The sequence below is a fragment of the Pisolithus orientalis genome, assembly GCF_024613125.1.
Source record: "Pisolithus orientalis strain OTSU chromosome Unknown F5J12scaffold_1, whole genome shotgun sequence".
Taxonomy (NCBI): domain Eukaryota; kingdom Fungi; phylum Basidiomycota; class Agaricomycetes; order Boletales; family Pisolithaceae; genus Pisolithus; species Pisolithus orientalis.
The window spans coordinates 1-56,275 of NW_026260782.1; the positions used below are offsets into that span (position 1 = coordinate 1).

The following is a 56,275-nucleotide window of genomic DNA, read 5'->3' on the forward strand; positions in this document are numbered from 1 at the left end:
GTGTTTGGTGAGGTGGACATGGATGTAGCTGATGAATGGAGGTGAAGACCATAGCCCTCATGTGAAGAAGGACAGCCAGCAATGTCAGCAGTCATCCCTCACACAAGAACAGGTTGTCAATGCCAAGAAAAAGGAGGAGGCAGGTTAAGTGCCAATAAAATTCTTAAGCACCCATGTACAGCATTCCGGTTTTTGACGTATCTCCACCAGTTCTGCAGACACCGAAACCATTCCACACTCGCTTGTAGTGCTCAGCCACACGATCCTACCTTCCAAGATTGGAAAGGATTTGCACACTCCACACGTTTCTACAGCACTCCCTCCAAAAGATGCTCATTTCGCTAATTCTTCTGATATGGCTGCCTCCACATCAGTCATTTCACTTGTCCCCTTTGCTAGGGACCATGGCTACATATATCTACCAGGAGTTCCTACCAGCTTCCATCCTGAAGCATCCTGGTACATCCCACCCTCATCTGCCCCCTCTCGGCCCATCCAGCTTGGACAGCATGTTCTTTTTGTCAGTATGACCTCCAGGAGGACGTTCTTTGGTCGCCTCAGGTCTGTCATTTGCTTGGAAAGGTCTTATGTGGTCATTTCAGTCTCTCCAGTCCAAGAAGCATATGGATCCTTCCTCCCTGCCCCCTGCAACATCTTCATACCAGTCTCGTTCGTCATTCTTCCAAGATTGCGACAGCTACAGTATAATCTACTGTTCTCCACTCTCCCTGATTGCATCCATGACAAGTATGATGCACATCTTGCCTCCTTGTTGCAAGATACAGCAGAAGACACTCCCCCTTCATCCTCTCTTCCAACAGAGCCTCATTCATGAAGTTTTTATTTGCTTCACTGAGAGGATGGTTTGGGGGGGAAAGTTGCAATCCCCTATGCTCCTGTCACCCCACAGACCCCCAAAGCTTGACCCCTGTTGACATCTGACTCACCCTGTCCGCTTTTGGATGTACTATATTGGCATCAGATCAGTGCTGCCTCTCTGTCATCCCACCTTGGCCTAGAAGTGATCTCCTTCAAGATGTGACATGCACAGCCTCCCCCTAATGCGATTCCAGTGCGCTTTCTTGGTTCCTGACATTGCTTGACTCATACTGTGACATTCTGACTGTCTTTGACTCACCTATTGCCAATACTTACCAATCTTTTGACTTTGCTTACTGATTCTTCACTTTTGGCTTACTTATCCTTACCAATGCTTACCAATGCTTTCCAAGATGATTACCCATCGCTTACATTCCTTACTCATCAGTTACCAATCGCTTACCAAGTGTTTGCACCTTGTTTTCCATAGGCAACGCCCCTGTACTGTATATAAGTCACTGTACTTAGGTAGCAAAAAAAAGAAGACATCAGAGAGCCCCTCTTGCTTCGCAATTTATCATCTCTCAGTAAATCATTCATCAGCTTCGATAGTTGAGACTTTATTAAGGGTCTAGCTATCATCTACTTTGCTTATCATCATCTATCATCCATATACTTCGCTCCAAGCCCTCCCTGAGCTCAGTACAGCTTAGGACATCGAATTAAGTCACCATCCATCCTTCTGTAGGCTGACAGCAGTCTACCCTATCACTTTCTATCACATTCTTGCTCCCTCTTCGTCAGGAGCACCCCCAACCCTCAGCACTCATCTTTGAGTGTTGTAGCTCACAAAAACCCTCCCAAAGAACAGGTTCTACCATCTAGGTACCACATAGGCACACCACCACTTCGCTTTCATTGTCTTTTGTGTTGGTTTTGGTTGGTTTTCACCACTGAACCTCACTTTGACTCACATCTGGAGCCCACCACTGAGGGGTGGTCATTCCTGGATCAAGAAAAACCTTGTTTGTGTTCACATCCTTCATATTCCTGCCTCCTAGGTCATCATAATCACCAGAATCTATCGCTTTTCCCATCCCAACTCCTATCCTCCTTATCTCATCGAATCTTGCCTGTAAATCCACCATATATCTCGCTTCTATGTCATCTGCTACCTCTGCTATTTATCCACCCATGCCTCCAGCAGCTCCTCCAGCTGTTGCTGTTCCTCCTGCTCGCTCTGTCCTTACTTTGCCCTTGCTTGGCATGAAATCTGCTCCAGGAACTCTTCCAAGGAGATCATACCCATGTTCACACTTTCCTGGATCACTATGAGCGACTCTGTGCTTTCCATAATGTCAGTTCTGACCAGGAAATGGTCGAGTCGATCCTCCAGTACTGTAATGCTTCAGGGTTAGGGAGATTATTGAAGGAATGGCACACTACTATGCTCCTAACTGGGCTAACTTGAAGGCTGATCTCCTCAAGTACTTCGATGCTGATCTGTCAGATGAAAGATTCTTTGAAAGGCATCTCAAGAGCTTTGCTTTGGAGTCTAGGTTACAGCCCATCATGTCACTTCAAGACTTTAGGGCTTACAATCATGGTTTCATTCGCATTGGTGGTTGGTTGAAGAACAAGGGAAGGATCTCAGGTTGATGAGCACAATTGCTACTTTTGGGCTGGTTTGTCCCCTGTTTTTCATAGCCTGGTCGAGAGCCGTCTCAGGTTGAAGGATCCGAACCTTGATACCAGCAGGCCCTTCGCTTATGCAGATGTATGCCAGTCTGCTGAAGAAGTCCTTCGTCGTGATCGCTTTGATGCAGATGATCTTGATTTCCTTGGCCCCAGAGCTGCACCTAATGCTCCTCAGCCCCAGAATAGCACTTCTCATCGCTCTGATGGCAGAGATGATAGTGTTCGACCCTTACTCCCTGCCCATGAAGCCAGAAGAAACCTTGAAACTTTGGAGAGAGAAGCTCCTACTGCTCGCAAACAGGATGAGGTCGAAACTTTGATCAAATCCCTGTCTCGTATGTCGCTTAGTGACCCAGACTACTCCCTCCTGTATTATCGAGCCATTAAAATGGATCCTGATGCTGCAAAGGTCCTTCATGCTCCATCTCTTCATCCTGCTCCTGCTCCTGCTCCTACTGCTGCATCTGCTGCTCCTGTTGCTACTCCACCAGCTCAGACCCATCCTGCTAGAAGGACCATCACTTGTTATGGATGTGGTGTTGAAGGTCATGGTCTTGATAATTGTGAGGCAGTTAATGATCTTGTTCAGAAAGGTTCTTTGGCACGTGATGAGAATCGTCGAGTTATCTACCCTAATGGGCAGCGTATTTATCGCAATGGAGAAGAGACTATCCTCCAGGCCTATGAGCGCACTCTGGCTGCAGCCCAGCCTGCCAATGTGGTTCGCTTTGTTGTCCATGAAGACGTCAAAGAAGAATCCAGTGCTGAGATCTATGAGTTGAAAGATGAACCTCTCATTGCTGCTGTGGATCTGTTCCACCAAGATTACCAAGGAGAAAAGAAAGGCTGCCTTTGACAGTGTCCTTATCCCACCTCATTCGCATGGCAAGGAGAAGGAGAACCAGATGCCAAAGCCTTCATCCTCTGCATCCATCCCTGCTCCACAGAGAGCACCACTTGCTCCTGTCTTCGTTCCAGTTGATGTTCATGCCCCTGCCTTCAATGGGACCAGAGATGATGCCATCATGGAAGATGATTCTGTCCCAAAGCCATCAGAACAAGCCCCTGACTCTGCAGAAAAGCCCAAGAAGTCAAAGCCTGCTGCTACCACATCCCTATCTTCATCCCTCTCGCAATCTGCCAGTTCCAAGGCCATTGTAGATCGGATTCTTTCGACTCCCTTGACAGTATCAGTTGGGGAGGTTATTGGCACTTCCAGGGATGTTTCTCAGCACCTCCAGGAACTGATGCGATTCAAAAGACAGCCACTGATGCAACAGCCCATCAAATCTGTGACAGCTGTCGATGGAACTCCCCCTGTGGCTTCTTATCTTGCATTGACATCTAGCCCCTTGATCACCATCAATCTCTCCTGTAATGGTCGAATGGGTGACAGGTGTCATTGACTCTGGATCAACCCTGAATGTCATCAGATCAGGTATAGCTCAGTCTGTCATTTGCATGCCCATTGATATGTCACAAACTGTCAATATGCGAGATGCAAAGGGGGGTATTTCGACACTGAAAGGCCTGGTACAAGATGTCCCCCTCTTCTGTGGTGCTGCCAGGACTTGGACCAATCTTTTTGTTGCCCCAGACACCAATGCTGGCTTTGATCTCCTCCTAGGTCGTCCTTGGGCCCTTGGAAACTCTGTTAGCATCATAGGAGAGAGAGTCTGGGACCTTTGTTGTCTTTGGAGCCGATTCAGAGCGACCCCTGGAGATGTGTGTTACTGAAGGTCAGCTTGGAACTGTTGCAGATACACTTATGGCGACTCTAGAGCCTGCCCAAGCTCAGGAAAATGTTGATGAAGGCATGATGGATGTATCAGCTGGTACTCCTCATCGAGTTTCCCCTGTAATCTTCGCTCCACCCCCATCAACTTCACAGTCACCCCCTCAGTCACTTCATTCCACCCTGCTGTACCCTGAGTCAGTTGCAGATGGGTTTGATGTCACTTCAGCATTGCCTGCCTTCCAGCCCATCCCAGTTCATACCTTTCCACCTCCTTCGAGCCCCTTTCCTTCAGAGTTTGTGCATCGACTTCTGCAAGAGTTGGAGTCCACTGAGACGAGTGGATTGGAGCATAACCATGTCATTGCCAGGATTCACCAGAGGATCAGGTTTGAAGAGCGCCAGTCACTTGTTGCCCTGCTCACCAGTCTCTCCCATCGCACTCCCAATTTATCACCCCTTTATCTTGACTCAAACCATGCTCTTGCTGGAGAAAGGGGTACTGATGAATCAGGCAGCTACTTCCAGGACTTCCTGATGCTCCAAACTCGCTTAATCTGACAGGTTCCTGCCCCTGTTGACCATTATCATGAGGTTGAAGGGTCTGCTTATGTCCAGGTTCTATCCCCATTTTGTTCCAGAGCCATCTCCAACTCAGCACAGCGAAACACCACCTCAGGAACTGCCATCTGACTTAGATCCACCTGCTTCACCTGTATTAATGAATGGCATCACTGCTCCACCTCAAACTCCCTCTCCTTCGTCGCCAGAACCCGTCATTATCTCGCAGGAAGAGCCCAATGAAGCTTCCCATCACACTTCCCTCCTGTTTTCTGAAGATACTGCAACTCCAGACTCTGAGGCTTTGCTGTCCATCTTTGATACTTCATACTGCAAGTCAGTTGTGTCTAATGTTCAAGAAAACAGTCAGGAAGTCCAGCCATCCCCGGATATACCCACCACACTTTCTCCTCTTGCCTCAGACATGTTTAATACTGGTGCCAACTCTCACTTCTGTCTGCCCAGCCCATTCCTGCCCACTCCATCGCCTCCTGCAGTTCTTTCCACTGTACCTGATGCTGTCATCAATGAGGTGCCAATTGCGATGCCTGTGCCTTACAACAATGTTGTCATGCATCATACTTTTACTGGATGGGTTGCTCACTTACAGGATGCTGTAGAGGGTCAGTCAGGCAATGACAACAAGACCAGATTGGACCATTCTTCCTCTCAGTTTGACTTTGTCAGATGAGTCATACACTCCAGGAGTTTCAGTTGTAGCAGGTGATGAAGATGAGGTAGATGTGAATGCATTGCAGGAGTCTGGCCTCCATATGCTTGCTAAAGCCATTGGTTTTGTCGCAGCTTCTGGACACCCTCCTCCCTTCGAAGCAATCTCATATCCAGATCACTTTCCTGCCTCCAGCTCTCCAGGTTCAACTTCAGGCCAGGAGTATATCACCATCCAGGATGTTTGTGGCTCAGAAGAACCAGAGATACCATGTGATCCCAACAAATGTATTCATCCACTTACTCCTACCACCCATGATTTATTTCTTCAGATTTTTTGCGATTGATTTGTGCGTTTCTTCTTGTACTTATAGTATTACTGACTCTTTGGACTGCTCACTTTGACCGAGAAGTCGTTAAACTCCTAAATTCACAAAGATCTCCTTGCTTTTATACTCCTGTAACACCACTTACTATGCTTCCCTCAGTTTCAAAGTTTCAAAGCTCCTTTTATCTTGATTCTTCCTCTTCTTCGTTATCTAATCTTTCAAAAACACCAGATCTGCCTTCTGTTCAGAAAACCGAAAAACAGCTTCACTTTTTCTATTCCTTATCTGATTTTCTTGATTTACTACACTTTAGACGAAAACTTGTAACAGATACAGATGTCTTAGACTGCGAAACAGGCCAGTCAGTTTATGGAGCATACAAGCGCATCGACCGTAAAGTCAAACCAGTGCCAGGAGTCTATCCAGAAGATGCTCGAGTCCATCGTCAGTTTCCAGAAGACCCCCTCGCATCACTCACACCACTTACTCGTCACCCTCCGACCTTTGTTCCCACGAGGAAGCTTACTCAAGAGCGCCTGGCTTCCATGAAGGTTAATGCCAATGGCTTTCTCTGGCCAGAAGAGGAAAAACTTTTTTCACACGTGATGAAGCTAAATGAACAGTGCCTTGGCATTTGATGAGTCTGAGAGAGGAAACTTCCGCTCTGACTACTTTTCACCTTACATCATCCCTGTCCTACCACACGAACCATGGGAGTTCCATAACATTCCGATTCCCCCTGGCATAAGAGAACGTGTCATACAGCTTCTTCAGGAGAAGATCGCTGCCTGGACTCTACCAACCAGCCCAGTCATCCTATTGCTCCAAGTGGTTTTGTGTTATGAAGAAGAATGGAAAGATCCAGCATCGTCCACGATCTACAGCCTCTGAATAAGGTTACCATTCGGGATGCTGGTGTTCCGCCAATATTAGATGACTTTGTGGAGCCATTTGCCAGCCGACAATGCTACACCATCTTTGATCTATTTTCGGGTTTTGACGCACGCCAACTCCACCCCGATAGCCGAGATCTGACATCCTTCATGACACCTCTTGGCTTACTGTGCCATACTGCCATGCCTCAAGGCTACACCAACTCACCATCAGAATTTCAGAATTGTACAGCATTCATCTTACAAGACGAGATCCCTCACGTTGCAAACGTTTTCATCGATGACCTGCCCATCAAGGGTCCTGCAACCTGTTATGAAGATGCCAATGGCAATGCTGAAACATTACCCAAGAATCCCGGCATCCTGTCACTTCATTTGGGAACATGCTGTAGACGTGCATAGGGTAATGCATCGGTTCGCTCATGCTGGTGGAACATTCTCTGGCACAAAATCTCAGATCTGCCAGCCTCGTGTTGTCATTCTTGGCCAAGCATGCCATCCTCATGGTCGCTCTCCTGATGACAATAAGGTGCAGAAGGTCATCAACTGGCCAACACTCACCACTCCCAAGGATGTCCGCTCTTTCCTAGGCCTCTGTGGTACTGTTCGCATCTGGATTGCGAACTATTCGCAGTTGGCTCGCCCACTTCGTTGATCTCTATCGCAGAATGCTCCTGTTCGTCTGGGGTCAGGCCCAGCAGGATGCATTCGATGCCTTGAAGCTTGCCATCTCGTCTGCTCCTGCCCTTTGCCCCATTGACTACTCATCTGACCTGCCAGTCATTCTTTCCATTGATACTAGTAATGTCGCCATTGGATTCGTTCTGTCTCAGTATGATGATGAAGGTCGCAAATGTCCTGCTCGCTATGGATCGCTCCCCATCAATGAACTGTGAATCTCGCTACAGCCAGCCTAAGCTCGAACTCTATGGTCTTTTCAGAGCACTTCGTCACTATCATCTATATCTCTATGGTGTTTGTCATCTATGGGTAGAGGTTGATGCGAAGTACATCAAAGGTATGCTCAATGATCCAGATCTTCAGCCCAATGCGACCATCAATCGCTGGATTGAGGGTATCCTACTCTTTGACTTTAAGCTTGTTCATGTCCCTGCTATTCGACATCGAGCCCCAGATGCACTTTCTAGATGACAGCCCACTGAGGAAGACTATGAGGAAGGTGAGGCTGATGCAGAGGAAGCTGATGAGTGGTTGGAGAGTATTCTTTTCACAGAAGCCCATCCCCTTCCATACAATGTCATGACCCTCCCATCCTTCCTTTCCAATGATATGTCCCAGGATGTCCTTTTATGTAGAATCCTCCACTTCCTTCGAACAACAGAACTGCCACCATTCCCTTCCAACACTGCCCGCAAGCGTTTCATTCGCAGGTCCCTCCAGTTCTTCCTTCGTGGAGACCAGCTCTTTAAACGTCGAGGCCCCCATCCTCCAGCTAAGGTCATCTTCGACCCAGGTCTCCGTGCTCAGATCCTCAGGTCATGCTCATGAAGAACTTGGTCATCGTGGAGTCTTTGGAGTCTTTCAGACCATCAGACAGCGCTTTTATTGGCCTCAGCTCTATCAGGATGTTGCCCACCATGTCCTGTTCCTGCCATGAATGCCAGATCCGAAGCACTCGTAAGGCAGAGGTCCCCATCACCATCTCCACTTCCCCTAGAATCTTCATGAAGGTTTATGTCGATGTCATGCTCATGCCCAAAGCTCGTGGATATCGCTATCTTGTTGCAGCTTGAGATGATCTTTCCCTCGCTGCAGAAGGTCAGTGCTCTTCGACATGCTAATGCAGACAGTCTCGCTAAGTTCTTCTGGGAAGAGGTTTTCTGTCGTTATGGTGTTGTTGTGCAGGTTGTCACTGATAATGGCAGTGAGGTCAAGGGTGCCTTTGAGAAACTCATGAGGCACTATTCCATTCTGCAGATTCGCATCTCCCCATATAATTCAAAAGTGAATGGAGTTGTAGAGCATGGACACTTTGTTATCAGAGAAGCTATCATCAAGGCTTGCGAAGGAGACCTTTCGCTCTGGCCTTCCAAGGTTCATCATGCTTTCTTCGCAGACAGGGTTACTACTTGTCGCTCCACTGGATTCAGCCCTTACTTCCTGCTCCACAGTCTTGATCCCAGTCTTGCCCTTTGATCTCTTTGAGTCTACATGTCTCATTGAAGGGTTCCAGTCTGGAATGACTTCTCAGGAGCTCCTCGCACTTTGCATTTCGTCAGTTGGAGAAGAGAGAGGAAGACATCAATGCTGCTTTCACCACTCTGCAGAGATCTCGTTTGCGCTCCAAGGGTCAGTTTGAGAGGAGGTATGCATTACGATTGGTGAAGTCTGCTTATGAGCCAGGAGACTTGGTATTGGTTCGCAACACTCAGGTGGAAAAGGAACTGGATCGTAAATCAAAGCCATGCTACCTTGGTCCCTATGAAGTTGTTCGTCACACCAAGGGAGGTTCCTATGTTGTTAAAGAACTTGATGGCACCATTTCAGCTCAGGGAGTCGCAGCATTTCGACTCATTCCCTATTATTCCTGACACACTCCCTTACCAGAAGTTATGGAAAAAGATAGCCAGGAAGAAGGGGGAGGTAACAGCAATGATGATGATGAAAATGATGATGAAGACAAAGATGAGGAAAACCAAGAACACAATAATGAAAATGACTACAACTCAGATGACTATTCATGATTTCTCCTTTCTCTTTTGATTTCTTACCTTTATCCTCTCTCATTCTTTTCTTCATTTTCCTTCGGGTTTTTCTGTCTTCCCTGGGTTCCCTGCATTGGTCACAATCGGGGACGATTGCATTTCTTCTTGCTGGTGGATGTCACACACCAAAGGTGTTTGGTGAGGTGGACATGGATGTAGCTGATGAATGGAGGTGAAGACCATAGCCCTCATGTGAAGAAGGACAGCCAGCAATGTCAGCAGTCATCCCTCACACAAGAACAGGTTGTCAGTGCCAAAGAAAAAGGAGGAGGCAGGTTAAGTGCCAATAAAATTCTTAAGCACCCATGTACAGCATTCCAGGTTTTCGACGTATCTCCACCAATTCTGCAGACACCGAAACCATTCCCACACTCGCTTGTAGTGCTCAGCCATGCGATCCTACCTTCCAAGATTGGAAAGGATTTGTGCACACTCCACACATTTCTACAGCACTCCCTCCAAAAGACGCTCATTTCGCTAATTCTTCTGATATGGCTGCCTCCACATCAGTCATTTCGCTTGTCCCCTTTGCTAGGGACCATGGCTACATATATCTACCAGGAGTTCCTACCAGCTTCCATCCTGAAGCATCCTGGTACATCCCACCCTCATCTGCCCCCTCTCAGCCCATCCAGCTTGGACAGCATGTTCTTTTTGTCAGTATGACCTCCAGGAGGACGTTCTTTGGTTGCCTCAGGTCTGTCATTCGCTTGGAAAGGTCTTATGTGGTCGTTTCAGTCTCTCCAGTCCAAGAAGCATATGGATCCTTCCTCCCTGCCCCCTGCAACAGTCTTCATACCAGTCTCGTCCATCATTCTTCCAAAATTGCGACAGCTACAGTATAATCTACTGTTCTCCACTCTCCCTGATTGCATCCATGACGAGTATGATGCACATCTTGCCTCCTTGTTGCAAGATACAGCAGAAGACAGCTCCCCCTTCATCCTCTCTTCCAACAGAGCCTCATTCATGAAGTTTTTATTTGCTTCACTGAGAGGATGGTTTGGGGGGGAAAGTTGCAATCCCCTATGCTCCTGTCACCCCACAGACCCCCAAAGCTTGACCCCTGTTGACATCTGACTCACCCTGTCCGCTTTTGGATGTACTATATTGGCATCAGATCAGTGCTGCCTCTCTGTCATCCCACTTTGGCCTAGAAGTGATCTCTTCAAGATGTGACATGCACAGCCTCCCCCTAATGCGATTCCAGTGCGCTTTCCTTGGTTCCTGACATTGCTTGACTCATACTGTGACATTCTGACTGTCTTTGACTCACCTATTGCCAATACTTACCAATCTTTTGACTTTGCTTACTGATTCTTCGCCTTTTGGCTTACTTATCCTTACCAATGCTTACCAATGCTTTCCAAGACGATTACCCATCGCTTACATTCCTTACTCATCAGTTACCAATCGCTTACCAAGTGTTTGCACCTTGTTTTCCATAGGCAACGCCCCTGTACTGTATATAAGTCACTGTACTTAGGTAGCAAAAAAAAAGAAGACATCAGAGAGCCCCTCTTGCTTGCAATTTATCATCTCTCAGTAAATCATTCATCAGCTTTGATAGTTGAGACTTTATTAAGGGTCTAGCTATCATCTACTTTGCTTATCATCATCTATCATCCATATACTTCGCTCCAAGCCCTCCCTGAGCTCAGTACAGCTTAGGACATTGAATTAAGTCACCATCCATCCTTCTGTAGGCTGACAGCAGTCTACCCTATCGCTTTCTATCACATTCTTGCTCCCTCTTCATCAGGAGCACCCCCAACCCTCAGCACTCATCTTTGAGTGTTGTAGCTCACAAAAAACCCTCCCAAAGAACAGGTTCTACCATCTAGGTACCACATAGGCACACCACCACTCGCTTTCATTGTCTTTTGTGTTGGTTTTGGTTGGTTTTCACCACTGAACCTCACTTTGACTCACAGCAGTTAACCTTGTATTCAAATGTTTGATGTACGGTACTGTACATACATATATAAACCCGCATGTATCGTACCAGTCCCTCATTCGAAGTCTACTTTGCAACCACCCTTAGCTCTGTGCACTGTACCAACAAGGACTCGCCAGTATGACTTCGGTTGGCCAAGACTAGTGTTCCATCACTAGTGAAGTTAAATTATGCATCACTTCTCATGCAGTCACGTGCTTGTGCTTCATTGCACTCAATTTGTGACACAATACGAGTCATCGGCATAACAGTACATGGATGATGGGAGAGGAAGAGTGTGTTGAGAAAGATGCATTGAATACAGTTGAACATGTCCTTATGGTAAATGGATGTGTTGATCTAGATCTTGGACACATATTAGGATGGCTGATTGCCACATCTGGGTTTGGGTACTGGTAAGTTAAATCACTCATAAGTCTCAAAATCGCAATGATATATCACAAATTGACTATCTAGAATGATGGAGACAACATATATTTGGGTTGGTCCATCTGCTATCATAAAGGCTAAAATGCAGAGCTATGTCATAGAAACTCATTTGGAATGAAAATGCTCATCAGTAGGCTGGATGGTGGTAGTGAGTAGTATCTGAGCTCTGTATCACTAGTTACCAAAATCATGGTACAGTATCATTACAGCTGGTCAGAGACCATGAAGAACCACAAGGTACCAAACATTACCAATCTTAGTCATCAGGGTCAGTGTCATTTGTGACTAGTGACTCTTGTATCATTCTGTACTGCAATCAATGTGACCATCTTTGAACTTATCTTATCACACAGTCAGGAAAATCGAAATGCATGCAATCATATTGGTATGTAGTACAAATCATGATTTATCTACAACTAGCTGCAAAGTACTGGGATCCTACCGCTGGTCCTCTGACCACATGTATTCTGCTGCTCTGTCTTGGTATGTAGATGCTTTGGAAGAAGGTCCAGGTCTAGGGACAAATGAAGGAGCAGACTGGGAGATGAGTGAAGGTCCAGGCTGGGGGACAAATGATGAAGGTCCAGGCTGGGAGACAAATGACAAAGGTCCAGGCTGGGGGATGAATGATGGTCCAGCCTCATAGGCAGTGATGTCTTCAGCAGGGGGGATGAATATTTTAGTGCACTGCATACAAGGGGAAGCAAGCATATGGATTGCTGTCTTTGACACTTCCCTGCAGTATGATTTCAGTAGGTTAGTTTGTGCATGCTAGATTCTGCAACTTACAAACTGCAGAGGTGAAGCCAATCAAGGTGGCTATGAAAAGTGGGTCCAATCGCAGCATTGTTCAGCATGTCAACCATGCCCTCATAGTAGTCTTCACAGAGGGGGGCATACTCCTTACTGGTGAATGTGGGTTGCTGGAGGTGGAGCCCTTCCATGTGATTCACCTCACAATGGAGAGCACAAAGTAGCTATTCACATCATGAGATTACAAGCCTAATATGAGGATGCAACTTACTGCGACTGCTGAAATTGAATACATCCATAGCAGTGTGGTTTGGAAGTGGTCTTCAAGATGTTTGATGGGCAATAAGGCATGCATGTACCAGAATGTTGTGTGGAACCTCTCGAGAACAGCATTTCTGAACCAGAAAATAACAGCCCCCTGCAAAAGGTAAGCACAGGCATCTCGAGTGTTCAAACAACATACCTGGTCATTGTACTCATGTAGGAAGAAAGCCCTACCTGCAATGTTAGTTACATAGTTACATGTGTAACTTCTCCCTCTTTCCATTGGCAGTACTTCTCAGGGTTAGCAAGTAGGGAAGGATCATTTAGCTTCAATAATTCTTCAGTGTATTTCTGAGCTGCCTCAGCAGCATCAGAGTGAATGTTGGTAAGAGTCCTTAAAAGCTAATAGCTAGCATTAGTTAAGTTAACATCATGATAAACCATACTCAGGTCTTGATACCCTTCATTGGTTTCACATCTATGCAACTATTTGGTAACTGATTGGTAGGAGTCAGGGGATGATGTACCTGTGCCAAATTTAATATTGGCTTGGGCTATGACTTCTTGCATCACTAGCTTCCACACTGCCCAAGCACTGCCCAAATTCAATATTACTGGCCAACCTTTGTGGTGTACCATTTTGTACACCACCATCACTCATGCTTCCTTCAAGACTTCCTGCATGTCCTCTTTGTACCAACCTAGGCATGAATCATCAAGTGATTTTTTGTGCATTCTGCATGGTGCACATGTCCTTGTCAGCTCATCAGTGTATGCAGAGTAGGTGGAACTTTGTCTTGACATGGTCTGAGATGATGTCCAAGACAAATACACTCTGGAATAGAGTGAATCACCAAATGAACATAAACAGTCCTGAGAAGGAGGCTTTGGGGCACCATGGTGCTGTTGGTGTTGAGTGAGTACATCAGGTTGTTTGACCCAGCATCTGTCATGAGTGTCAGCATTGCAAGCAGTACCACTAGTCTTGCCACCCACCTGGATCATCTGGGCTGCAGCCCTCAGCCTATCATCCACTGGTGACACCTGTGGAAGCAGGGGGAGAGCAGGCTTGGTATATAGGACTGGCACAGATGTTCCAGATGCTTGTAGAAGTGGGGGGAAGGGCTGATTGTACATGGTTTCAGTGTTTGAGAGATTACTGTATGTCAGAGGGAGGCTTGCAAGGAGGCTTCAGATGATTGTCAGAGTACATTGATTTGTGATAGCCCTTCATATGGGAGAGGTTGGAATGGGTTGAGAGGGCCTGGAAGGAGGGAAGATCCACCAGAAACAGAGGCTCATCATCATAGTGTGCCCTCAACCATGGATTTGAGCACCACTTCCCCTCACACAGTTATGGGAAGAAGAATCTTGAATAGTTAGTATTATACAACCACAGGTAGATAGAACTTACTTGAGGCCATCCAAGTGTGTTGAGAGAGGAGGACTTGGAATGAAAAGGGTAGACATGAAACATCCTCAAGAGTGAACAGGTGGTGTCTTGGTGATCAAATACAGACCCTTCTGATGTGTCACCATATATTCTGCCTTAAGGTCATGCCTATCCAGTGGGGTCTGCTATCAGCAGTGAGCTCTCCTGATGGCAAGCATCTTCAATTGAAACTCATAAGTTAATGGTGACCTCAAGTAAAATGAAATGTACACCTACTTCATTTTGATCTTGAAATGGCATGCACCTAGGCCTCAAGTTGATTGTTATGTGTGAAGAACTGAAGCCTGTGGACTTGCAGCATGGTTGCTGATTGGATTGAAGGGTTTGATCTTCATCATCCAGTCATTGAAATCAGACATATTGTATTTTCATAGTCATGAAGTACAGCAAACAGTAGCAAACAACAGCATACACTGGATCAGTAGACATGGTGTAAAATTGAAATGAATGAAAAAAAAGCAGTTGATGTATCTACACATCCAAGGATGGTGGGTAAGAAGCCAAGGGAAAGTCACATCCACCAAAGCTTGAATGATCCCCATCATCATCCAAATCATCACCAATTGATGGAAGTACAACTTTTGCCTCAGAAAGCATCATGCCATCACCAGTAAGAACATGTTGCACCTCACCAATCTGACAGTCTGCATTCCTGAGGTTGGCTGTTGCTTCCTCATACTCATCAACTGCAATCATGCACATGATATCAATTTCATGAATCTGTAAGCAGTGGTACTTGGCTTGTGCAGCAAGAGCTGCATGACTTGCTCAAGCAAGCTCCAATATGCAAAGGGATTGGAGATGTTCAACCTCTTTACTTTTCCTAAGTGAGACCCATCCAAGATTGACATTAGTTTCATGTGTTCATATTAGGTGCCTGTGCACCTCAGATTGCATTTTTCCTCTGTTTTATTTCTATCTAACCCTACAGACATGTAGTGGACACTTAGCTTTGCTCTAAGTGTCCTTGGTTTGCTTTTGTTTATTGTTTACATTTGTTTATCATTTTTGCACACTTACTGCTGTGTTCCCAGTGAAATTTTCTTCAGTCTCTTACACTGGGCACAAGTGGCCTCAGATTGTGGTTATCTTAACATCATGAGGATGCATGCAATTAATAGGGATGACTTACCATGGTAACCAAGCCTTTAAGCTTTCTATTTGGACAGTCTGAATCATCTGAAGGCAAGGACATCCCAAAGTGTGCTCACTTGTTTGGGGAGTGACCTGTGTCACTCATCAATGGTAGGACAACATGACTGGTTGACCCCTTAACTGGAGTAGTTGGCTTGTTCATGTGGTCAGGAGATGATGGCATAGTAAGTTTGGAGGATGGGGGTGTAGATGGTAAAACACTTGAAGTATTTAAACATGGTGAGGAGAGCCATTCTGTTGTGCCTGATGACATCCTGTGATGTGGTTGCCTGTTGAGTGGTTAACCCTAACCTTACCAAAAAAAAACTGTTCTGGTTCAACTGTTTTCAAGCTTCACAGCTGATTATCTAGCAATCCCTCAGGCCCAAGCCCCATATTTGCAAAACCCAGCTTGAGTTCCATGTTGGGTAGGCTTAAAAGGCAGATAGGTACCCTTTCTGTGAGTCAAGCCCCCACTACCCAAGCTCTCTGACTTAGAATGACAGAATTTACTAACTTTACATTGTCTTTCCAGACCCAGAAATACCCAGACATCTTTTGCCCAAACTGTCACCTCACATTTCCCAGTGCTGATGCTGTGGCCCTGCATTTGTCAGATACTGGGCAATGTGGGCAATGGGCCATAGAATTTCTACCTGACCTAGGTGACTTCCAACCTCCAAATGACTACAGTGATGATATGGATGCTGTGCAGGATAGTATGTCCAATTCTTGTTATCACTGACTCAGACATTGTCACTTGTCTTACCATTTCCATAGTTATATCTGATAGGGATAGTGTCCCTTTCAACAATGAAGGACTCATCAATCAGACTACAATTTTTAGTGATGCTCATGATAACAATGTTGTGGACTCTCATCCTGTTCAATCAGCACCCCAGTCCTCCACAGACTCTCCCCTCAACCACCAGTGAGTGTATCATCCCAATCAGGCTGCCAAGCATGATGGTGGTATGAACTTGCTCCAGCACATGGACACTGATCAACATGCTGATACCCAGAACTCTGAAAACATCTATTTCCCATTCATGTCTCAGAGTGAATGGCAGCTTGCAAACTGGCTTGCAAGTGGTGTATTGTCTCAGAAGGAAATCAATGGTTACTTATGGCTGCAACATGTAAGTATCTGATCCAGAATGGAAATGGCACTGATTGCTCAGTAGAACAAGGATCATCCCATCTCATTTAACACAGCCAAAGATCTCCATGCACATATTGAATTGCTGCCCAATGTGCCATGCTGGCATTATCAAGAAATCAAGGTGGCACCTTACCAAACAACAACCCCTATCATTTTGCACTGGCAAGATGGACTCAAGGTGATCAAGCATTTATTCAGTAACCCTGTATTCACACACTGCATAGATCTCTCCCTGTATTGGGAGTTTGAAGCTACAGATCAGGGACAACAACATGTATATGGTGAGTTCATGAGTGCCAACCATGCATGGAGCACACAGGTGAGTCATTAAGTATGTTGATAGCCAGGCCAGGTTGATTGATGCATGTGACAGGACTCTTTACTACCAGGTCATTCTTTTCTCAGCATGATTTGGGCATCAGATAAAACCCCATTAATGATCAGAACCAGCAACAAGGAAATGCACCTGCTATTACTCTCCATTGCAAACATACATGCCAGCATACATATGAAGGCAACTTCTCATTCATTCACATTAGCTGCCTACCTTCTGATCCCAAAATTTCGCAATGTGCCTCAGGCTGTTTAGGCTGTATTGTCCGCACATGTTTATCATTTTGCTATATCCATCATCATGAAGAACCTGGTTATTGCCAATCAAGATGGCAAAGTCATGTCCAACCCAATTGGAAATCTTCAGGTCATTCACACTCCTCTCATGTCTTGGATTGCCAACTATCCTGAACAGCTTCTGATTGCCTGTGTCTTGTCAAAGAACTTACCAATCTCACTTGCAACTGCTGAACAGTTTGGTGACACAATATGTCAGCCACTTTGTGTTTGTCAACACACACTTCAAGGTATACAAGATGCAGTTGCAATATATGACCCATGTGATATCACTGCATTCCATAAATTTTGCCTTACAAAGCATCTGAATGGCATCATGGAGCCATTCTGGAAGGTGTGGGGCAACATGTGCCCATCATGCTTCCTTACCCCTGAAGCCCTGCACCAGTGGCATAAATTTTACTTTGACCACTGTTTGCAGTGGGTGATCAATATTGTCAGGGGTGAGGAGGTCAATTGTCACCTTGCAGCCCTCCAACCAAGGATAGGAACAAGACACTGGGCAAATGGCATCTCCAAACTCAAACAATGCACTGGATGCAAACACCATGACCTGGAGAAAGTGCTACCAGCTGTAGCAGCAGGAGCATTGCCAGATGATGTGCTTTGTGCTTTACATGCAATCACAGAGTTTATTTTTCTTGCCCAAAGCCTCTTTCATTTTGACAAGACAATCCATGCCCTGAATGAGGCCCTCTGCAAATTCCACCATTACAAATCCAGTATCCTCACTGCTCATGGCTGTGTCAGAACAAATGGCCCCCTCAATCACTTCCAAATACCAAAGCTTGAGCTGGCTCAACATGTTGCATGGAGCATATGCAAAATGGGCATGCCTTATCAGTGGAGCAGTGATATAACTGAATGCTGTCACATTATGCATGTCAAGGTGCCATACCATTTGTCAAATCATTGAGACTACCACAGCCAGTGTTGCCAATTTCTTGATTGACAAGAAAAGCAGCACCTTTTCCAGCTCTATACTACTCTCAAATCTATAGACTTGCCACTTCTCAATGAAATGGCTGATGAGGCCAACCTCATGGCACTTCACTACCCAGAAGCTACATGGATCTCAAGTGTCCTGTCCATCAAACAGTATGCAGGCACCAGTCACTCAGAGAGGTCCATTTTTGACAATCCTCAGCTTCATGCTTTGCCCACAAACTCCAGAATTCTTCTTACTCTTTGCCCTCACTTTCCAGTCATTCCACTTTGCAATGCAATGGTCCTTCTTGGGCTTGATGATTTCCTCCCCACACTGGGGGATTTTTTCTCCAGTCATACCAATACCATTCATAATGGTCATTGCACCTCTCCACCCAACTGTCCCCTCCCCTTCTGTGATGTAAACATCTGGGAGAAGTTGTGGATTCAGCAATGTTCCATGCAAGGTGCACAACTTGTTGTGCCCATCCAAACTGTCCAGGCAGCCCCTCACAGCCCCATGTTGCCCTCTGGTCATGCAAACACTGTACTGATTACCCATGAAAGTGGTGATATCCTTTCAGCTGATCCACATGCAGAATGTGTGTAGCAAATCATATCAACGGCTTCTCTACTTATTTTTTCCCCACAGGATACCTTGTTGCTCAAGTCCAAGTGATCTTGCAGCCTATCACTAACCCTGCATCTCCACCTCTCCTTTACATTGAATTCTTCAATTTCTCCAATATGCACTATGCCATCATAGACAACATCTGTGTTGTTTCTCCTGCCCCAAAGATCAAGATGTTTTTAGTCCAACATTGCCTCCAATCCAATGCCAAGCCACTTGGAGACATCATCCCTCTTGATAATGTACAACAAGTTGTTCAGCTCGTCCCAAAGTTCAGTGACAAGTCTCCCAGAAACATGACATGCGATAACTGCTTGGACATGGGTCACAAGTTCTACATAAATAGTTTTGCAGACAAGGAAACATTCCATGCTGTCCTTAGCTACCAGTAATATTCTCCTCCCTCCATTCTGCCCGGTTTGTATTTGGATGATTTGCGTCTATCGTAGTACTATGTGTACTCATTATCAGACTGTTGATATGAGATTATCATAGGCCTGCCATGCTTGATACACCGTTGTCAGAGATAGTGATTAAAGTTAAAACGCTGAGCCGCTGGCCACATCTTAATGGGGTTAGACTTGGTCTTCGCTAGTAAAAGTCGGTAAAAACTGGTAGTTCGGTGACGACATGGTAATTTTTGATAGCTTCGGCTGTTGTTTCACTGATGCTGATGCCCGCAACAAAACGTAAATAGTCCCTATACAGTAACGTCCTCATCGTGGTACTCTCATTTGAACTGGGAGGACGGCCGAACTGAGACCGAGAATGGGGTCGTAAGCGAAGCGCGAAAGCGGATTGATCAAGTACTATCGCGCGCGCTAAAGTTCGTTTCTCACCTTTACCGGCAGGGTTGGAATCACGCCACAATAGGACGCAGGTTGTACTACAAGGACGACCCCAGGAAATTGCAACAAGATAGCGAGCCCGACCCGAGCCGCTTCACTTGGCAGGCTGTTCAGTTCTCCTCGTGCAGTCATCATGCAACCTCACCCAACTGTCGCCCAACTTTTACAACGTGACTGGAACTACGAGGTACCGGCGAGTTTCCAATAACTGTAACTTCAAGTGATCATCTTCATAAGCTTTTTGTTGTTGTTAATCCCGTGGTTAGGACTTGAGCCTTTCGTACGCATGCCAGCCTCTCAGGCTGATATAATTATATGAGCCAAAAAAAAAAGTCGTATGTGATCCGCCAATTATATTTCAAGAAATCATGTCACAGGCGCACGACCAGCAACAGTCTTCAGACAGTAGGCTAGATCGCATAGTGGTAAGGTTACTTGCAGTGTCTAGTCATTCTCTTGACTACTAGCGAGTCTCACCATGCCCGCTAAGCTGGGCCTGTGCATCGGCTACTCGCCGGCTTAATAAGATGTGGGGGGAGAGGGAGGGGGCATGGCAGGGACACTAACACCGGCAACTCGACCTACACAGATTCCAAGAGTCAAACGAAGATAGTCGTTCCTCCTATCCCACAAGCGTTAGCAGGTCCCAAACCTAACCTGATGACAATCACCGCCTTCCCGGTGCGAAATAGTTGGTGCCTCCGAAGTGTCCTTCTCGAGTGTTCTGTCAACTAGTCCCGGAGTTTGGGGTAACCCAGCTGGATCCGATGAGTCGGGAAAAGTCGAGCAGGCGTGGAGTAGGCTACTCACTCTTCTAACGTACTCAGCCTCGGCTGCCTCCGTGTCTTGCACTGCTAAACGTCCTTTAGTTTTCGATCATCGAGGTAGAACTTTGATTTAGGGATTGTTGCCTCTCCAAGTCGGGCACCGCAGCGGCCGACTTGGGGAGGCCAACAAGCTACAAATCTGAGATTTGCCTCACTCATAACGGCCGCATTACTTCTGCCCCATCAAGTGGCGAGTCTCGCAGTCGTTTCCGAAACAAGATACCCCGCGGATATCACTCAAGCTGAAGTCAAATTAGTCATACGCCTCCAGGGTGCTTCGGCTTGCATTTGAGCTGGCTACCAACTTCTTCGGTCGAGCCAGTTGGATCGAGTCTTTTAGTAGAACATCGTGTGATGCTGAAGGACAAGAGATGCCCAGACTTGTCATTACATATCATTGTTATGTATTATGGAAATGTGGTGTCTCGAACAACATTCTTAAGGGCTGCCACTCCAGACCACAAATGAACAGCAATTTTATTGACAATGACTATACAATGTATGTCATGCTGTTGGTCAAGTGCTGGGTTATGAACGGAAGCAAACGGGGGTCACAGACTAATAGATACAAGAACACTTATGTAAGATGATGATGTACACGACCTCGAATCCACGGTATGCATTGCGTTCTAAACGTGTGCGTGCTAGCGGTATCAGTCCATCAAATCAAAAAAGCAAAATGGCCTAGTGTACGAGGTATGAGCAAGTGTAGCAGAAACAGAGGTATACCGAGACAAGCGGTATCTTAAACGCAGGGGGAGGTGATAAGCGCATCCCGGTCGTTAGGTTCATAAGCTTTTGTAGTCTGACGCCCTGTGGTAGCCTCTTGAAGCCCGCATAGGCGTCCTGTGCGTCTTGGAAGAGAGTTCTCAACAGCCGTCTATCTCCATCAGTGAAGCTATCATCGTTCCAGTCGGCCTGGTCAAAGTGGAAGTCTTTAGCGCTTTTGATTCGACTGGTGATGGCGTCCTTCCACTTCCTCCATGCCTTGGTGTCATTAGGCAGGAGAGAATTCACAATCTTGTCCGCCTCTTCTGCCTGCAAAACAAGAAGAACAAACACCACCATACTGGTGCGGGTGCCAAGTTCGTATTTAGTGAGCTGCGGATTGCGAAGAACGTTCTTCATGAGGATATCTCTCTGGATCTGCTCCTTGTCAAACGCGGACAGCCATAGGTTGTACGCCCATGAGACTGCGAGGGACGCAACGAACATCATTTGGCCGAAGAGAGTACCCTGAGGAATGAGAAGCAATTGCGCGATGAATTGAATCATCAGCAAAACGGAGCACCACCCAATGTTCTGGTAATGAGGCTCGCTGTCGAATCGCAAAGAGAACCTGCCACGAGTGATCGAGTTTACTGCAGCCTCTTCTCCCCTCAAAACGATAATTTCCTTGTCAGAACAGAGGATACCATCTCCGCGGGGGGATCCTTCTGCAGGTTCAGGGTGTGTGAAGAGAAACGTCCCGGAGCCGATCACAAGGCAAGATATGCCGCTGACGATGATGCCAAGCAGGATCATGGAGAAGGAGAACCAATCGCTAACTAGAAGGCACATAACACATGTGATGAAGCTGACTAGAATGGGCACACTGGCGTAGATGGGTGCAAGAGTGCGGAATTGAGCGGGATATTCTTCGAGGCTAGGGATATGACGAAGTTCAGCAATAGTGACGCCAACAGGTCGTGTCTTCCTGCCCTGCACTTCCAGGCCAGGCATGTCTGAGCATTCCTTCATCAACAATGCCGCCAAATGACTCGTCTCGTCGATAACAGTTCCGGAGTGCGCAGCTCTGAATTTGGGACCTACCCAGCCATCCAACTCGAAGAGTGTGGCGGGGTCCGCGTGAACACCTGGGAAGAGACCGTCGAAGAATTTTGACCTGGCAAGTCTGCCATAACGCTGGGCAATCTCATACGAGCCAGGAGAATTGTACCACCCCAACCACTTCCTGTGTTCGTAGACATGTACGGTGGCCATAGCAGAGACTGCCTCCTCGCCACCGAATACACCAGCGACGCCGGATGTGTCTAAGCTGAAACGGGATTTACCCAGCGGTGCGTGGAACAGAAGTGATCGGGTGGCGAGAGCAGCGGTAACCTGGGGGATGGAGGGCATGTTACCGAGCTGAAGCTGAAGCCCAGAGCTGTGTTTTGAGGACAAAGGGTATATGGGTGAGAGCGCCGCGAGGATACTGGACCCGAAAAAAGTACAAGGGAATAATAGCAATTGCGATACCTGGGAAACGCCATCCCTCTGGGGGCCTAGGTGCATTACAACGTGTGCCGGCAATAGTTAATGAAAGGTACATAATGATAGATGACAGCTCAGCGCTTAGCGCTTATCGGCTACTGCTGCATGTTGGAGATCTGAGAATGCCTGGAGAGTGGAGAGCTGGGTGCTGGAGAATGAGTGAGTCGCGGAATGAATGTGGCCTCAAATGTCATAGTTTGCGACGTCAGAAAATGCACTGGCCGTAGCGTAGTAAAAGTGCAATATTAATCTAGCATGAAACATTCATGGAAGGTATTGTTGTGGTTAGTTGGCACCCTCCCCCTGAAGTCGCAACGTCCCGTTGTTAGTATTCGTTCCGTGCTCACCGCGATCTCTGCTTCATTTCCGGTAGAATACCGTCCCTTCGTTCTTTTACAGAAAACTACCCACCAGGCATGAGATTGAGATGCGAAGCTGCATCTGCAGTACAAAGTATGGTTATTATATGCCTCGTACAGAATATGGATATGGGTATACAATTGCTAAGGCAAGCGACAGCAGCACGGAACTCGCGGTACGCCAGCATGGATGATGCAGCCAACCTGTTTTGTGAGCGTAAGAAGCCCTAAGATGCATGGACATATCGATGGTAAAGAAGACAGCCATAGTAATGCGTGGAATCCAAGGCGGTAAGAACGGAATCCAGATGATGCAGGGAAATGGGTGGCAGCGATAACGATCCCGGATAGGGAAGGTCACTGTGCCCTGCAGTACTCGAGATATGCCTTGTAAGCTGAATTGAGCGTCGTTGTAGAGGGTTCGCCACAACTTCTCGTCTGACACGGTAGACGGTCGATCCTGATCAGGAGGATCGAAATGAAGCTTCTCCTTCTCCATGGTACACAGGCGCTGGGAAATGGTCTCCTTAAACGAGTTCCAGAGCGGTGTGTCGTTGGAGATTAGGTGGTCAAGAATCAACCTTGGTTCTTCAGGCTTGAGAAGGAGAGTCACGAAGACAGCCATCGAGGTCCGCGTACCGAGCAGGTACCTTTTCATCTTGGGACGGCGTAGCACACGTGTCATCAACATCGCTCTCTGGATTTTCTCCTTATCCAAGGCAGACAACCACAGGTTGTATGCCCAAGATACAGCAAGGGAAGCAAGGAACAACGACTGGCCGAAGAGCGATCCCTGTGGAATAAGGAGCAGCTGGCCGACGAACTGGATCATTAAGAGCACTGAACACCACCCGATATTGTCATAATGGGGTTCACTGCTGAAAAGCAAAGAAAATTTGCCACGAGTTATGCAGTTAACAGCACCTTCCGGGCCTCTCAACACGGCGATCTCCTTATCGGTACCAAGGACGCCATCTCCAGGAGGGCAGCCATCAGCTGCCTTGGGATGCGTGAAGGTGAGTTTACCAGACCCGATGACCAAGCAAGAAACGCCGCTAGCGATAGTGCCAAGAAGGATCATGGAGAACGAAAACCAGTCGTGGAAATAGGCGCACGTAACAGAAGTACCGATGCTGACTGTGATCGGGATGAGAGCAACGATAGGAGAGGCCATATCGAGAGGCTGGGGATACATGTGCTCTTCTGGCACATGATGGAGCTCGGCGACGGTCACACCTATCTGCTTTGTCTGCCTCCCGGGCACGGCGTCTGCAGGCAAGTCTGAGCATTCTTTTAAGAACAATGAAGCTAGGTGACCAGTCTCATCGAGGATGCTTCCTGAGTGGGCAGCTCTAAACTTGGGACCCCTCCATCCATCTAGCTCGAAGAGAGTAGCAGGGTCTGTGTGAATCCCCGGAAAGATACCGGAAAAAAATCTTGAGTTGGCAAGTAGGCCATACCGTTTGGCGACTGTGTACGAGCCGGGGGAGTTGTACCAGCCCAGCCACTTCCTGTGTTCGTAAACGTGTACGGTGGCCATGGTAGCGACTGCCTCCTCGCCACCGAATACTCCTGCTACACCCGATGTGTTGAGAGAGAAGTTGGTCATAGCGGATGGATAGGCAGCTGAGGGCTCTGAGTCCTTCCCTGTGAGATGATGGGGTGCTGGTAAACATATCGCCCAATGGATAGTTATGAATACCTACAAGTGCGCAGCTAGTTTGGAAGAGAAGATGGGACTTCACCGTGACAGGTGGTACGAAAGGGCACCGCGAAGCACGCCGCATCGGTACAGTGTGCTGTCCATGAAGCGCTCACATCGATCTGTACATAAACACAGCTGTCACAGGCTGTGGGCGCGTTGTAGTACGTGCGAACTCGGCAAGTACTCATGCCTCAGGGCCCGGACACCCTAAACCACATATGTATCTTGGATCGGAACGGCGTTGCGACCTGCCGCAGTGTGTTCCCACTTGACTCGGAATATGCCCATCGAATGATTCAGGGATCAGGTCGACGTATTGGGGCCAACATTTCAAACTTCCTCGACTTCTTTTGACGTTCAAAATTCTCAGCTCGTTTCGTACAACAGACGAAATCGTGGTACTTTCGAAGCACATTGGGGATGCCGATTTGTCATGTTTTCAGGTGTGAAGTCGCATTTCACGACGCACATTTGATAGATAGTCCAGACGAGCTACCACATTCATCACCTCGAGGACGTGGTGCCCCTCATCTCCACCGGTGTGTAACAATGATATCTGTTTGTGCGTGGCTGGCCCAACACTTGCTGCCATTATTTAGTTGGCCACTTCCGCTCGCACAACTCTCACATCATCGTTGTACACTAACTGAACAAGATGGGCAGTCATCATTCACACGAATCTGAACCTGACTGGGCTGCGATCGAGCAGGCCAAAAGGGAACGCCAGGCAGCAGAGGAGCGACAGAGGCAAGCTGAAGAGGCTGCACGTCATGCGAGGGAAGCAGCTGAACGTGCCGCCCGCGAGGCAGAGGAACGGCGACAAAGGGAACGTGAAGCCCAACTTGCCGCTGAGCGAGCTGCTCAGGCTGCCCGAGAGGAAGCTGAGCGGATGCGTCGATGGAGAGAAGAAGCCGAGCGAGCCGAGCGCAAAGCTCGCGAGGAGGCGGAGGCTCGTGCTCGCGAAGAGCGAGCGCGTGCTGAGAGGATTGCGCGAGAAATGGAGGAAGAACGTCAAAGATTGCAGGCTGCTGCAGAGGCTAAGAGGCTTGCTGCTATCGCAGCTCGGGAGGAAGAGGCTAGACGTCAGAGGGCCATAGAGGAAGAAGCCCAACGTGCCAGGAAGGCTCAAGAAGAAGCTGAACAACAAGCCCGGGAGGCTGCTGAAGCCGCGAGAAAGGCTCAGGCGGAGCGAGAAGAAGTGGAAAGACAGTTGAAAAAAGGCATTCAGCCTGTGGTTATGCCTAGCGTGGAGGAGATACGGCTCGCCAAGGCCAAGGTGCAGTACGAGGAGTGCATTTTTCACTTCGCAGTTGCTGGCATCGCTGGTAGCGGGAAGTCCTCTCTGATCAACGCCCTCTGTGGCATGAGTAACCGCGATTCCAATGCAGCCCCCACCGGCGTCAACGAGACCACTTTGGATATTGCAAGATACATCGACAGTGCACACAGCAAGCAATTTGCTTGGTACGACGTTCCCGGTTCTGGCACGTTAACGATCCCCGATTGGCAGTATTTCAACTTTCAAGGCCTCTATGTCTTTGATTGCATCCTCGTGCTCTTCAACAACCGCTTCACGATGACCGACCAGGCGATACTCGCCAACTGTCGCCGTTTTAATATCCCCACCTTCATTATCCGTTCTAAGTCTGACCAACATATCCTCAACCTCATGAAGGACATGGGCTATGACCCTGACGAGGAGGACACAGATAGTCGAGCGCAATTTTATAAGGTTGCCCGTGAAAAGTATATATCCGAGACACGCCAAAGCGTCAAGAACAACTTGGCTGAGGCAAACCTCCCCGACCAACGAGTATACATTGTGTCTAACAAGACTCTTTCTGGGGTTGTCAAGGATAAGGGGCCGAAGAGAATCATCGACGAAGTCGAGCTGCTCACCGACTTATACAACGAGGCTTACCGCAGTGGCAAGTTCACCTGAACCTGCCACGAGTTTTTTTATCGTCTGCTATGTAAAGTATCTGACACCATAGTCTCGTGCTTTTGCTGTTCCAAGTCCATTATACGTTCGGATTGGGACTCCGTCTGACGTTTCTATTGTATCTGTTTTCCAACTTTGTAATCCCTGACACCTGTAGATTGCGGCACATAGACCAAATGCTCATTTGTAAATTCTCCACTATTATGTACCGTGTGTGAGTTCACAGGCGTTTCTGTTGTCAGGTCGCCTTGGGTTCAAACGCATCACAACGGTGAAAGTAAGGCGAAGAAGCCTGCCCGCGAGGATCGATCTGCGGGGAACTTCGGACGACTTATTCAGGCGAAGCTCAAACGTGCACAGAATCTCCATCGGCGGTTCTTTCCAGATTCCAATGAGGGTCGTCTTCAGCAGGCTTTCGTCACATTGCTGATGTACTACACCGGGTCATTCTTCGGATGCACCTGGCTCGACTCTGCACATCCACGCGGTACTACTCTTCACTATCGGACACGTTCCTGCGGTCCAGATTTAGTCCGCAAGCCTCGCCATATTCGTGGAGCGAGCCTTCCATGCCTTCCCCCCCTGCGCTCCACATCAGGGCCCTAGCAATTCAGATGAGCCTCCAACAGCTCCGATTGGCATCCCAAGCGGTGTTGACTTCAGTGATCGCCGCCACCTGATTTAAGTACACATACATCACCTCGAGGACGTGGTGCCCCTGACATTCACCAGGTGTGTAACGATGATATTTTTTTGTGCGTGGCTAACCCAACGCTTACTGTCATTATTTAGTTTACCACCTCTGTTCGCACAACCCTCACATCGGATGTACACTAACTAAACAACATGGGCAATCATCATTCGCACGATCCTGAAACCCGAGTGGACGATGGTCTTGCGGGCTCGAACAGATTTCTTGGAGGCAGAGGAGCGACAGAGGCTAGCTGAAGAGGCTGAACGTCTTGCAAGGGAAGCAGCCTGAACGTGCCGCCCGCGAGGCAGAAGAACAGCGACAAAGGGAACGTGAAGCCCAACTTGCCGCTGAGCGAGCTGCCCAGGCTGCCCGTGAGGAAGCGGAACGGATGCGTCGGATGGAGAGAAGAAGCCGAGCGGGCCGGGCGCAAAGCTCGCGAGGAGGCGGAGGCTCGTGCTCGCGAAGAGCGAGAGCGTGCTGAGAGGATTGCGCGAGAAATGGAGGAAGAACGTCAAAGGTTTCAGGCTGCTGCGGTGGCTGAGAGGCTTGCTGCCATCGCAGCTCGGGAGGAAAAGGCTAGGTGTCAGAGGGCCATAGAGGAAGAAGCTAAGCTGGCCAGGCTAGCCCAAGAAGAGGCTGAATGGCAAGCTCGGGAGGCTTCTGAGGCCGCAAGAAAGGCTCAGGTTGAGAAAGAGGAAATGGAAAGACGGATGGAAAAAGGTATTCAGCCTGTGGTGATACCTACCGTTGAGGAGGTGCAGCTTGCCAAGGCGAAAGTGCAGTACAAGGATGACGTTTTTCACTTCGCCGTTGCTGGCATCGCAGGTAGCGGGAAGTCCTCTCTTATCAACGCCTTCTGCGGCATGAATAACAGGGATCCTGGTGCAGCCCCCACTGGCGTCAGTGAGACCACCTTGGAAATTTCAAGATACATTAATTTAGCACACAGCGAGCAATTCGCTTGGTACGACGTCCCCGGCTCTGGCACGCTGACGATCCCCGATTGGCAGTATTTCAACTCTCAAGGTCTCTACGTCTTCGATTGCATCCTTGTGCTCTTTGACAACCGCTTTACGATGACCGATCAGGCCATACTCGCAAACTGCGACCGCTTCAAGATCCCCACCTTCATCGTCCGCTCCAAATCCGATCAACATATCCTTAACGTCATGAAGGACATGGGTTACGATGCTGATGAGGACACAGATTGTCGAGAGCAGTTCTATCATATTGCTCGTGAACATTATATATCGGAGACACGTCAGAGCGTCAAGAACAACTTAGCTGAGGCGAACCTCCGTGACCAGCGAGTATATATCATCTCCAACAAGACCCTTGCTGGGGTGGCCAAGGATAATTGGCCGAAAAAGATCATTGACGAAGTTGAGTTGCTCACAGACTTGTACAGTACGGCTTACCTGAGTAGTAAGTTCGCCTGAAACCTGCCGCGAGTTTTTTTTTTGTCTGCTATGTAAAGTATCTGACGCTCTAGTTACATGTCTTTACTGTTCCAGGTCCATTGTGTGGTATAGACGTTCGGGTTGGGACTCTGTCTGACACTTCCATCGTATCTGTTTTCCAACTCTGTAATCTGTGACGCCTGCAGATTGTAGTACATAGACCAATTACTCATTTGTAAGTTCTCCACTATTGCGCGCCGTGTGCAGGTTCGCAGGCGTTTTTGTTGTCAGGTTGCCTAGGGTTCAAACATATCACAACGATCAAAGTAAGACGAAGAAGCTTGACCCCATGGATCGATTGGCAGGGAACTTCAGACGGCTTATCCAGGCGAATCTCAAACACGCACAAATCCCCATCGGCGGATCTTCCAGATCCTAATGAGGGTCGTCTTCAGCCTTTCGTCACATTGCTGATGTACTACGTACCACCACTGGGTCATTCTTCGGATGCACCTGGCTCTACCCTTCACATCCATGCGGTAGCACTCTTCACTATCAGACATATTGTGCAATTCAGATTTGGTCTGCAGACCTTGGCATGTTCGCGGAGCGAGCCCTCCATGCTGTGCTCCAGCCTTCCCCTCTGCGCACTGTATCAACCTAGCAATCCAAATGAGCCTCCCACAGCTCCGATTGGCATCCCAGTGTGTGTTGACTTCGTGATCGCCGCCACCTGATTTAAGTAAGTCACTTTCATAATCCATTTATCTATTGAAGGGCATGCGATCCAGTGAGCGGTATTTAAGTGTCGAAACTGCGTGGCGTAACCCTGACTCGTAATTCCCCCCAACCGTTCCAATTGTTGGGTTCGCAATTTCTCTGTTTACCAAGCAATGGGACTTTTTCCTGTATCGGTGCTCCCCCTTGTTGCTGCTGGCGAGGAATTTGTTGTAGGTGGGGCCGCCGCAGCTGTTGCCCTTGCTGCCGGCGAGAAGGCAGCCGAAGCGGCAGCCGTTGCAGCTGGTACTTTGGGTGAGAGTGTCACCTTAGGTGCTGCGTTGGGGTGTGCGGCAGCCGGCATTGTATTTGTTGGTGCGATGGCCGTGGCTGTTCATGCCTGTAATGGTCGATCACGGGCAGAGGAAGAAATGAGGAAGTCCATGTCTGCGAAGGAGAATATAGAGAAACAGTGGAAAAAGGGTATACGACCCGTCGTCGTGCCGAATTTAGTCGAGCGGGAGATCGCGAAAAGGCGGGTGCAGTACACAGAGGGCCTCTTCCACTTTGCTGTCGCTGGTGTCGCAGGGAGCGGGAAGTCTTCCCTGATCAATGCATTCCGCGGTTTACGCAACAGAGAGGCTGGCGCTGCTGCGACCGGTATCACTGAAATGACCTCTGTTTTCGACAGATATCCGGACCCTGACCCTCAGCAGCCTGTTGTTTGGTACGACATCCCAGGTGCAAACACGCTCAATATTCCTGATTGGCAGTATTTCAATGCCCAAAGCCTCTACGTCTTCGACTGCATCATTGTTCTCTTCGACAACCGCTTTACGATGACGGATATTGCTATTCTTGGTAACTGCGCACGGTTCCGTATTCCCTGCTACATCGTGCGGTCTAAGGCAGACCAGCACATCAGGAATATGATGAAGGAGATGGGGTACAATAGTGACAATGAAGATAGCGATCCCGGGTTGCGCAACAGGCTTTATAGGGAGGCACGTCAGCATTTTATTAACGAAACCCGGAGGAACGTCAGGTCGAACCTCGAAAATGCAAACTTACCTGATAGGCGGGTTTATATTGTTTCCAATGACACGCTCCTGTCTGTTATCAGAGGAGAGACGCCTAGGAGGGCCATCGATGAGATAGAGTTGCGAAGAGACATCGTTGATCACGCGCTAGCTAGGCGGGGAATTGTGAGCAATGCGTTACCCTGACTACTTACGGTCAAATTACATCTCACCTACATCATGTATTTCAATGCCATGCCATACGTTGGAGTCCTACTTCTTACAATCTACCATGTCCCTGTTCTGTTCTTATTACCGCAACATCAGAGATATGTCAGGGCGTCAAGAACTTAAAGAAATGGTCGATGAAGCTGAACGTTGAACTTGTACATTACCTGTGTCATGAGACAGTGATGAGACACTTGGCGTGAGACAAGTTCGCCTGAGACTCCCTCCACACACCTTTTATTTTTATTTTTATCTGCCGTATTGCCTGACACTCCCGTCGTTCCAGCTCCATGACTTTTGCTGACGTTCTGATATACTGATACGACCTCGATCACTCCTACAGTTTTCGGTAGACCACAACTCAGTTCGTGATTTCTATACCATCGTGTGTCCTGACTGGATTTCGCACCAGGATACGAGCGTTTCTGTTGTCAGGTAGCCATCGGATCCAGGTTCAAACGTGTCACGACGGTCAAATGCCTGGGCCATGGGAAGGGATCGTCGGTCGACTTATCGAGATAGATCTCAAACACGTTTTCTTCATCGCCTCTCTAATGATGGGGTGGGATATCGTCTTGCCGTAGTTCGGACAGAAGTGAGAGTCACTTGCGCCATTCTTGATGTACCACATCACCACCGGATCGTTCTTTGACTATCCAAGGTTCTGCCCTTCACATCCGCACGATGGCATTTGGCACTATCAAACACGTTCCACAGGCATCAATGGCTTGTGTTGTGAAGGTTGGCATGTCCGGCATTGTGGGGCGAGCCTAGTTTTATCTGCTGCTTTCTGTCACTTGACACGCTCAAATAGCCGTCCCTTGCTATTCGCTGATGTCCTGAATGTCAACTTCCGTGATCATCGACACTCGAACTAGGTAATCGGATCGGAAGTTATCCTATCTATCGATAAGGTGACTCGTCGGTGTAAGGCAGAGGGGATGGTGCGTGAACGGCGGCCCAAGGTGGCGGTTGACCAAGCCCTCTTCTCGTCCTATCTTCGTCCTCCCTATATATATCTCCGAATCCCCTACCATGACTTCACCCAATACCCCGACTCGCACAATCTCCCCAAGCACGTACGAAACTAGCGTTCCAACCTCGGCTCTTTTCTTCGTGACATTATGTGTTTCACTGAAGATATAAAACCGGATGTTCCCAACCAAGCTCTTGCGGAAATCGAGGCTCGTGAAAAAGCTGAAGAACAGCGAGTAGAAGCTGAACGTAGGGAGAAGGAGGCGCGGGAGGTGGTGGAGCGTATCCAGCGCGAAGCAGAGGAAGAGAGGCAGCGTGCACGAGCACTTCAGGAGGAGGCCGACCGGGCTGCTGCGAAAGCTCGAGAGGATATGGAAAGAGTTAGAATGGAAATGGCTGAAGCTAACGAGCGTGCGATGAGGGCGCAGGCGGAAGCGGAAGCTGCTGCTACCACGGCACGAGGAGAAACTGAAAAGCTTGTACAGCAAGCCGCGGCGGAAAGAGAGCGAGCAAGACAGGCTGAGGAGGAGGCGAGGCGGTTGGAGGTTGCTGCCAGAGAAGAAGCTGAGAGGGTAAGGTAAGCAGCCGAAGAAGAACGTCGGAAAGCCGCGCTTGCGCAGGCCGAGGCAGAGAAAGCCATGGCGGCAGCGGCAGCAGAGGCCCGGAAGGCAACTGCTGCCAAGGAGGAAGCAGAGCTGCGATGGAAAAAGGGCATTCGGCCCGTTGTGACGCCGTCACTGGAAGAGCTCAAAAAAGCAAAAGAGCGTATTCAGTACCAGGAAGGCTTTTTCCACTTTGCCGTCACAGGTGTCGCCGGGAGCGGGAAATCGTCCCTCGTCAATGCCTTTCGTGGATTGCGGAATAGGGATTCTGGGGCCGCTGCTACAGGCGTCACCGAAACGACCCTCGAGATAGCGAGGTACTCCGATCCGAATCACAATCACCAGCTTCTCTGGTTTGACATCCCCGGTGCTGGTACACTCAAGGTGCCAGACTGGCAGTACTTTAACGAACATGGCCTCTATGTGTTCGACTGCATCATCGTCCTCTCCGACACCCGCTTTACCATGACCGACATTGCTATCTTGTCCAATGCCAGACGGTTTGACATCCCTGCGTACATCGTACGATCTAAAGCGGACCAGAACATTCGCAATATCATGCGAGACATGGGGTACGACAGTGACGAGGACGAGGAAGATAACCCGGGACGTCGCAATAAGCTCTATAAGGCGGCGCGCAAGCAGTACATCGAGAAAACCCGGGAAAGCGTCAAGATCAACTTGGAGAATGCCAACCTACCTGATCAGCGGGTCTACCTCGTATCTAACGACACAGTGCTATCTTGCACCACAACACAGAGGCTGCCGAAGAAGGTTATCGACGAAGTCGAGTTGCTCACAGATATCTACACTCAGGTTGTTTCTCGGCGCAGTCTGCCGAGAGAGGATGACGGTCTTCTGTCCAGTCTTCGGTCTGCGAAAGGGAAACTAACTGACGCGCTCTCATCCGCAGTTGTAAATCCCATGCATTCCATGGCGTTCGCGGCCTAATTCCCCACTGTTTTTCCGGTACCTACTCGTTCTACCGAAAACTTTCTTAGTTGCCATTTCCGTACAATCATACTGTGTGCTGCCTTGAACAAGTCTTGGAGTTACTTAGTACATCTGATGAAACGCTGTGCTTGCCATTCCCCTTCTGCGTGCTGATGTTTCTGCCGAGAGTTCCTACAACTTGCAGTGGACTATCGAGTCTGCGTGACGGGCCGATGGGCTGTCAAGTAGCCGTTGCTTCCTAAGTTCATGGAAATGATACAGTTCCGTTCCAAGACCACCAAAGAGTACAGATCGGGGCAAATCTCCAACATGCGTTCTTTATCCACTGATCTCCTGATTCTAGATTCATGGCATGAGGTGTGTATCCTCACATGATTCGAGCAGCAGTGCTTGTGAAGATCACCGTCTCCCTCGATTATTCCCATCCGCAGCGGTGTACCCTACCTCCACTAGACCACCCTTTGGACGCATAAGTACTGCATGCTGGAATTCAGTGCTAGCAGTCGCATAACAACCCGCTACTATTCGACACCCAAGTACCTCCAACCCTTATAATTCGATGGGCAATCTGTTTTCCAGAAGCCGTTCGCCACCTGCTGCACCTAACCCCTCTGTTGCCGAGATCGAGGCCCGGAATCTTGCTGAAAAAGCTACGCGCGATGCCCAAGCTGCCAAGGAGCTTGCTGAGAAAATCCAGAATGATGCATTAGCGGAAAGCCAGCGAATGCAAGCGCGTTTGGACGCGGTAACTGGGGAGGCTGCTGAGGCTGAAGAAGATGCACGGAGGATGAGGGACGCAATCATTGCGTCTGAGAGTCGTGCAAGGGCTGCACAGGCGGCAGCTGAAGCTGCGGCAGCAACTCAACAAGAGGCATTGAAGCAGGCCAAGGAGGAGTTAGAACGAGCGAGACAGACCATCGAAGAAGCTAGGCGAGCGGAGGCTGCCGCAAGAGCAGAGGCGGAAAGGAGGTGGCAAGCTGCAGAAGAAGGTCGACGAAGAGCGGAAGCTGCCCGAGCCGATGCTGATAGGGCTACCAGAGCAGCACAGGCAGAGGTTCAAAAGGCAGCCGCCGCTAAAGAGGAAGCAGAGAAGCGATGGAAGGCAGGGATTCAACCCGTGGTCACGCCAGTCGCTGGAAGAGCTTGAAAAGGCTAAAAGGCGGATTCAGTACAAGGAGGGTGTTTTTCATTTCGCTGTCGCTGGTGTTGCAGGAAGTGGGAAGTCTTCCCTGATAAATGCTTTCCGTGGATTGCGCAACAAGGACGCTGGTGCCGCTGCTACAGGTGTCATTGAGACAACTCTTACAACGACGAGATATCCCGATCCCAATCCCCAACATCCATTCGTCTGGTTCGATATCCCCGGTGCAGGAACGCTCAAAATCACTGACTGGCAATACTTCAATGCACAAGGCCTCTATGTCTTCGACTGCATCATTGTCCTCTTCGACAACCGATTCACCATGACTGATATTGCCATCTTATCCAATGCCAGGCGGTTCCAAATCCCGACGTACATCGTGCGCTCCAAAGCAGATCAGCACATCCGCAACTTGATGAGAGATATGGGAATACGACAGCGAAGAGGATGATGAGGATGACCCGGGACGTCGTAAGAGGCTTTATACGGCTGCCCGCAGGCAGTATATCGAGGAGACCCGCAAGAGCGTCAAGACCAACTTGGAGAACGCTGGATTACCTGACCAGCGGGTCTATATCGTATCTAACGATAATTTGTTGGGGATGGTGAGAGGAAATGCACCCAAAAGAGCTATTGATGAGTTGACTTTGCTCACCGATCTTTTCACTGAGGCCCATCTTAGACGGGGTCGGGCAACAAATTGACAGCGAGATCAGCGAGTTCGTAATAGCCTAGTATTACATCGTGTCTTCCAAAGGGACTTTGTACTCGTAACTAGTTCCTGGCACTGGATGACCTTCGAAATGTAGACATTGCTTCAAAATATCAGGTTGGAATTGACACTGTCAGACTACAAGTAGAGAATGAGATGTAACAAACTGTTCCGAATCAAATCCAGCCCATATTGCCGTCTCTACAAATCTCGGTATCGTGGCTGGTGAAAATTTCCCCACTGAAGACCTGTGAAAGGGAGACCCTCGAACGCCTGCAGTCCATCTTGGCGTTTTCTCGCGATGGCTCCTTCGTGAACGAGATGAATTCTTCGGGGCTCAAAGAGTGCCTAAGTTTCCTCAAGAGACGGTTGGACGTTGGACACTAATCACTTTCCACTCTCAACAACCCCAGATTGATCCGCTCATAGCCACGATCTCTATGAAACCTGCAACAAGAGCATATCGCACGGAATCGGATACGACTTCCACCTCCGGCCCCAGACATACTTGAAGAGGTCAGTCAATTCCCGCATGCTGTGAAGCTAAGGACGATAGGACAGGCAGTACTACTACAGAAATCATGGAGCCGTTTCCCCTTATACACATTCCATCATACCTGATGGATGCCGAGCTTGGAGCGGACGCTTCGATGATTGGTCAGTCTAGTGGATTACTCCATGGCTCGGGGCGATGCAAGAAGTCCCAATCATACAAATGCAGCTCTCCTTTTTAAAAACTGGACTGGGCTTCTCCACTTACCTTCACTCCTCAGTGGGCTCGTCGCATCGAGTTCCCTTATACAAGTCACCATGAGCATCCATGACGGGTTCGGTGAGGGCCTTTCTCAGCCAAATGCGGTCTTGTCTGTTCATCCGTTTGCGCTAGGTCCTGTTCTCATTGGGGGTTTGGTCTCCGCCATGTATGTGTTGTTTCGCATGATTTTGTTCCGTCTCCTTTCTGATGACCTTATTCCATGTCAAGGTTATATGGCATAACAACTCTCCAGGGGCGCTTTATCCAGAGTGTTCAGGCTCACGATCTGCTTACTGGTTATATAGACTTATATGTATTACATGAACTACTCTGAGGATCCCTCGATGATACAGTTAGTCGTAGCTGCCATATGGTGAGTGAGGCTACCCTGGGTAGCCTTCAAGGCAGCTCATGCGAAGTCAGGATTCTCGATACCCTGCAGGTCTCATTCAGTGGGTTTCTGGTGCGTCTGCGTGAATGCATGGCTAACCGTCAATTAGTGTGTCATTTCTTGTATTACTACCTGGTGAATCTGATGCGTTCATTTCTTGCGACCGTCGTACTCAATCGCTGCAGATAACCAATTACGGCAATCTGATGAGTTTGGAGCATGATGTCTGGTGCGTATGCCCTCCGTTTCAGAGCTGTTTCCCATTGACGAGACATCGCAGGTCATTCCCAGTAAGCACACCCAATTTTTTACCACTTGCCAGGCGCTGATTTTTTGCTTAGGCATCGGCTCTGGTGAACGTACGTCCGTTTCAACTCGAAACTATTATGACAAAATTTAATTGCATTGCAGTTGTTTGTGATTATTGCAGTTCAATGGTAGGTGACCACCTATACGAGTCGATGCTCATCAACCGAATGCTGCTAGTTTCTTCGCACATAAAATATATTATCGTAGGTGCCATCAAAGCTGTCAGTTGCCTCTCGAAAATTTGACATCAATCAGTTTGTCGTCCTCAGGTGAAGTGGTTGGTGACTGTCCCAATTGTAAGTACATTTGCTCGATGACAAAAATATTATCCAGTGACATGGTCGCAATAGATACTATTGTTGCTGGCTCAATTTGGTGGGTTTTTATTATTATCATGCCGACGAGATATTTCCAACTATATTTCAACAGGGTTAGGCATAGGTTCGTGCTAGTATTTCACCACGACAGACCTAGGCTAATCAAGCAAAAGGGACGATTGTTCTATTGTATTTCAATGCATCCTATCATCCTCACCGGAATAATGACATCCATGTATAGGTTCACCAATAACGGACTCAGCTCTGCTTCGCAAGTTGCGGTAGATCTGTTTTCAGACATGTTGGCTGTTCAGCTCACAAGTTGCTATTCCTAGCTGCATGCCTCAATACCCTGTTCAGCCACCTACGTACTAGCCGAGGTTCTGATTACGGTGTCACTTTGCTTGCTTCTGTACGACAATGGCTCTCACTCCGCCTTCCCAAGGTGAGTACAGGTCGTGCCAGTGATTCCACGGCACCTAACGAACCCTGCTTAGAACGAAACGTCTTCTGAACACGCTCATCATCTACGCTGTTAACCGGTGCTTGCTGAGCTTGTGAGTTTGGTCCTTCTTTCGTTTGTACTATGACTTATCCCGGCTTTTCATTGTAGACTAGTTGCCATTGCAGAGCTCGTCGCGGTACGTATGACACATTACACTAAGCTACGACAATGTCCCTCTCACAGTTCATTCAGACTGTTGAGAACCAGAATTCATGGGCAATGGGAATGGAGTTCGTCATGGGAAAATGTCAGTCTTTCGTGTCCTGCAAGTGATGGAAGAACACCCCATCTTACTATTGAATAGTATATGCCAACTCGCTTTTAGCATCGCTGAACACCCGGCAACACCTTCGGTCCCAGGATTCAAGTACCGATTCAGAGCTATGCAGTGATGCTGTCCGCTTCGCGAACCTCTCGAAGCTTTCAGATGGCGTAGAGAGTTCGAAGGTCAGAGAGAGACATATAGAGGTGCGCGGAGCGGCGGTTATCGATATCACCGCCGATCTGACACTTGGTAAGACCACAGCACTGCGAAGAGAAGGAGAGGCGTGATACTGGTGATTTCATCCTGCATCCGCCACTCAGTCTTTTCGCCAAAAGATGGAGCCATGTCATGTCATGTAACGTGGAATATCAATATCACCTCCATACATGCCTGACAGCCTTCTCTAGGGAAGGGCAGGCGTATAAGGTTGCCCTTGCACTTCGCAGTCTTCTTGCCTCCTAGCGCTACTGAAAGGGCTACTATAATCGCCCCGCTCAAGCGCTGAGCTAGTTTTCTCAGCTTCGAATTGAAAGATTTTTCTTGGCCACCTGAAACCTTGCACGCCGTTGCGTGGTTGTCCCCCACAAACTTTGTTCGACTTGTTGTATTTTCCCTGTGTTCCGCCCACCGAAAAGTCGACAGGCGTGGTCAACCAAACTGAAACACTATCGTCTGCGTTTCGGTCGGACGTCCGCATACTATACGATGGTTGGATGCTAAGAGGATTTGAGCCACCTTAGCCCCACCTTTGATTTCCGGTGCGATAGAAGACCTGAGGATAGGATCCGAAATCAAAGGCGGTTCCGCCGGCTTCCGGCAGGTAATAGGCTGTTTCAATCGGAAAATTTGGCAGGTCTTCGAAAGACACGGCAAGGCCGGCAAGTCACGATATGCAATGTCGTGAAGACATGCTAGAGACGAACTCATGACCTCGTGTGAAGAGTGCTTGGGGTTGCTCGTGTCTATCTACAGGAAGAAAGCTGACTAGCGCGATACAAGACAAAGGACACCATAAGCCGCTTCGTGCGATCACTTGTGACACACTTTCCCGCTGAACGTATCCTTTACCCTCGAAATGACACAGTCAGGGCAATGGGTGCCGCCATGTCAGTTCTGGCTACACGCGGAACTGCAGCTGCAGCAATAATAACTGTATTTGTACGCCCGGCCCCCAGCTCCGACCATAGTGGCGATCAAAAACCGTCCGCAAGAGGAGGTTGCCATAAGGGAGGCACGACGAAGAGCTCAGGAAACCAAAGAACTGGCGGAACGTATCCGCTAAGAAGTGCAGGACGAGATCAAGCACGCAAGGGAGCATCCAGAGCCAGTGGAGGACGCTTCAAGGAGGGTTCATGGAGAGGTACATAGAATGATGATGGGGATGGAAGACGCGGAGAGAGCGGCGACGAGAGCCAGAGTAGAGGCAGAGGCTCCTGTACAAGCAATGCGAGCAGATGCTACGAGGCCCGCTGAGCAGGCAACGCAGGTGTGCAAACGAGCTAGGGAGATTCAGGAATTGTGTCGATCGCACCCAGTCAATAGTATACCAAGTAAAGGCCTCGTACCTCTTCGTTGCCTTTCGAGTACGTACTTGTTCCTATTCCCCGAACACTTCGTTGGTTGCCATGTCCAGTTCCATTTCGTATGCCTGTGTTATCTCATGCTCAGCATTCCAAGTCCGCTCACCGTGCGTTAGATAGCAAATACTGAACTCAACGCGTAACGTCCGAAGAAACTCGATATAGGAGGGGTTAACCCGAATATACCGCGGCGTCGGAGAAGGGAGCGGAAAAGGAAGCTTACATAACAACGTAGGTCCAAGTTCCGGGAACTCCGAGCAGTAGTTTCAGGCAGGCCTGAGCAAAATTTACTTTGACATTCACGTTAGAGTTGCACCACCACAGTGGAGTTACGCTCGTAAGACTGAGGGTAATCACCGCAAGATCCTGTTGACATGTGACCATCGTCCTTCACTAAAACAGGAGATCTGATCATAGCAGTACATGGTCACACATGCTATAGTCAACTCTTCTGGACCTCCATCTCTTTTCGCCGTTGCAGCCTTGCTTCCTGCAGCATTTCCCCATTGCCAAGATTGACGTCAACACTAGGTCATTTGGGGGACCTACCAACTCCATTCCCGGATGATACCTAAATGCGAGCACTTCGTGATCGTCGGATGGCTTATCTAGGTGAACCACGGGTACTTCATCACGATAGAGATGTCACAAGATAGTTTCATGGTTCTATTGAGCACTTTCTATTAGATTTCCTGCCACAAGGGGATAGCCGTACAACCCTTGCCCTAAGAAGCCTGATAGTGTCCGTTCCAATGCCACTTCGCACAGCACCTTGAAGGCCATATACTGCGCCTGCGTCTTGAGTACCTCCTACTGCATACGCTCATATACTCTATCATCACTGTATTCTTTGCCTTTGGAACGACAAACACAGAAGCGATGGGTCCTGCTGTGTCAATGCTGCCCGTACTGGGCGCCGCAGCCGCTACAGTGATATCTGCATTTCGACGCCCAGCTCCCAACCCGACGATGGTGGCGATAGCGAACCGTCCACACGAAGAAGATGCCCTTAAAGGATGCACTACAGAGAGCCAAAGAGGCCAGAGAACTGGCGCAGCGTATCCGCGATGAAGCGCAGGAAGAACGTCGACATGCAAGGGAGCGTCTAGAAGCATTGGAGGAAGCCTCAAGGAAGGCGCGCGAGGAAGCGCATAGAATGATGACGGAGATGGTGGAGGCGGAGAGAGCAGCGACGAAGGCGAGATTAGAGGCTGAGGCCGCTGTACGGGAGGCACGAGCGGATGCTGCGAGGCTCGCTGAGCAGGCAGCACAAGAACGGGAACGAGCCAGAGAAATGCAAGAGCAGGCAAGAAAAGCAGAAGAGGCTGCAAAGGAGGAAGCGAAGAGAGCGAAAAAGATAGCCAAAGAAGAGCGTCAAAAAGCGGATGCTGCTCGAGCTGAGGCAGAAAAAGCAGCCAAAACAGCCAAGGAAGAAGTGAAGCAAGCCATGTCTGCAAAGGAGGAAATAGAGAAACGGTGGAAAGAGGGTATACAGCCTGTCGTCACACCGACTGTAGCAGAGCTGGAAGCCGCAAAAAGGCGGGTACAGTACAAAGAGGGACTCTTTCATTTCGCCGTTGCCGGCGTCGCAGGGAGCGGCAAGTCTTCCCTGATCAACGCATTTCGTGGTTTGCGCAACAGGGAAGCTGGTGCTGCTGCTACCGGTGTCACCGAGACGACTCGCGTCTTCGACAGATACCCAGACCCTAATCCTCAATACCCGCTTGTTTGGTACGATATCCCAGGTGCAGGAACGATCAAAATTCCCGACTGGCAGTATTTTAATGCTCAAGGCCTCTATGTCTTCGACTGCATCATTGTCCTCTTCGACAACCGCTTTACGATGACGGATGTTGCTATTCTCAGCAACTGCGCACGGTTCAATATTCCCGCCTTCATAGTGCGGTCCAAAGCAGACCAGCACATCAGGAATGTGATGAGGGAGATGGGGCACGATAGTGACGATGAAGATGGTGATCTCGGGTCGCACGACAGACTTTACAGGGAGGCGCGGCAGCATTTTATCGATGAGACCCGGGAGAATATCAAGTCGAACCTCGAAAACGCCAACTTACCTGACAGACCAGTATATATCGTTTCCAATGATACGATCCTGTCTATCGTCCAAGGAAAGGCACCTAGAAAGGCCATAGACGAGGTCGAGCTGCTCAGAGACCTTGTCAACCAAACACTGGTTAGACGGAGTGGGGCTTCGGCGGCATCTACATCATCCTGATCGTTGATGGTCTCCAGAAACCACTCACAAACTTGGGATCACGTATTCCGATACTCATAATTACATCCTACGTCCCGCAGATATTGGCTTGAAGTTCCTGCTTCATACGATTTACTATGCGTCTGTCTTTCACACACCCAGTCCATGATAATCAATAAGTTGGGGTTACGCTGACGTCCGCTGGACTTTGTTACCACCGGGGACGATACGACGATATATAAGGAAATAAGCAAGAACTGTAGTGACGGGGCCAACACCGCCGGGGACGCCAGAAGTAATGTTCTGGCCCTTTGCTAATGCCCATCGGATATTCCCCGTACCGCTACACTTCGTTTCGATCAAAATAGACGACGGCAGACTAACGCAAGTCGAGTGTTTTTGTTCTCAGGCCAGGTCATATCCTGTCATAGGGCGATGAAATTGTGCTAAAAATGATCAAGGCGATCAGCGCCTGTGAAACATTCGAATCCCACACGGTGTTGCGAGGGCGTGGATGTTTTAAAACATCCAGGGATGAAAGGGAAACTGTTAGGTCACAACAAGAACGGCACCACAAGAGTGGGTCCATGGTGTCGTTCTTGTTGTGATCTATCGGTCCCGCACTGTTGTAGTTCGATAGCGCTTTTGATAGTGGATTTGGCATGTACTCAAGGACAGGGGGGAAACTCGGCATAACTTTACCTTATACAAAGAACGACTTTCACCAGAGAATCAAGCTCAGAGAACTATGCATATTCTTCCAAAGACTCCTTCGCATGTTCAGAATGGCCCCAGAGCCTCCGAAGGCAGTACGAGAGTGCTGATCCATGAGATGAGTCAGTGCCGTAGTACTGCCTGACATCCGGTGCAATAATCCCACTACAGCCTGCGACGCATCGGGTTGTCTTGTCATCTGTCCCGCTTTTTGTACCAACTAACGGGCCAGTCGGTTGGTACAAAAAGCGGGACGGCTTAGAGCATGAGATTATAATCCGAACACGAGTATTTTTGATAGTAGATGATATGACATTTTAAATATCCAGTATTGGGTCGTCGTGTATGGAAAGAACATCATCAGCTTCTCTCATTGTAGCGGACGTGTCGAGGGATAATTTGTCGCAAATTTATTTGGTCCATTGTCACGTGCCGCCATTATAAACAGCATGTAATGAACCACTTGAATTTGCGACGATAGGTTCACGGTGTCATGACGAGCGATGGTCGATGAACGTGTTGACAAAGAGGGAAATAGGCACGTTGGGAAGAGTGGAGGTCACTACCAGAGAGATAATTGCTAGCAAAGAAAATTACGCACGCAGCACAAGTGTGGGGACATAACAGGCGCACAGGAGACCTGGGCTAAGGTTCACCCGAAAGGAGACCCTGGTCTGTTAAAAGGCAGCAAGATTCATAACCTCTGTAACGATACATTATATGTTCCCTTCGATTGGACACAGACTGCTAGATACAAGAACAGTTATGTACGATGCGTGTACAAGACCTTGTGGTATATAATGAATTTTAAACATGTGTGCTAGCCGTATCGGTCAATCAAATCAAGGTAGTAAAATGGCACAACGTACGAGGTATTGAGGTATACGGAGGGTCATCAAGTTCATAAGCTTTTGTGATCTGGCGCCCTGTGGTACTTCTTGAAGCCCTCATAGGCGTCCCGTGCATCTTGGAAGAGAGCGTTTAACAGTTTTCTGTCTCCATCAGTGAAGTTTTCATCGTCCCAGTCAGCCGGGTCGAAGTCGAAGTCTTTTGCGCTTTGGATTCGACTGATGATGGCACCCTTCCACTTCCTCCATTCCTTGGTGTCATTAGGCAGGAGAGAATTCATGATCTTGTCCGGCTCTTCCGCCTGCAAAATAAGAAGAGCAAACACCACCATGCTGGTACGGGTGCCGAGTTCGTATTTAGTGAGCTGCGGATTGCGAAGAACGTTCTTCATGAGGATATCTCTCTGGATCTGCTCCTTATCAAATGCGGACAGCCAGAGGTTGTACGCCCACGAGACAGCGAGGGATGTGACGAACATCATTTGGCCGAAGAGAGTGCCCTGAGGAATGAGAAGCAATTGCGCGATGAATTGAACCATCAGCAAAACGGAACACCACCCAATGTTCTCGTATTGAGGTTCGCTGTCGAATCGGATAGAGAACCTGCCACGAGTGACCGAGTTCACTGCGGCCTCCTCTCCCCTCAAAATGACAATTTCCTCGTCAGAGCAGAGGATCCCATCTCCGCGGGGGGATCCTTCTGCAGGTTCAGGGTGTGTGAAGAGAAACGTCCCGGAGCCGATCACAAGGCAAGATATGCCGCTGACGATGATGCCGAGCAGGATCATGGAGAAGGAGAACCAATCGCTAACCAGAAGGCACGCAACACATGTGATGAAACTGACCAGGATGGGCACACTGGCGTAAACAGGTGCAAGAGTGCGGAATTGAGCCGGATATTCTTCATGGTTAGGGGTATGATGAAGTTCAACAATAGTGACGCCAATGGGTCCCGTCTTCCTGCCCTGCACCTTCGTGAGAGGCATATCTGAGCATTCCTTCATCAACAAGTCCGCCAAATGACTTGACTCGTCGATGACAGTTCCGGAATGTGCAGCTCTGAATTTCGGACCTACCCGGCCATCCAAGTCGAAGAGCGTGGCGGGGTTCGCATGAACACCGGGGAAGAGACCGTCAAAGAATCTTGACTTGGCGAGTCTGCCATAACGCTGGGAAATCTCATACGAACCAGGACCATTGTACCACCCCAACCATTTCCTGTGTTCGTAGACATGCACGGTGGCCATAGCAGAGACTGCCTCCTCGCCTCCGAAAACACCAGCAACACCCGATGTGTCCAAGGTGAAATGGGCTTTGCCCAGTGGTGCGTTGAACAGCACTGAACGGTGAGCAAGAGCAGTAGCAACCTGAGGGATGAAGGGCATGTTAGCAAGCTGGCTGAAGCCCAGCCGTGCCCCGGCGACAAGGGGTATATGAATGAAAGCGAAGACACAGGGACCCGAACAATAAAGGGAATGATAAGTTGGGATGCCTGGGAAACGCCGTCCCCAGTGGACATTCAGTATGCACCACCCGTCACTCCATAACGCGTGCCAGCGGTGATTGACGTGATCGATGATCGATGAACGCTTATTGACCACTGCAATGTCGGAGATCCGAGGATGTCTGGCGCAGGAGTCGCTGAGCGTTCGGCGAAAGTGGACTAATCCATCTCAATGCGTCATGCTCTTCGCATTTCTGGACCTGCTGGCTGAATCAGAGGAATTCGAATGCAGACGCCATAGGCACCCCTACGAGGGTCAGTTTTGGAGTTTTGGGGCATTCTCGCTATGTCAGTTCGGCGTAAACCCCATGTCGTGTAATCGGATGGCAGGATCAATGGTCCTTTCTGGTGGCACACGGGCGCCACGCTCCATCGTCTGCTGATAGGAGCCTCCTGATGTCAGCCCGTGCATACAAAATGGCGACTAGGTAGCTCGCACACTGCAGTTCTCGCAGAATCTCGAGCTTGGAACGCACCGGATGCAAGCACGATTGCGAGTACTATGGAAAAAGAGGACCAAGCACAACAAGGACTTGTCAGGAACGAAACTGTGGTTGACAGCTAACTCGTGCCCTCTACATTTAAATTGTGTGCAAGTTCCTTGTTGTGCCTTCAAGTACGAGTGAGTAATCTTAGGTCTCTTGTCACTTAAGATTCAGCTAATGTCATAGATGATATGAATGACGTATCTACATCGGGGCACGCAAATCTGAAAATAATCAAGTCGATGGTATTTAGATAGCAGCAAGCTAATCGTGTACAACATGCTTCTCATCCTAACCTCTGTAATAATACATCGTCCGCTTCAATCGGAAGAACTTCTCACCTATTACTTCGTATTTCTGTTGGCAGCAGCCCCTCACAAATGGAGTCGCTGCTGAGTACCAGGGACTATACCTAGACCATTCAACCACGACAATATTTCATTCGTAATGGTCTCTGGGGCCTCCAACATCAACCAATGACCTTTGCCTTCCAACACGACCACGGTGAACTTGTCTATCAACGCCCTATGCGCTTCGATGGCCGCAAGATTACTAGTTTTGTCCTCTTTCCCACCTATGAAGATGACTGGCATTGTAAGGCGGGGCTTGGACGGAAGGGATGCAGCTTGAGCAAAAAGGTGGGTTACGAAGATTTTTGATTTATCGTTAATCGCTCACCAAGCTCCTCTTCGAATCGAATTTGAGTCGTGCGATAATAGGATAACGGTCCAATCATGCCTCTCTCGTAGTTCGAGACGTAATAAGCAATTTCCTGGCCAAACTCAGACCATCAGCCAATAAGAGAAGTTGATGCCTGCCTTGCCTTTTCGTTCAAGATGCAACCTTCGGTGACAGGTGCGCTCAACAGGACTTCGCGCATTCGACCGACTTGCAGCACGGTTTTAATTCTGGTGTCTGGGGCTCTGTAAAGATCATAGAAGAGAGTGGGAAGCTTGTAGAAGTCAGCCGTGCTAGAACACCGAATATCGAGAATAACGCATACGTGGGCATCTATCTCAGCCGCGGATTCTTCGGATGCAAAATAGAGTTGGTAGCCAAATGACGGGAAGTACTGCACAATCTGCTCAAGCGAGTAGTACTGCTTCATAGGCGGTGCATATGGAACAGACAAGCTGCGCGGAGTTGAGTCAAAACTTCCATCAAAATGCGGTGGAGTGACGTACATGGCGAGAGCGAGCAACCTATCGGGGTGCCAGAGTGCGAATCTGCTCGCGATGAACGCGCCCCAATCGTGTCCTACGACGACCTAATATGAAGTATCTAGTGTGACGATTTGGTCGGACGAGGGAGACGCACGCACTGCCTTCTGAACGCCGATAATGTCCAAGAGTGCAGCGAGATCGTTGGAGAGATTCTTCGTAGAATAGGCGGAAGTCTCTGTGGGCATGTCTGTCTTACCGTACCCCAACATGTCTGGCACGACGACTCGATAGCCGTGCTCGACCCATGGCTTTATCTGATGGCGCCAACCATACCTGCGGCGAGTCAGCACATACCTGGATCCTCGCCCGTATCAAATATACCATAAATCTGGGAATCCATGGATGCACAAGAGAGTCAGAGCCTCATCGTTGTTGTTGGCTGGTTTCTCGTCTACATAGTGATACGTCCTGCCAGTCGACAGACGAGCCTGGCAGTGATTGAACTGGTCTGGATCCATAGGGCCGCTCAAAGTTATAATGTGGAAAAAACACGCGAGCAAACTCAAGTGCGGTTGAGTTGTGAGTTTGTGGCCAATATTGAATCTCCGACTGGATATTCAACCTCCGCAGAAAAAGCTCGTGACCCGGAAACGGTAGATGTGTAGATAATGCTATTAACGCTCCGATTTAAAATTCAAACTCCGCTGGAAAGCGTGCATGCTTATCAATAAAGAGATCTAGCAAGTGATAACCACTTACCAACACCATGCCTAGGGTTACTGAGCACCAGGAACTCCTAGCCATCCTTCAACAAGCCAGGGAACATTTTGGTCTGCTACAGTACTTAGATATACTACATGTAGCACTGCAGGAGGCTGAGGCTACTGACTCTGATAACTCAAGTGAAGGCCTACCCCAATCTGACAACACCATGACAACCCAATCTTCTGGTGTTCCCTCTTCCCCATCTTCTGGTGCTGCAACTTCTGACTCCTCATCCTCATCCTCTGGCTTGATGGAGCAGTTGTTATTCAGTACTGCTGCTTTCTCTGGCTTCCAGGATGCTATTGCTGCACTCCAGGATGAGGTTGAAAAAACACATGTTCTCAACAATTGTCCAAGACCAAGCCACTCTCCCCAGCTCCACCTCCTCAATGAGTGAAAGTTGACCACCCTCACCTCTTTCAGCACAAACTCAGAGTCCCCCCAGCTGTTTTTTCTGTTATAGTGGACAAGATTGAGACCCACCCTATCTTCCACAACAACTCTAATAACCCCCAGCTCCCTGTCCCCATACAATTGGCAATTTTCCTTAATGCTGCTGGGCATTATGAAAATGCTGCCACCTCCTAGGATATGGCAGAGTGGGCTGGTGTATCTGTTGGGACTGTCCACAATTGCTACAAGAGGGTGATGGTTGCCATTCTGCACCATCATGATGAGGTGATTCACTTTAACCCTGAGGAACCACAGGACAGGAGGGAAAAGGACAGGGAAAAGAGATATGTGGAGGAGAGAACATGTCCTCAGTGGAAGGGGGGATTTTTATGTGTGGATGGAACACCCTTCAATCTATTTCAGAAGCCTGGGTTGCATGGGGAGGGATTTTTTGACAGGAAATCCAATTATTCACTTTCCAACCAGGTGAGCACTCACAATTTGGTGATTACTTACAGAAATCTATAGCAAGATCTCAGTTGAGTGCATGAGTGGCAAACATCTATATTTGCATTACCTATAGCAAGATCTAAGGTAACAACATGAGTGTGAAGTACACGAACATGGGAACAAGACACTATACCCACCTCAGTTGAGTGTGCGAGCGGCAAACGTCTGAGGTGGTGTTACTACAGTAATGAGTTAAATACGCTATACGAAACAAAAGGGTGAGACACGGGTGTTGAACCCGGTATTGAAACTACAAGCACAGTCATAGCGCGAGTGCTTGTACCATTAATTATACATATGAAACATTTGGAGACAATAAACCAAAAATTACTGCGCTGTATTGTCAGCACTCGAAACAACTAAGTACAGTGGTCTTGTAGACCCATAAACGGGAAGTGTTTCCCATGGTAAGGAAAAGTAGTGTCAATTAGTGAACAAAGGCTACAAGTGACTTGCCAAATCTAACACTCCCCCTCAAGTCAGGTGTAGGCTGAGTTCAACTGCAAAATGTTTCACCTTCGGAGATGGTAGTGCCTTTGTTAGCGTATTGGCAATCATGTCTGCAGTCGGGCAATATATGAGGCAAATTTTGCTGTTTTCTACAACCCAGCAAATGAAGTGAAAACGGATATCGATGTGTTTGGTGTGTGCATGATACTGATGGTCTTTAGTGAGTGCGATGGCTGATTGATTATCAGAAAACAACATGGTCGGCTTGATGAATGGCTGAAAAAGCTCTCTGATGAGCAACCGAAGCCACAAGGCCTCCTTGGCTGCATGTGTGGCTGCCATGTACTCGCTCTCAGTCATTGAGAGTGAGACGATTTCCTGTCTTTTAGAAGACCATGACACCAGCTCCGCCATCTATTAGAAAAGCATACCCTGAGACTGCTCTGTGGTCTTCTGCCATGCTGCTGTCTGCATCTGCATACCCTGGTCAACGCACTTGGTGATCCCCCATACATGAGTCATAAGCCTTTTGTCCCAAGAAGGTACCAATAAATTCTCTTTACAGCTTCCCAATGAGCAACTCCAGGGTTGCCCAAGAAACGTGAGACAGTCGTTACAGTGTATGAGATGTCAGGGATGAGTGGCAAGGGAGGTGTACATGAGCAATCCTATGGCTTCACGATAGGGTATGTGGTGCATCATAGCGAATTCAGCACCAGTTGATGGCGACTGCCCAGAATGCAGTTTGGTACTGGGTTCCATCAGGTTCGACATGGGCTTGAGCTCGTCGAAGCCGAAGCGTCATATGATGGACTCAATGTAGGGGCATTGGCACAGGGAGATGGTACATTCGTCTCTATTTCTGGTTACTTCAATGCCAAGCAGCCAGTGAAGTTCCCCAAGGTCGGTAATCTCAACGTATTTTCTGACAGTTGTGCTTAAGCTCCTCTATCTCGTTTAGGGACGTTGCGGCAATGGTGCAATCATCGACATGGATGACAACGATGACAAGCTCTCTGGTGGTGTGTCATCTGAAATAGATGGCCTGGTCGACCAAGCACTGGGTAAGGCCCAGCTCATCAACAGGGATCTCCACTAATCTTTGGTACCAGTGACGGCCGCTCTGCTTCAAACCATACAACATCTTTCGGAGGCGACAGACTTTATTGGGGTGATTGGTGGATTCAAAGCCTGGGGGCTGTCACATGTGGATTACTTCGTCATTGGTAAGTGTACCGTTCAGGTATGCACCTTTGATATCGATCTGATGGCATTCCAGGTTTGATCGCGCTGCCATGGCAAGGACGGTTCGAATGGACACGAGCATTGCAACTGGGGCGAAGGTATTGAAATAATTGATGCCTTCGACTTGAGAGAAGTCTTGAGCGAATGAGTTGGGCTTTGTACCATACCACATTTCCAGCAGTGTCTTTCTTCGCACGGAACACCCATTTGGATCCAACTATGTTGGCACCATGAGGTGCATCAACAAGTTCCCAAGTACCTGCTGCATGTAACGTTGCTAACTCTTCTCTTATCCCGGCCTCCCACTGTGGCCAATCTGGCCGATGATGAGCCTCAGCCAGTGAGGTAGGCTCAAGGGCTTCGGACTCAGTGGTGACTTCATTCATGGCCATAGTGAGGTCAATATTGCAAAGGGCATTGTTGGGATTGTCTACGATGGATGCGAGCAAAGTTGCGGCTCTGTCCTCCCCCTCAAGTCTGGTGGGGTTGGCTTCATCTTCGACTGTAGTGGGGAGCTGGACTCCTTTTGGTATATTAGGTATACCACGACCGTTTGTACTGCCTTTACCGGTGAGGATATCAGCAAGTCGTTGGCTAGGCTTTCGAATTCATTTCGTGACGGGTGGTTCAGCTGGAGGTGATGGGGGCATGGGATGAGCTGGGGCGATGTGTGGAGGCATTGGAATTTCTTTTGTCTTTGGGACAGGAGCTGGAGGTGTTAGCATCACATGTTCGGTAAGTAGCTGTCTTCTTCCTCCCCCTCGCGAGGTAATGACTCAGCTGAGGAGGGATTCCAATATACATTCCTTTCGATGGTAACTGACTTCTTTTCAGGCCAGTACATGCGACAGCCATTGGGACTGTTATCATTGATCCCAACCCATTCAGCCCTCTGCAACATGCCCTCCAAGTTTGGTTCCACCCTCGATTCATACCCAGCTGCTCGAGCCCCACATGTGGGCTTGACTGAGGTCTGGTTTCTTCCCTGGTCGCAGCTTCGAGGGGCATCCCACCGTCAAGCGCTCTGGTGGGAGTCCTGTTCTTTAACCAGATGGCATGGCACACCGCTTCACCCCATAGAGCATGAGGCAAGCTGCTCTTGTGCAGCATGGCACAGACTTTTTCAAGCAAGGTGCGATTGAGACGCTCAGCAACTCCATTGTGCTGTGGGGTATTGTGTATGGTGAGCTTCTGTTTTGTTCCAGCCGCCTTGAGGTACATCACAAATTCTTTTCTGAGGTACTCGCCTGCCTCGATCGGAATGGAGGGTCTTCACACAAGCATTATGCTGGGTGTGACACCAGGCCTCGAAATCTTTGTAGGCTGTGAAGGCTTCACTCTTCTGGCGAAAGGAGATGAATATAGGTGAGTCGCGTCTTATTGTCAGTGAAGGAAATGTAGTAATGCCATCCACCAAGAGTTTCTACAGGTGTGGGTCCCCAGATGTCGCTATGTACTTCTTCAGCAAACTCGTGAGCTCGTTCTCCGATGTGTTCCTTCACGACAGGCTTCCTGGTTGCCTTTGTGTATACACAGGCTTCACAGAAGGTTGGCTCGTCTTTCGACAAGTCGAACTTCAAACCTGATACAAGTCCCTTTTCAGCTAGGCGACGAGCAACAGATGGAGAAATGTGTCCCATCCTATGGTGAAGTTCCATCACAGTTATTGATTCAGCTGCTGTGTTTGCACTGTCATGATCATCATTGTGGATGACACAATAGAGCCCGGCTTTAGACTTAGGGATGCAACCAACAACATCATCAGCAGGGTTCCTGATGGTACAGGTACCTTCAGCGAAGGTGATGGAGTAGCCTAGCTGGTCAAGGCAGCCAACGGACACAAGGGTGTATCCGACCTCGGGTGAGTATAGTACTTCGGTGAGTTGCAGTTTAGTTACATCATACCCGTTTGGCACCTCTATGACTAACTCCCCCATAGCAGTAGCGTCGAAGAGTTGTTTGTTGGCAGCCGAGAATGACTTGGGTGGTATCGTCACCAACGTCTCGAACTTCTCCTTGTAAGGGGAGATGTGTTGAGTGGATCCAGAATCGTAGAGTTCAATGACAGGCATACCAATGGGGCTGTCATTTACGAGGTTTGCGAACTCTGGGGAGGTGTTAGTGGGCTCGACATGATTTGAAGCATCACCGTGGGGTGAGTGCTCATCATCCACATCCCCCATCTCGCTGAACCAGTCTTTGTTGGTGGTGATGAAGCAGCATCAATCAACGTCATTGTCATCTGACGATATGCTCAGCAAGTCAGGGAGCAAACCCTCGTTGTCAAGTTCATCCAGGGCGTGCACCAAGAAGGCGCCCTCTTCATCAGAATCAAGTGTTACAGCATGCACAGATCCCTTGGTGGCAGCAGGTAAGCTTTCTTTCTTTGTTTTGTCAAGATCAGGGCATTGAGATTTGTAGTGTTCCCTCGACCCACAGTTCCAGCAGGGGCCTCGCTGGCGAGCGTGCCCTCTGGAGCTACCCCCTCGACTACCATTTCTTCCATTTCCTCTCCCCCTTCCGAAAGAATTTCCAGGGGTCAATGACATGGCTTCTTCACCATCACGATTCTTGGCTTTGGATCATGTGTGCTGAGTCTCTTTGCGACTTCTGCGCTCAGACTCTTCGATGATCAAGGAGATGAGAATGTTGGGGTTGATAGTTTGTGTTGGGCTGTACAGGCATGCAGTTGCTAGCTGTCCAGACACGAAGCTGGTGAGGTACTTAGGCAGTGATTGGATGATGGTCAAGCAGTAATCCTTTTCTTCGATCTGTACGCTGATGGCAGCTAACTCGTCTCTCTTCATACGCAGATCGTCCAAGAACTGGCAGGACATCACCATCAACAGGGCACTGCAAGTTTAGAAACTTTGTGCGAAGGTCAGTCTGTGCATAAGCACCCTTCTCCGTGTATTCACGAATGATTTCATTCCACATAGCTGCAACGCTGTTAAGGCTATGCACCTGGAGTGCAGTGCAATCAGGGATCTGTTGGGTAAGTAAGTGTTTCACCATATTTTCACTTTTTTGCCACTTAGTGAGTTCGTCAGCATCAGGAGGGACTACAGTTACGAATCCATCCTGATTGGTGGAGGTTGTGCTGACAGGGCAAGGAGAGGTGTCATCGAAATGGGACCACAATTCCTTAGCTTCGACGGCAGTCTGGAAGCGAAGGGAGAAGATCACCCAGTTCACGCCTTTGATGTCAAGTTTTGGGACATTGCCTGGGAGCATGTCAGTGGTGACAGGGATGGCAGTAGTCATTTTGTGGGGGGGGGGGGGGGGACGAGGGTCGGTTGGCAGCGAGAATATCAAAAACAATGGTGAGACTGTCGTATAGGCTATTGAAGCTCGGGGCTCATAACCTTACAGAAATCTATAGCAAGATCTCAGTCGAGTGCACGAGTGGCAAACATCTATATTTGCATTACCTATAGCAAGATCTAAGGTAATGACATGAGTGTGAAGTACACGAACATGGGAACAAGACACTATACCCACCTCAGTCGAGTGTGCGAGCAGCAAATGTCTGAGGTGGTGTTACTACAGTAACGAGTTAAATATGCTATATGAAACAAAAGGGTGAGACATGGGTGTTGAACCTGGTATTGAAACTACAAGCACGGTCATAGCATGAGTGCTTGTACCGTTAATTATACATATGAAACATTTGGAGACAATAAACCAAAAATTACCGCACTGTATTGTCAGCGCTCAAAACAACTAAGTACAGTGGTCTTGTAGACCCGTAAACGGGAAGTGTTTCCCACGGTAAGGAAAAGTAGCGTCAATTAGTGAACGAAGGCTACAAGCGACTTGCCAAATCTAACAATTACATGTATTCACTCACCTGCATTTAAGATCATCATCTTCCCCCACAATCTTTGCATTGTGGATTATGTCATTGGTGTTCCAGGTAGCCTCCATGACCCAGTGCCCCCCAACACACTCAATGTGCCTGGTCACCTGAAAGGTTTTTTGGTGAGAATGAATGGCTCTGGGCTGACTCTGCATATGGATGCCAGGAGTGGTGTATTGTTCCATTCAAAAGACCTGCTTCAGGTCAGTTGACTAGGGTGCAGAAGACATTCAATTATCATCTGTCTAAAGTATGTAACAGCTCTTTTTACATATTTAGTCCATACTCATCTGTCATGGCAAGATACATGTTTGATCTGAACATCTTTATGGCTCCCTTAAAGGGTGCTTCCAATCCCTGCAAGAGCTTCAAATCCAAATACAGACTCCAGAAGACTTGGAGTATTGTAATGCATGGGTGCAAAGTTGTCTGGTTCTCCATAACATGATCATGGAAATTGAGGAGGACCTTGGTTTGGCATCATCAGCTGAAGAGTTTGCTGGGGCATTTCCTCCCTCTGATGAGGATGTGGAAGGTGAGGATGCAGGTGAGGATGCAAGTGGTCAGGGAAACTACATTGGATCAGAGGGGCAAATATTTAGGGATGCACTTCTTATCAAGTTACTTCAGCACTTAGAGGTGTAACACATTCTTGAGCGTGTAAATATATTTTGTTTTTACTTTACTTTGTTCTGGTGCTCTGGGACTTTGTTCTGGGCAAGTATGACACAGACAGGTTCACAAAATTCATTCATATTTAGTATCATATTTAGTATATATCATGGTCTACATTGTATATACTAGGGGGGGGAATGCTAGGATGCTAGATGATTATGAGAAAACAACCATGTACTGTATTCAGAAAGTGAGGTGAATATTCTGACTATCAGATGAAGTACCTTGGTCCTCACCACCTGCAATGCATTTCTGCAATGCAAGATTCTGAACATGCAGCTGCTCCAGCTGAACCACAAGCTTCATCTTCTCAACCTCCTGAGCCACCATCACTTGCTCATGCACATGCAGCTCACATTGCATTTGCAACTGGTGCTTGTGATCCTCTGCATGAGCAGACTTCCTCTCCTTCACCTTCTAGTAGTTGAAGTCCATTCAGGTGTGCTTGTGCTCCAACTGATCTTGCTGCACCTGTTGAAATTGCTGAATAAACAACATCAACATTGAAGTGAGGCTTGCTGAGAGCTGGTCAGCAGGGGCCTCACACTCACACTTATGGGACAGCTTGGATGATGACAATATGTCCAAGTCAGATGACTTGTCCATGTTTGGAGTGGAAGCTGACCTGGGTTTCAGGAGAGGGGAGTTGCACTCAAGAGATGGGTGTGTCAGCTGAATTTTTGGGTGGTGGGACATGAAGGGGGTGGGGTCATTGTTCAGACTGATGGGATCCCCCTTGTCAGTGATGAGAGGGGGGGGGAGATGGAATGCCAAGTGATGGACATTTAATTCCAAACAGCAGGGGCAACAGGAGAGCAAATGATGAAAGATACCCCCTGTCAGAGATGAAAGGGGGGACAGATGGAATGCTGAGTTGGTTTCTGAATAGGGGGGGCAAAGGGATAGCAAGCAATGGCTGTTCAGATCTGAATGGGGGGGGTGGCATGCAATGATGAATCAGAAAGGATTGGGGGAGGAGATGGGACAGCAGGCAACAACTGTTGATCAAACAAGGGGAACAATGATGAGTGTGAAATGGCAGAGGAAGGTGATGGGACAGGAGGCTTGCTGACATAGTCTACAGTCATCACCAGAGAATCATCTGCAAAGATTAAGTTAGAACTCTCCCCTATTTCACCCTCTTCCAATTCCAATGGTACTGGAGAGCTGGGTACAGGAAGGCTGTCTGAAACAGCATGAGGGTTCAACTGCAATTTGAAGAGTCTGACTGCATGAGCAGCAAAATTTTGGCCACTATCAGCACCACTCCACATGCTGTTGTACACAGGGTTTGTGTGCTACCAGCTGTGCAGGTCTCCCCACCATGGGAATTCCTTCTGAATACCATCTGGAAGTGATCAGTACACTGATAGTGGGTGATAAAGGTGTGGCAACATACCTATAATATTTTTTGTGCTTGTGTTGCTCACAAGATCATTGTAAGTCTGTCTAGCACCTGTCTGCCCAAGCAATGCAATATATTTCTGATATTTCTGCTTCAAGCTGCAAACTCTGTAAGTGAAAACAGAAAAAAAAGGGGGGGAGGGAGTGTTATGCCCGAGCGCGGTGACTTCTTCAAATGGAATAGGCACAAAGCGTGCGAGGTGGGAGACTACGGGCCGAACTTATCGTAACCCCTATGGCTGAGTTATCGCGAGGATCCGACAGAGGTTCCTTCTACTGGCGAGTCCCTAAGGTTGTTCACGTGGAGAGAGAACAAGGATTAAAGCGAAGTGATTAGCTCAGTTGCAAGCTATCGAAAAACTGAGGATACAGGGTAGAGTACGTAGGTTTATATACCCCTAAGTACAAGTACCCTAGCAGTCGCAATGAACGCGTCGCGACGTGTATCCGCAGTAGTAAACAAACTAATCACTGAAATAAATAAGAGTCATACGGAGTCAAGTGATGGGTAGGAATGGGAACGAAGGCTATACCGGCTGCGCGATCAACACGCAGCGAGGAGCCAGACTCCGGAACTATAGTACAACACAAAGCAAGTCAGAAACGCGGACGGGGCAAGAAGTGAACATCTGGTCAATCTACAAGAGTGGTGAACGTCACGGACGGATCACAGATGATGAGTCTCGACAGGTATTGGAAATACCTGGACAGCGGGTGATCCGAGTCGTCCCTGTAGCATCCGAACTCCTAGGGCGATCACAAGTGCCAACGATGC

The 56,275-nt window shown here is 48.5% G+C and overlaps 13 protein-coding genes across 13 annotated transcripts; 8 read left to right on the forward strand and 5 right to left on the reverse strand.

The window, feature by feature from the left end:
- Positions 1–12,254: 12,254 nt before the first annotated feature.
- F5J12DRAFT_778472 (uncharacterized protein) lies at positions 12,255–13,970 on the reverse strand (the record flags this gene model as incomplete). Its single annotated transcript, XM_051742315.1, has 8 exons — positions 12,255–12,552; positions 12,606–12,793; positions 12,841–12,987; positions 13,033–13,063; positions 13,084–13,227; positions 13,457–13,534; positions 13,625–13,668; positions 13,830–13,970. The coding sequence occupies 8 exons, from the start codon at positions 13,968–13,970 to the stop codon at positions 12,255–12,257; spliced, it is 1,071 nt and encodes a 356-aa protein (XP_051605275.1).
- A 2,391-nt stretch (positions 13,971–16,361) lies between these two features.
- F5J12DRAFT_699735 (uncharacterized protein) lies at positions 16,362–17,087 on the forward strand (the record flags this gene model as incomplete). Its single annotated transcript, XM_051740483.1, has 3 exons — positions 16,362–16,559; positions 16,605–16,901; positions 16,956–17,087. Coding segments are annotated over 3 exons (627 nt in total), but the record flags the coding sequence as incomplete, so codon positions are not given.
- Positions 17,088–17,300: 213 nt separating this feature from the next.
- Positions 17,301–18,164, forward strand: F5J12DRAFT_901778 (uncharacterized protein; the record flags this gene model as incomplete). The annotated part of the gene is made up of 2 exons (XM_051748213.1): positions 17,301–18,115; positions 18,140–18,164. The coding sequence occupies 2 exons, from the start codon at positions 17,301–17,303 to the stop codon at positions 18,162–18,164; spliced, it is 840 nt and encodes a 279-aa protein (XP_051605277.1).
- Positions 18,165–18,799: 635 nt separating this feature from the next.
- Positions 18,800–19,153, forward strand: F5J12DRAFT_698565 (uncharacterized protein; the record flags this gene model as incomplete). Its single annotated transcript, XM_051740468.1, has 1 exon — positions 18,800–19,153. A coding segment is annotated over one exon (354 nt), but the record flags the coding sequence as incomplete, so codon positions are not given.
- Positions 19,154–21,082: 1,929 nt separating this feature from the next.
- F5J12DRAFT_331 (uncharacterized protein) lies at positions 21,083–22,943 on the reverse strand. The gene has a single exon (XM_051738929.1). It carries the CDS (start codon positions 22,720–22,722, stop codon positions 21,130–21,132), a length of 1,593 nt encoding a protein of 530 aa, XP_051605279.1. The 5' UTR covers positions 22,723–22,943; the 3' UTR covers positions 21,083–21,129.
- On the reverse strand, positions 22,944–24,927 carry F5J12DRAFT_332 (uncharacterized protein). Its single transcript, XM_051738940.1, has one exon. It carries the CDS (start codon positions 24,667–24,669, stop codon positions 23,164–23,166), a length of 1,506 nt encoding a protein of 501 aa, XP_051605280.1. The 5' UTR covers positions 24,670–24,927; the 3' UTR covers positions 22,944–23,163.
- A 285-nt stretch (positions 24,928–25,212) lies between these two features.
- Positions 25,213–26,963, forward strand: F5J12DRAFT_843 (P-loop containing nucleoside triphosphate hydrolase protein). The gene is made up of 3 exons (XM_051746185.1): positions 25,213–25,304; positions 25,421–26,893; positions 26,950–26,963. Exon 2 carries the CDS (start codon positions 25,421–25,423, stop codon positions 26,705–26,707), a length of 1,287 nt encoding a protein of 428 aa, XP_051605281.1. The 5' UTR covers positions 25,213–25,304; the 3' UTR covers positions 26,708–26,893; positions 26,950–26,963.
- A 633-nt stretch (positions 26,964–27,596) lies between these two features.
- F5J12DRAFT_886658 (P-loop containing nucleoside triphosphate hydrolase protein) lies at positions 27,597–28,840 on the forward strand (the record flags this gene model as incomplete). Its single annotated transcript, XM_051747150.1, has 2 exons — positions 27,597–27,666; positions 27,726–28,840. The coding sequence occupies 2 exons, from the start codon at positions 27,597–27,599 to the stop codon at positions 28,838–28,840; spliced, it is 1,185 nt and encodes a 394-aa protein (XP_051605282.1).
- Positions 28,841–30,003: 1,163 nt separating this feature from the next.
- On the forward strand, positions 30,004–30,965 carry F5J12DRAFT_789378 (uncharacterized protein). Its single transcript, XM_051743770.1, has one exon. The coding sequence runs from the start codon at positions 30,190–30,192 to the stop codon at positions 30,742–30,744; it is 555 nt and encodes a 184-aa protein (XP_051605283.1). The 5' UTR covers positions 30,004–30,189; the 3' UTR covers positions 30,745–30,965.
- A 924-nt stretch (positions 30,966–31,889) lies between these two features.
- On the forward strand, positions 31,890–38,195 carry F5J12DRAFT_778476 (interferon-inducible GTPase-domain-containing protein; the record flags this gene model as incomplete). Its single annotated transcript, XM_051742316.1, has 28 exons — positions 31,890–32,312; positions 32,361–33,257; positions 33,640–33,653; positions 33,876–34,416; positions 34,448–34,816; positions 34,860–35,042; positions 35,336–35,517; positions 35,579–35,665; positions 35,923–36,069; positions 36,132–36,174; positions 36,209–36,276; positions 36,300–36,366; positions 36,480–36,523; positions 36,575–36,584; positions 36,636–36,653; positions 36,706–36,731; positions 36,811–36,824; positions 36,873–36,899; positions 36,954–36,978; positions 37,033–37,044; positions 37,162–37,241; positions 37,281–37,365; positions 37,418–37,477; positions 37,534–37,561; positions 37,609–37,672; positions 37,751–37,893; positions 37,952–38,045; positions 38,098–38,195. 28 exons carry the CDS (start codon positions 31,890–31,892, stop codon positions 38,193–38,195), a joined length of 3,849 nt encoding a protein of 1,282 aa, XP_051605284.1.
- Positions 38,196–40,037: 1,842 nt separating this feature from the next.
- On the forward strand, positions 40,038–41,732 carry F5J12DRAFT_789404 (interferon-inducible GTPase-domain-containing protein). Its single transcript, XM_051743771.1, has 2 exons — positions 40,038–40,242; positions 40,286–41,732. The coding sequence occupies exons 1-2, from the start codon at positions 40,150–40,152 to the stop codon at positions 41,504–41,506; spliced, it is 1,314 nt and encodes a 437-aa protein (XP_051605285.1). The 5' UTR covers positions 40,038–40,149; the 3' UTR covers positions 41,507–41,732.
- Positions 41,733–42,661: 929 nt separating this feature from the next.
- Positions 42,662–44,175, reverse strand: F5J12DRAFT_789410 (uncharacterized protein). The gene is made up of 2 exons (XM_051743772.1): positions 43,069–44,175; positions 42,662–42,986 (listed from the first exon to the last, which is right to left on the reverse strand). The coding sequence occupies exon 1, from the start codon at positions 44,049–44,051 to the stop codon at positions 43,101–43,103; it is 951 nt and encodes a 316-aa protein (XP_051605286.1). The 5' UTR covers positions 44,052–44,175; the 3' UTR covers positions 42,662–42,986; positions 43,069–43,100.
- A 1,235-nt stretch (positions 44,176–45,410) lies between these two features.
- F5J12DRAFT_901782 (Alpha/Beta hydrolase protein) lies at positions 45,411–46,717 on the reverse strand (the record flags this gene model as incomplete). Its single annotated transcript, XM_051748214.1, has 7 exons — positions 45,411–45,661; positions 45,715–45,808; positions 45,890–45,988; positions 46,040–46,169; positions 46,221–46,303; positions 46,358–46,532; positions 46,581–46,717. The coding sequence occupies 7 exons, from the start codon at positions 46,715–46,717 to the stop codon at positions 45,411–45,413; spliced, it is 969 nt and encodes a 322-aa protein (XP_051605287.1).
- Positions 46,718–56,275: the final 9,558 nt, after the last annotated feature.

Excerpts from the sequence above, each read along its gene's own strand:
- F5J12DRAFT_331 (XM_051738929.1), bottom strand. The coding sequence starts at position 22,722 with ATGCACCTAGGCCCCCAGAGGGATGGCGTTTCCCAGGTATCGCAATTG.
- F5J12DRAFT_332 (XM_051738940.1), bottom strand. The coding sequence starts at position 24,669 with ATGACCAACTTCTCTCTCAACACATCGGGTGTAGCAGGAGTATTCGGT.
- F5J12DRAFT_843 (XM_051746185.1), top strand. The coding sequence starts at position 25,421 with ATGGGCAGTCATCATTCACACGAATCTGAACCTGACTGGGCTGCGATC.
- F5J12DRAFT_789378 (XM_051743770.1), top strand. The coding sequence starts at position 30,190 with ATGACCTCTGTTTTCGACAGATATCCGGACCCTGACCCTCAGCAGCCT.
- F5J12DRAFT_789404 (XM_051743771.1), top strand. The coding sequence starts at position 40,150 with ATGGGTCCTGCTGTGTCAATGCTGCCCGTACTGGGCGCCGCAGCCGCT. Across the intron at positions 40,243-40,285 it reads CAGCTCCCAACCCGACGATG|GATGCACTACAGAGAGCCAA; the intron begins GTGGCGATAGCG and ends ATGCCCTTAAAG.
- F5J12DRAFT_789410 (XM_051743772.1), bottom strand. The coding sequence starts at position 44,051 with ATGAAGGAATGCTCAGATATGCCTCTCACGAAGGTGCAGGGCAGGAAG.